Source organism: Cyprinus carpio, chromosome A4 (genome assembly GCF_018340385.1).
Source record: "Cyprinus carpio isolate SPL01 chromosome A4, ASM1834038v1, whole genome shotgun sequence".
NCBI lineage: Eukaryota > Metazoa > Chordata > Actinopteri > Cypriniformes > Cyprinidae > Cyprinus > Cyprinus carpio.
This window is the reverse complement of record NC_056575.1, coordinates 17,217,553-17,278,500: the sequence shown is the minus strand read 5'-3', so window position 1 is coordinate 17,278,500 and position 60,948 is coordinate 17,217,553. Positions and strand designations below refer to the sequence as shown.

At 41.4% G+C, this 60,948-nt stretch overlaps 1 protein-coding gene and 1 long non-coding RNA gene across 3 annotated transcripts; both read left to right on the top strand.

Moving 5' to 3' along the window:
* Positions 1-13,213: 13,213 nt before the first annotated feature.
* Positions 13,214-28,681, top strand: LOC122140332. Its single transcript, XR_006156988.1, has 3 exons — positions 13,214-13,450; positions 24,109-24,208; positions 27,685-28,681. It is a non-coding gene; the product is annotated as an uncharacterized LOC122140332 (long non-coding RNA).
* A 4,771-nt stretch (positions 28,682-33,452) lies between these two features.
* Positions 33,453-58,195, top strand: LOC109099281 (solute carrier organic anion transporter family member 1C1-like). Of its 2 annotated transcripts, none has more exons than XM_042743393.1 (15): positions 33,453-33,628; positions 34,622-34,678; positions 36,337-36,478; positions 36,775-36,907; positions 37,122-37,246; positions 37,709-37,855; positions 40,344-40,442; positions 41,097-41,357; positions 41,461-41,625; positions 44,648-44,843; positions 45,639-45,804; positions 52,974-53,158; positions 53,431-53,495; positions 53,582-53,699; positions 57,671-58,195. In XM_042743393.1, the coding sequence occupies exons 2-15, from the start codon at positions 34,628-34,630 to the stop codon at positions 57,888-57,890; spliced, it is 2,073 nt and encodes a 690-aa protein (XP_042599327.1). In that variant the 5' UTR covers positions 33,453-33,628; positions 34,622-34,627; the 3' UTR covers positions 57,891-58,195. The 2 variants fall into 2 exon arrangements, with proteins under 2 accessions (XP_042599327.1, XP_042599331.1); XM_042743397.1 differs by having other exon boundaries at positions 33,481-33,628; positions 36,377-36,478.
* Positions 58,196-60,948: the final 2,753 nt, after the last annotated feature.

Genomic DNA, 60,948 nt, shown 5'->3' with positions numbered 1-60,948 from the left:
CCCCAGATTCGGAGCAGATGTTATAAAGGACATCAAGGGTGTTGGTGCCTATAAGCACAAGGGGTTTTAAGATTTGGGACCACTAATGCAAGTGTGTTTACTTCAATTGGTGCTCCAACAAACTCTTTCGGGAAAGTTACAGCTAGTTCAATGTACCCCAAGTAGGGGACAGACTGTCCTGCTGCCCCTTCTACCTCTAAGAGGTCATGGAGTGGTTTAATCTCCTGTCCTGAGAGATGTGGTTCATAAAATGACTGTGGAATAGTTGTTACTTGTGAGCCTGTGTCGAGCAAGCAGGTAACTTCTTGATCTTTTATATTCACAAAAGCCGTACTTTTCGTACCGATGAGTCCTTTAGGAAACTTGAATGGGGGGCTACTGTCTGATTGTTCAATGCTGGTGCATGCTTGTGAGTTGACTATGAGGTTTAAAGCTGAGGGACATTGATTTGTCTCAGCCCCTGTCTGTCCCACCACAGGAGCCATTAGTCGTTTAACTGTGAGCTGGGGTTAGCTAGCATTTCCCACTCACTTAATCTCTTCTCCAACTGTTTTCGTTTTTCAGCCACCAAAGCAGGATTGGGAGCTTCGGTACACGTGGAGGAGATATGCCCATCCTCTCCACACTTAAAGCAGTACCAGGGCCGGGGTTTGTTCATCTGCTTTGTTCTTATCTGGGCTTGCATGTTTGCATTTGTTTTGTCTGGTGTTCGGCTTTGGGGTTTCTGTGCGATTCCTTTTCTATCTTTCTTTTTCTCTGCCATGAAAGAGGTCAGCTGGCTCTGCAGGGTGGCAACCTGCTTCACGAGGTCTTCAGTGGCACTGGGACAAACCTGTGGTTTCTCCTTTGGGTCTGCGCATGCACATGCGCTCTGAGACTGAACTTGGACTCGTTTTGTGGCACCTATACGTTTCCTCATGCGGCTGGCTTTAGCTTGCTGCCTGTCTTCCTCTGTGCGCAACATCAGCAGGAGCTCTGCAAATGAAGGCGGGTGACTTCTCGCCTGTTCAAGCTGCAGAGTAGAGAGCAGAACACTGTCCCAACACCCTCTACAGAACTGCTTTAGAAGGTGTCTGTCAACTTCTCCTGGTGCAACCCCACCCCTTTTTACTACAAGGTTTAATGCTACCTGCAGCCGATGAAGGTAAGTGGAAGCACTCTCCCCTGGATTCTGGAACGTGTTTAAGAAACGTGCAAAAAGTTCTTCCCCATCCTCAACCACGCCAAAAGCCGAATCAAGTAGCTGCAGGAAAGCTAAAGGGGGTGAATTGGGCCGTAATCCTTTGACCACATCAGCTGCAGGTGGAAGCAAGCTCTCTACAATCTTTCTGGTGATCTGAAGGGAAAGTATGTTAGGATCATTTAGCAGCAGTTCAATATGGGAGCGCCAGGTGTCATAATCGGTCTCGTTATTGGGCCTGGGAGTCTTTCCAGAGAAGGAGCGGAGCCTTAATTGGGGCTGAAAGCAAGGGCTGATTGCTTCGCTCCTTACAATGTGTTCAACCACAACCTTTTGAACTTCTGGTGGATTCATGTCATTTGCTGAAAGTGAAGGGGCTGTACCCACACTGTTGGTTGGGATGGTGCCAGAGGGAGGAAGGCCATCATTTCTGTGAGCGGTGCCTGAGGATAAGACAAGGGGGTGCTGTTCAGTGGAGGTAATGGTCAGCTGGGTCTCAGTGGAGGTTTCAGCATGGGTAAGAGGAACTTCCTCTGATACAGAGCTCATTGCTTCAATATCTTTACTAATCTGGGACACCACTCCTTTAAGCACATGTCCGTACTCAGCACCGCTAAGTTTTGCTAAGGCCTTAAGTTCTGACAAGTAAGTTTTGGTAATATTACCACTGACTTCAGCTTGGTACGCACTGCTCAAAGTTCTGATGTTGTAAACAACAGAGGGGTCATCTTGCAAGGCATATTTGTATGGCAGTATTCCACTTAGTGTTCCTAGAGCTGTGCCGTGCGTATACTCAACGATCAGGTTTTGGTAAAATTCAGATTCATCCTCATCAACTAAAATGGTTCTTTTGATAGACCCATATTCTTTAAGGAAGTCAATAACCTGTTCATCTTGGTCTCCTGCTCGTGTTAGCCCACTAACAATAACTGCGTTTGGGATTTTAACACCACACCTCTGTACAAAGTCCATATTGGACACGTGTTCAATGTTGATATTCAAACCAACTGGCTCCTGGCTGGCTCGCCAAAACTGTAACCCTCTTTTACGATATATTAACAGGGTAACAGGTAATTAGTTATCTTTAACAGTATTTGGACCAGTAACAGAAGATGCTAAATCTTTAAGAGCCAGTGGTTTGACATCAATAAAGACAGAAAACAGTAATTTGCGTTATTGTGATCACTCTTTGTTTAACAACAGGAACAATAACAACAGTGTAACAATTTAGTTCAGAGAATGTACATAAAGAAATAAGAAAATAATAAAGCCGGCATAAGTTTCCCTTAAAACAAAAGAAATAAAACCCAGTTCCAAAAATCTTATAAAGTCTTATTGCTCGTTGGGGCCCTTTTATCTTTTTGGTTAAATCAGTGTCGTGACAGTATCAGTATGCCAGTGCTCGTGGATCCTACCACACAATCCGTGAAGGAGGGAAAGTGAGACTGCGCATAGACTTATGCTCGTGGGTCCATGGCTCGCCACCCAACGTACGCTGGGAATCTTTCGGGGGTTCAGAGTGCGAACATCCAATCCCAATTCAACCGGAAGGCTTCAACTCCAGGTTGGGCGTGACTTCCGATCCATGTGCATCACTGGAATGAATCTGGCAAACCTGAACCCTGACCTATGGGTTGGCCAGAGGAAATCCAAAAGCTCATTACATTCATATTCTGTCTATCTCATGAATTATCACCAATCAATAACATTCCACTTTATATCAACTGGTTCAAATCATGTTCTCAAGAACATTTCATGTTCTCAGTCGCACGACAATAATATATCAAGTATCAGATCCAAATGTTTATAATAGTGAACTATAAATATATCCTAAAGCGCTTTTACATCCATGTTCGTTCATTTTAAACAAAACCAATTTCAAGTATTAATGATTATTGCTATTCAAGGTAGTAACAACTCACAATACAAATACAATACAAATAAGAGCTACAATTTGTGCAAAACAAATAATGCAAGAACACTCATAGAGATCTAGTACTAGGAAGGCTAAGCGTGCTTTATCATCCTTCCCTGCACCGGTAACATTGAGGGAATGCACTAAAAAATTGACCTCTTAAATCACTGACAAGAAATTCACATACATATGCTTTAACACTTTTTTTTTCCTTTTACACACACATAGTAAACACATTGATATAGAAAACAGCATCTTTTGCAAACCCAACTGGAAATAAATCCATTTTTGCAAGGATAAGAGCGCATGTAGCACTGAACACCCAAGCTAGTAGGATAGCTAGGCTCACATTAGCAGCATTAACATCGTGATACAGCATTGAGTAGCTATTACAGCCGTTAACAGCCTTTTAAAAGGCAGCTTATCAACTGTTACCATTTCCAGCATAATTAGTTCCTTTACAGGTAACCTAACAGGTCTCAGAGTTTTTTTTCTCAACTCACCGTTGAGTCAATGAGTGGGTCTCTCTATATTGGCTGTCTGATCAGCGGCAGCCGTCTGCCGACCGCGCTCTCTATAAAGTGTAAACATGACAACATAGACGTCATCATATGTTTAACATCCTCATTAATTAAAGAAATCCCGTTGGAGGGGATATTTATGTTTCTTACCCTATGGACGGTAATTGATTCGGAATTCAGCTAGGCAACGAAACATCCATGCAGTCAATTAGTCAGGAAGTAGCTAATAGGAAGTGAACGCGGAGCTCGATTGCCTGAAGCTTTGGAGCTCAGTGATTGGTCAGCTCCTCACAAAAAGGAGCAAGGGAATTGTAGTGCGAACAGTTTTTTTCCAGGGGGAAAATCGCTCTTTTTCTATCTATTTATGCATTTGATCCCTTATTGTAGATGGCGTTTTTTTTTATATATACATAGAAAATGTACTTTGATTAATTAACTTAAAACATTTATCTCAAGACTCGATTGACTTTAAGAAAGGGATTATTATGCCAAGACTCCGTTTTAAGACCTGGTTACATATGCCTGTATGTATCGTTCATCACAAGCATTGTGATGTGCTCTAAGTTTCTGGAGGTGACTGAAGTGATGGCTTTGAACCTATAAGACAAAAAAAAAACTAAGTTTTAAAGGGGTTTTTTAGAAGCTTTTCTTTTGCCATTTGTGCTACCTTCAGAAGTGAACCTTAATAAGGACTTATTATATTGTTGACAGCAGACACTCTACCAGGTGAGCCACAGGTGATTCCCTATTGTCCATTAAACAACTCATTAAGAGTCAAAATAGAAATGTCTTCTTTATGGATACAGTCTCCAGCAAAACAACTGTTTGTCTGGCAGGGTTCAGGAGGTTCACTGACACAAACTTTTGCATGCTTGGAGGTGCAGACTGGCTTTTGTAAAGGCTTGGGAGAGTTTAGGTGTTGAAAAACCCAGACCTGTGAATCACTTGTGGCTGCCTACTTTTGTCTTCTTTTCAGGATCATCTGTCACATCAACTACTGTAATGTAATTTACAGAAGACAAAAATGTTATTTAGGTTCGTAATGAACAATGCCAACTTAAGGCTGTTCAAACTTTAGTAACATATTTTTCCATTTTGTTTCTTCCTACTAGTTCTAGGCCTAAACCCCAAGAGAAATCTCAGTATGGAATAACAAAACCAAAGACTAACCAATAGACTACACATTCTTACACAGGACTTACAATTAAGTTATAAAACTCTTTGTTCAGTTACTGTTAAAAGTACTGCATCATTATTAACATGTCAGATTTTAGGGACAATTGCCCAATTTTATTTTGAACTTTAGAGTTAGAAGTCAGAAGTTAATTTTCAGATTTCATCAAAAATATCTTAATTTGTGTTCTAAAGATGAACGAAGGTCTTATGATTTTGAACGACATGAGGATGAGTAATTAATGACAGAATTTTTGGGTGAACTAACCCTTCAACTACTTGTCTTACTTTCTACAGATGATCTGTTTTCTTTTTTGATAAACCCATAAAGAAAATGTATAATCAAGCTATAAAAAGAAGAAAAAAAATGTAAGTACCGCAAACATTCCCTTAACTACTTTGTGATAATGTAGTGGCCCTGAGACTTCTATTTAAACTGAGCAGTAATTACTTACAAAATTATTTTCCTATAAACAAAAGATGGTAGATTGAAAGTGTATGTCATGCACATCCATGAACTTGGCATGGAAGAGGGCTGTTGCAGGAGAGTATGGAGGGCAATGTTGGGTACTTCTTTTATTCCAAGGTTGTGCTCTTATAAAGGTTAAGGGTTACTCTTGCTCATAGAGCTACTTTTAATTCTAAGCTTGAAGAATTATTTTAATAATATCTGACACACTACAATTCATGACCTCACCTTTGCATCCAGAGCTGCAATTCATAGATAATTTGAAACTAGTTTCATCTTCCTGCAAGCACAAATGTGACAGTCAGTCAAACATCATGATCTAACATGACATTACACTGTATATTAAACTGCAATAGTATAAAATATTTAAGTACTTAACATTTGTGAAATATTTTATATTTTCATAATTTGACAGAAAATGGCATGTCTAGAAAACTGCATTATGGAAGTAGAAAAAAACTTGTTCTGTATTTACTGAACTTGCCTCTTGCATTACTGAAACATAATATTTGTGTTTTTTGTGGGGAAAAAGTGATGAATCCAGCCTGGATCAGACCCACCACATGGCTCTGCACGTGCAGGCCACTAATCAGCTGCAACTCCTGACTATGTTACATTAATGTTACCAAACATAAACATATTGGTTAAGATATTATTTTCAACACCTTGGTGAAAATATGTCTTTCAGAAAGAACATTAAGACAACAGCATTTTAAAGTAATTGAAGTTTATAGGTGGATTAAAGCTAAAACCCACATTAACCATGCGATTCTAACTGTGGCCTTAAAACATGATCGTAAGACATATAAGAATACAGCCCTAATTAATATATTATTGTTAACATTGTTGTCATTTTGGTAAATTTAATATATACTTTCTGCAAAGCTGCATTAAGATTATGCTAATTGCAAAAAGCGTGAATATGTAGAAATAATATGAGGTGACTTTTTGTGTTACGATATATGTCCAAACAATACGTAAGTTAGATAAACAGCACAATATTATATTGAATATTATATAGTGAAATCAAGGAGTTTATATGACAGGTTTATTCTTTCTTCAGACATGTAGAACATATCCGCATTTGTGCATCAGTGTCTACAATGTGTGCTGTAGGTGTGAAACTTTTAGTAACCTTATGCAGGCTAGTCATTGCCAATTGTGTCAGACATAAAGGATCCGAGAATGAAAACTGTGACCACTAACACCATTAACTTAACCCTTGTATGGTGTTCGGGTCTGTAGGACCTGTTTTGATCTTTTATCAAAAGAAAATGTCTCAGGTTACACATGTAACCATGGTTCCCTGATAATAGGGAACGAGACACTGCGTCCTCTCGAGGGTGCTAGGGGAATGCCTCCAGCGTGATCCGTGTCTGAAGCCTGAATGAAAAAAGGACAATGAAGTTGACATTGGCAGGTGGTAGCCCATGACGTAAACAATAATGCAACTGCGGGTATAAAAGGGCACCTGTGGAATACGTCATCCACTTCTTTGTCTGAAGGACGCAGGAGTGCCTGAAGCATGGCAGAGAGATGCAGCGTCTCGTTCCCTATTCTCAGGGAACCATGGTTACATGCGTAACCTGAGACGTTCCCTTTCTAAAGGGAACTCCATGCTGCATCCTCTAGAGTGCGCTAGGGGAACGGTATACCAACGCCACCATGCTGAGTGATGAGTGCCCAAACAACTGGATTCCCTAAGTCAAGACTCAAAGGAACATCATCCCTGCCCCAACAAACTCACTGTGGTCAGAGCATGGGCCGGAAACCTCCTACAGGCAAGCTAAAAGCTTGCAAACGTCATAGACTAGCTCACACAGCAAAGTCTGGAGCTCTAGAGTGGAGGTTTTGCAAATGACTCTCAGATCGAGAGGAGACCTGGCTACACTAAACAGTTAGTGAGGCTCATAGGAAAGTCCTTACATCTTAATACTGCCTACGCGGAGCTCTGGAGAGAGACTAACTAAGTTTAACTGGAGCTCAGATGAGTGGATGCCTCAGCAGAATGTCTCTCTTACGTGAGAGGAGGCCAAACTTACCCAGAATAAAGACTGTTTATCAAGGTGGCCTCACAGAGGGCCAAACACTTGATTCCAAGTCTAGCTGGAGCTCAGGTGAGCGGAGGCCTCAGCAGAACGACTCCCTTAAGCAAGTGGAGGCCAGACCTACTTAACATAAAGACTGTTTATCAAGGCAGCCTCACAGAGGGCCGAACACTTGATTACACTGTCTAACTGGAGCTCTGATGAGTGGAGACCTCAGCAGAATGACTCTCTTAAGTGAGAGGAGGCCAAACCTACTCAACATAAAAAACTGTCTATCAAGAAGGCCCCACAGAGGACCAAACACTTGATTCCAAGTCTAGCTAGAGCTCAGGGGAGCTCATCTAATCTGCCACGAGCAGACTTTGGCTTTTCGTGTTTCCAAGACAGACTTAATCTCTCAGTTGCACATGCCATAACCTTTAACAATTCACAGTATGCAGGGCAGGCATGCTGAGAGGGTTCCAATGCTTTATCTTCATCCTCATGAACCACATCTTGCATATGCTCTTATAGGCTTGCATTTGCCAGAGCACTATCTGCTGGATCAGATGATCCTAAAGAAAGAACATCCACATCCAGCAGATCGCCCTCGTCAGCGGGAGAAGATTGAGAAAGAAAAATACCTCATTCAAAATCCTCCGCCAGCTCGACCTGTGAGCCCCATGAATTCAGTCTCCGCTGTGCCTCGGCTGCAGTGGGTCCTGGACCATGGGGTGCCGACTCTTGTCCTAATTCCCTTGAGAAAAGGGACTTATTATTATTTTTTTAATTGCCATTTTTTAATTGCCTTGACTCATTTTCTGTGAAGAACATACACCAGAACAAATGTTAAATGATCACACACTGTACACCCCCCTACACATTTATATTGCATACAGGAAGTTCGGGTCCACTGGTCTTGGGGTTAATAAAAGTGTGCAGTTTGTAGGTCCTGTGTACCTTCACTCTGTACTCCTTTTGTCTGGGCCTGCTATTAGTATGTGTGTGTGTGTGTGTGTGTGTGTGTGTGTGTGTGTGTGTGTGTGATCTACTACACACTCACACACAGACTCTCTCTCTCTCTCTTACACATATTTAAGCAGTGTGGAAATGGACACAGAATAGTACATTTGTTAAATGACTTTGGTCCCCAATTAGATGGTGAAGTGTGACGCCTGTTTGGTTGATTGTCCTAGCATCAAAAGCTTACTGTGTTTATTGTGTTTATTTATAAAAGTTTAATTCTATTTATACCTTTTTTTTCACATTATTTCGGAATGTAATAATATTATAAAATAATAATATTATAGTTATATACACGTTATTTGTCTTTATACACAATTTTGACTAATATGGGTAGTATTATAAAAATATTATATTATAAAAATATGTTTCCCCTTCAGGAACTCGAGCTGCGTCCGAAAACGCTATGGGAACGCCCTTCAGCGTGACCGGCTCTGAATAACATGTGTAATCAGTCCCATGAATGGGCGAGGCGTCATAGGCGGGTGACATAGCGACCAGGAAGCTATAAAAGCACGTGAGGTGTAGCGAGCATCAGCTTTTTGTCATTCAGCGAAGCTCTGTGTGTGTATCAGTCGCTATTTGTTTGTGAGTCTTATTTAGTGTTGTTTGTCCACTGATGAGCTCCATTATATCAAACTTCAGTCAAGGAAGTTTTTTGGGCTAAAGCAGGCAGCATTCAGGCAGAAGGGTAGGGACACACGCAGTGTGTTGTCTGCTTGAGAGAGAAGCACGCAGAATCAGCTCTCGAAAAAAGGGAGATGACGGCCCGCGATGCGACCGTCTGTTACTGCTTTGTTTCACTATCAGAAGGCTCTCTTTGAGGAGGGAGCCTTCACACCGCGTTTCTCGCGGTGCCGGTCCTGCTTTCGCCGAGGCGGAGGAGTGGCTGTGCTCGCAGGGTTCGCTTTCGCGGCGCCCGCTCTCAGGGTTTCAGAAGCCCGTGTTGCGGTCCTTCCCCCCGCAAAGAGAGGGCGTGACACTCCGCCTGTCTTTCTCCGAGGAGATTGACACGTAGGGCATCGATGAGCTCGCAGTTGCATATACATCAGTTACACAAGCATATTATGCCTAATATTATAATGAGCAGCATTAATGAGGAGCGTTGCTCGCGCAAAAAATAAGGGGACTGATTGTGTTTCTCTGCTCTTGCCGGGCATGCTCCGAGGAGTGTGTCCGTGCTTGTAATCTTGCGATTCCGGTCCTAAAAAATCTAGAGCTCGTTTTCGATGCTCGGAAGCCCGCGCTAAAAAGAAAAAGAGGTTTCTTCCCCCTCGGACTGTGAACTCGTTGCTGCAGCTATTTATTTCCGAGGAGATTAATATTGTTTGTGTGACTAAGCGGCTCATCATTTTCAGTTTTTGATGTGATCTTACCACACCAGACCATGTATACTCGTCTGGGTGTTTAGCCGCATTTCATTCTGAGGAATTAAATTCAGTATTTATCTGACTATGAGAAGTTAGATATGTCACTTTCGGTTTTCGATATGAATTGTATCACACCAGACCGTGTTTACTCGTCTGATTGTTTGCTGCATTTAATTCTGAGGAATATAATGACATTTATCTCACTTTGAGAAGTTAGATATACAGGAGCTCTTGGGATAAAAAATTTGAGTAAGAACACGTTTACCTCTCTTCTTCCGAGGAGGTTGATGCGGTCAGCAGGGGCTGCTGGGCGAAGCAGTCCCAACCTATCGTGTTCACGCTTCTCATTCTAGGGGTGTCACTTCTCGTACTCCGCAGAGTCTAGAGTCAGAGTGGCGCTCCCAGGCCAAAGGCTTCTAGCGGAAAGCGGTTCTGCGGACCGTCATTTACGCTGGATAGCCTTCGTCGTAATGTCCTGATGCCTAAGGCCTAGGACTTTTTGAGGGCCTGCTCCCTCTGATGAAGAGCGGTGTACTCCACATTACATGGTGTCTATCCTGCATCCTACCAAGGGTGCTTCATTGGGTCCTGACCCCGAGCAGGCTCTGGTCGAGTCTTCCTAGCAGACGACGTGGGTCTGAGGACCGTCATTTTTAATAGGAGACTTCAGCTATGAGAGTCCTGATGCTGTGGCTCAGGACCTCGGAGGGCAGGCCCCTCTGGGGAAGAGCGGTGTACACCGCATTACACAGTGCCCGTCTCTCCTCAGTGCCCTCAGGAGATTGATCTGCCAACCCTGCCGGTGTTCCAGGGCACAGCGGTCTCCGGCGAACGCTTCTCTCAGTTACCGCCCAGAAATGTAGCGGTGCTTAGAGGCTCGTGACCTCCACGGAGGTCTCTTGAGCAGCTAGTTCAGCTGCCCCCTGCTGGTTCGCCAGCAGCTGTGATTACACCAGAGGTCAGTCTCGAGAGACTGGTTCCCTTAGTAGACTATTTAGCAGCATGAAAACTACTGCCAAACATGTCTCAGTGGGTCCTGCACACTGTAGTGAGAGGCCACAGAATCCAGTTCGGTTCTCCTCTGCCTCAATTCAACGGGGCTTTTTTCACACTGGTGGGCCCCGAGCAGGCTCTGGTAATGGAACAGAAGTAGACACTCTCAGAGTTGGTCCCTCTTTGCTTAGTGGTGTCCGGGTCCTACAGCCAGTACTTCACCGTTCCAAGGAAGGGAAGGGTTGCGTCCTATTTTAGATCTGCGTCTTTGAACCGCTCCGTCAGGGGACTGAAGTTCTGCACGCTCGCACTCAAACAGGCTGTATCTCAGATCAAGTCTAATGACTGGTGTCACGATCGATCTAGAAAGATGCATACTCCGTCCTTCCCCATCATAGGAAGTTCCTGAAGTTGGCTTTTGGGGGCAAAAGCCTACTTATACCGGTTCATCCTTTGGCCTTGCATTCTCACCCCACACTTTCACGACTCAAGCACATGGTGCGATGATTGGTTGATATTAGCTCAATCAGACTGGATGGCGGTTCGGCATCGAGATGTCGTTCTCGCTCACACGAAAGACCTGGGGTTAAGACTTAATGCCAAGAAAGGTGTGCTTTCTCCAGTACAGAGAACCACTTATCCGGGCATGGTGTGGGATTCGACCACAGTGCAGGCACAGATGTCTCCTGTTCGGATCGAGTCGATCTTCACCGCCGTCGCGAGAGAAAGAGAAGGCCGGTCACTCACTGTTAAGCAGTTCTAGACTGCTGGGTCTGATGGCAGCTGTGTCCAACGTGATACCTCCTGGCCTGCTATACATGAGACCCCTACAGTGGTGGCTCAAGACCAAGGGGTTCTCCCCGAGGGGAAACCCGCTTCGCATACTCAAGGTCACGCAGGGGTCCTACGTGCCTTAGACATGTGGAGGAGATCTTGGTTCTTGTCTCAGGGCCCGGTGCTTGGAGCTCCTTGTCGCCGCGTGACGCTAGCGACGGATGCGTCCCTCACTGGCTGGGGTGCGGTCATAAGTGGCCACCCTGCCCGCGGTTTATGGAGGCATATAAACTGCCTGGAGATGCTGGCCATGCTTCAAGCATTAAAACACTTTCTCCCAGACCTAAGAGGTCACCATGTGTTGGTGCGCACCGACAACACAATGGTGGTCTCTTATATCAACCACCAAGGAGTCTGTGCTCACGCCGTTTGTACAAACTAGAGTACCAGATCCTTGTGTCGTCCCAGGGAAAACTCCTCTTGCTGAGAGCAGTTCACATTCCTGGGCATCTGAATATGTGAGCAGACATCCTGTTGAGGCAGGGGCCGAGGCCCGTGGAATGGAGGCTTCAGCCCGAGGTGGTGAAGCAGATATGGAGAATATTTGGTCAGGTGGATCTGTTTGCGACTCAGATGATATCGCACTGTCCCCTTTGGTTCTCTCTGACTCATCTGGCTCCACTGGGGCTGGATGCCATGGTGCAGACTTGGCCGAGGCTTCTTCTGTACGCTTTTCCCCCGATCGCTCTGCTCCCAGGAGTTCTGCTGAGAGTATGCTGGGACGGGGTCCATCTTCTAATAGTAGCCCCGTTCTGGCCGGGCGGAGTATGTTTCTTGGATCTGATTTCTCTCCTCGACGACGCTCCATGGGAGATTCCCGGTAAGGATCTACCCCCACACACAGATGGAACGCACGATATTCCACCCCCGCCCGGAGCTATGGAAGTTATGGGTGTGGACCCTGAGGGGGCACATCTCGTAGCTTCTGGTCTCTCAACCGAGGTTGCTGAGACCATCCTCCAATCCAGAACTCCCTCCACGAGGAAACTGTAATCCTTGAGGTGGAAACCTTTCACCTCCTAGTGTGAAGACTGCCAGCTCAACCCATTTAATTGCCCAGTTGGTACAGTTCCACTGCGTCTCAAGGCCATACTTCCGGCATCCCTGCCAGAGCTTGCTTCATTCCTAGTAGCTGATGCTCACTACACCTCACGTGCTTTTATAGCTACCTGGTTGCTATGTCACCCGCCTATGATGTTTCGCCCATTCATGGGACTGATTACACATGTTATTCAGTGCCAGTCACGCTGAAGGGCGTTCCCATTGCGTTTTCGGACGCAGCGTCGTCTTGGTTACGTATGTACATGGTTACATACGTAACCTGGGACGTTTTACTATATTATCTTTATTTATTTTTTATAAAAAAAAATATATTTTTTGTTTTGTTTTTTAGTGTTATTAACAACATTGTTGTTTTCAGAAATAATCATAATGTGAAATATTGCTACATTTAAAGGCAACTAAACAGGCGTCGCACTTCCTCATCTAACTGGGCACCATTTTTTACACTTCATCACATATTGACTCTTGGACAGGAGCCATTGGCGTAAATTTTTAACACACAGTTTGCCCCTAGTGCAGTTTTTCCATGTGCAGGGTATTTCATTGGTTTCAATAAGAGACCTTTGCATCAACACACAGACTCTGTGGACAGGGAAATTTATTACATCAGTTTTGATTGTGAAATGGCATTGGTTCTCATGTCTTTTATCTCAAACTCTGTCATGGTGAAATTCAGCTGTATTCTATGAATGAAACGACTGTGTTGATGGAGCGGAATAATTTTCTGCAATTAATACCTCAATTCTGAATCTTTTCTAAACATAAACATATTGTATGGCCTCAGAGTTTGTACCTGAAATTGGCAGCTGCTGTTATTTAAACTCTTCTTCTGGATTATGTTTTTGATATTTCACTACATCCATTTGGGATTCACCAGACTGTGGTAATCTGTTTTTGTAATTCCTTGCACAAATGGTGTGGTATTAGATAACTACAGACATTCTACAAATCTCTCAGAGCCTTAAAAGTGAACTGCTAAAACACAATTTCCTATATAATATTAATGTAGAGATTTTGCAAAATGTTGTCTTATTCAAATTTTGTCTTATTCATTTTTGTACTGTGCTAGGTTTTGAACTTTATTGTAACAGTTGTGAAAACAGTATGTAAACATGCAAATTGGCTTATGTAGTACATAAAGTTTGAAGTGAGAAAATAATTCATGTAATTTGACAGATGTGTTCAATAAATGCATTTTGTGCCAAAGTAATGATACACAGTTAATCCCACAGAGACTAATGTTTTGCTCGCTGTGTGAAGAGTGACCCAAGTATTGAGAAATGTGTACTAGCAATTGTAAAAAAACTATAACATAGATAATTTCTAAGGACATCAACAGCAGCTCTGACTCACTTTCTGTTTTACACCCTTAAATTCAGTCCCTTCTAAGAATCCAACAAAAGTTCACGTTTTGATACTATATTCATGTCAAGTCATTTTAATGTTAGCTACAACTTAAGCTGCTTCTGTTTTTGTGTTGAAATAGTTTGAAACAAGCAGGAACAAGCAGGTTCATGGATCTATGAACTGGTCTATAGTCACTTAGTTCAAATGCAAGAAACCATATGAGAACAAGGCCTCATCAATCAAGTTTGGTCTCTCTGAAGACAAGCTTCACTTGTTTCAAACCTATTTTATTTATTTTATTTCCTCTCAAGAGGGAAAATAACATCAGTTCTGATAATTACAAGGACTTGTGATAGTGACTTTCATGAATATCAATCTTCTTGTGAACTGTTTAATAGTTCTAAATTTGATCAATTTATTAGTGTTGTTTATAAATGTAAAATTTAATCAGCTATAAATATCTTTTTATATCAACATTCTGTCACTTTCTGTACTTTAAACAACTTAAAATATTATGCATGCACAATAAACCGTGCTAAAAATTAAGGTTTTAATAAAAATCCAGTGAAATAAAATGATAGCCTATGTTTTGTTTGTTATAAAGAAACTTTACGCATCAGGCTCGCTCAAGTCCTCTGTGATACACATGCAGTGTCAGCAACTCATTTGTCAGAATCCTCTGCAATCCTCTGCAAACTTTGACAGTTTTTTGAACTGGTTCATTCGGTTCTTTTTGAGTTCTCGGTAATCCTCTGCAAACTTTGACAGTTGTTTAAACTGGCTCATTCGGTTTTTTTTGAGTTGGACATGCTACTTCGGCTGTGCGTCCTGCGTCATCAACCTGGAACTAAAGTTCAGTTCAGTTTGATTTTGTGAACTGGCTCAACCGGTAGCTTCCTGATAACCTGCTCAAAAGAACGATTTGTTCAAGACTCAAACATCACTATTCAGTATGTTTTTAAGCCTTTTGGTTTATGGGGACACAGGAAGTGTCCTCATAAGCCATGTTTACATACTAGTACCCATGGCATTGTACACATTTGTGTTCTCATAAACCATATATACCAGAACGAACGAACGAACAAACACACACACACACACACACACACACACACAAACTTACTCCTTCTGTCTGGTCTCATTGATTGCTAGGACTGCTATCGTTTGGGTCGTGACTTACCTGAAGTATACCATTATTTCTGCCTGTTGCTTTCACTCTGATAACTTCACCTATTTGTCAATAAAGAGCTTGATTGTTTGCACTTATCCATCTCTCTAGTCCGTGTTTCCATGACTGAAGACCAGACCAATTAAAGTGGTCATATGATGCTGCTAAAAATAACATTATGTTTTGTGGATTTGGTGTAATTAAATGTGTTTATGCGATTTAAGGCAACGAAAACCAAATAAATTCCAACATAATCTTCATTATCTTTGTAGCAATCCCTTGGATTCAAGAGCCTCAACTTATGCGTGAGGTTTTCTTAAAGTCACCACGACAACGCAATGTATTCAAACAGCATCTTTATTCTGTACACCTTGAAGCGACTCACAAGACCCCACAGCACCGTGAAAACTATAACTATTAACATACACAAATAACAAATTCATAATTCAGACATAAACTACTAAACATATTAAATTGCATAAATTAACACCACAAATGACACATTACCTTGCACCACAAACATTCCATCATACATGTATTTCTTTAATAACCATAAACATACCTTGCTATGCTCACCAAGGAATGCAAATCGAATATGATTATCCTTTCGTCATCATCAGACATGCGTCGAAATCATTTCAAATTGATGCAATGTATAAAATCCACATTAAAACAGTGTAACGTTGGGCTCACATAATCAGTGTCTCCCATTCATGTCCTACCATCACCTTATCAAGCTGATTTAGGCCACCTGATCACTACGGTGTCTGAGAAGGACTTTTTCAACACAAGTATTTGCTATTTCCAGTTACAATATACACACAAATCAAGATACAAAGACATACAAAAAAGCTGTCAAATTACAAATTAAATTATATAAACGTTTTGTGTTTTATACATGCTTCTTATATTAAATTTAAATTTATGCATTAAGCAGACACTTTTATCCAAAGCGACTTACAGTGCATTCAGGCTATCAATTTTTACCTATCATGTGTTCCTGGGGAATCGAACCCGCAACCTTGCACTTGTTAACGCAATGCTCTACCACTTGAGCTACAGGAACACTGTATATTAGAAACAAATACAGTATTTCAAATGGTCCCTTAGACTCCCACCATTATTATTATTCAATAATTCACCTTATGCAGAGCAGCATGAAATTGTTAAAATGATTAAGGCCAACATACATACCCCAAAATGTGTATGTTTTAAACTTCTACTATACTGCATCTTTGACCTTTGAGCAGGAGAACTACATTTTGAACTGGTCTTTCTATTATTGAGAATTTAGATTGAGAATAAGGCTTTCCTAATGATCTCTGTTCACTAACTCACACTTTCACTCTTCGCACTAATCCATCACTGTCCACAGTTGTTTCCACTATTCGTCCCAGCTGCCACTGATTTCTCGGAGAGAGCTCTTCCTTTATCATGACTACATCATTCACCTTGAGATTAAGCCTCAATATGTAAATGGAGCGGATGCTTCAACTCGCTCTTTAGGGAGCTCAGCCATACATTGTTCTTCAACTGGACACCTCAGTTTCCTTGCTGTACACAACTGTTTATCAACTTAGCCACCAACTTGCTACATCCAATAATCCAAAAGCCATTTGCTCTGAGCTCCATCTGAGTTTGACTTCTACCGTGATGGCATATTTGAGAATGGTAATGTAACAAAATAAGATGAGTGATATGACTGTCCTTTGGCAGAATAAATGGGTGCTTGAATTCTTCGCTAAGAGATGAATGCTTAAGTCTTCCGCCAACATGAAATATACCCTCTCTCAAAATTGGATCAAGGTTAAAAAGAGGATTAGAATGAGGAAGTCTTCCTCCAGCTTCAAGCACCTTTATCTCTTGACTGAATGCCTGCTGTTGAACAAGCTTTATTACTGTTTTTGCAGCACTCTCAAGCTCTTTAGAAGTTACTACATCAGGACTTTTCCTTTTAGACCCCAATCTCTTAATTCTTGCAACTACCTTCAGAAGTGTTGTCCAAGATGAAAACTTTGACAGGCGATCAAGAGTTTTCGCATAGTCATTACCTCTTGTAACAAAAACCTTAACTACTTTAACTTCTGGATCACTGACCAGTAAATTGGAATTGTTGGAATGGTCTCTTATCAGCTGGACTCTGTTTGCCACAGACATATGTAACCTTCGTGCTCATTGTTGATATATGAAAGAACAACTTGAGAATCAGTCCAAAAAACTCTTCATCAATCTTAATAAGGAGCTCTAATTTCAGTAGAACATTCAATCTGACAGCAGTCAAAGCAGATGAAAGTTCCAAACAAGGTATACTAGTGACTTTTGATGGAGCAACCCTAGCCTTTGCCATGATGAGACTGCAATAACCTCTGCCTTCATCATTCTTGTATCTCAGATAAGAACATGCACCATATCCTATATTACTGGCATCTGAAAAGTGATGCAATTCTATTCTCAAAGTCTTCCCAAAATCCTGTGGATGATAACACCTTTGAATTGAGACTTCTCTCAGTCTTTGAAGACGCATCTTCCATTCCTCCCACCGTGGGTACAAATCTTCAGGAAGTAAGTCATCCCATGCAACACCTCTGCAGCACAACTCCTGCAAAATACACTTCCCACTCAAAACAAATGGAGCCACAAACCCCAAAGGATCATACAAAGAAGTTATGTCTGACAGGATGCCCTGGTGTGTGTCAGGTTTGTCTTTCAAATTTATGTTGAAACTGAAACAGTCACTTCTGATTTGCCAGCGGATGCCCATGGCATGTTCCACCAGAGCTGAATCTGGATTAAGATCAAGATGTTTTACACTTGTTGCTCTTTCGGACGGATTCACACAGCAAAGGACTTCACTCTCATTGAAACTGAACTTATGAAGTCGTAAGTCTCCTCTTTTACATAATTCTTGTGCTTCAACTATCAAGTCAGATGCCTTTTTGATTGTAGGAACACTCACAAGCCCATCATCAACATAAAAGCTTTTTTCCACAAATAAAGCTGCTGTAGCATAATACTCCCTGTATAACATGGCCAAATATTAAATGCCGAAGCATATTTTCACTGACAGGGATAGGTTTTCTGTCAATTAAACTTGTGAATGACATCTTAAAATCAACAAACTTCAGTGGATCACCAGCGAACACAGTTGGTTCAGGAACAGGCAAACGATTCAGGCTTAATGAGCTTTCAATTGCTTCAGCTAAATTAGCTGTTAAGTTCTGAGATGTAGTGTGAGATGGAGGTAATGCCACTGTTGTATGTCCATTTAAATTCACATCTGAAGTTATTCCAGCAATGAAAGTAGCTGTATTAGGTTCTCCTGTTATATTATCTTCAATTTGATTATATGTTAAAACCCTTGCTGCAGCGACCTTATCGTCCATATACACTTGCATCATTCTTAACTTTGTTCTCTCCTCTTCTAACTTCAGATCAATTTCATCTTGCTTTAGTTTAATTTCTGCCATCATCTGTGACTCATGAAGTTTCTGTTCTCTTTCAAGCTTACTGAGTTTAGCTTCCTGAGCTTGTATCCCCTGCATAGACTTTGCTTGTTCCATTTTAGCTGCCAGGTCTGCTTCTGCATCTACTCACTTGCTAGAGGCTTTAGAACAGATTGCCTAATATCTCTGACATGACACTTTCTGTGTTTGTATTACCAAAAATAGATTTATATTCATCTTTATTTAAAATCATTTGCACTCTTTTCTTTTTAACTTATTCTTTAAAAGTCTTTTAAACAAGGCCACCTTCAAATTGTTTAGAAACAAGATTGCATACTTTTGTAGTTAGTGTATTACAAGCATCCATGTTTTGCACAATATCTAATGTATTAAGATAATTACGCTGAAGAGCTTCATAAGTTTGATTTACATAATCATATCCAACTTGAATAGTTTGGTTTATATTATCAAGGTCATCTTTCACACAGAAACCCTTAAGTCTTATCCTAGCTTCTCTGGCCACCTTCTTCCAGGATTCATAAGCTCTCAAAAAGGCCTTTAAATGTTTTTTTCGCTTCCTGTTCACGCATCTGTTTACCTCTCTCTGTAAGCTGTCATTCACTAGAACTAGAGTGAATTTTCTGCCTGACAATGAGCTTCTTGTCTACAGGTCCTTCTCAAAAAATTAGCATATTGTGAAAAAGTTCATTATTTTCCATAATGTAATGATAAAAATTAAACTTTCATATATTTTAGATTCATTGCACACCAACTGAAATATTTCAGGTCTTTTATTGTTTTAAATACTGATGATTTTGGCATACAGCTCATGAAAACCCAAAATTCCTATCTCAAAAAATTAGCATATCATGAAAAGGTTCTCTAAACGAGCAATTAACCTAATCATCTGAATCAACTAATTAACTCTAAACACCTGCAAAAGATTCCTGAGGCTTTTAAAAACTCCCAGCCTGGTTCATTACTCAAAACCTCAATCATGGGTAAGACTGCCAACCTGACTGCTGTCAAGAAGGCCATCATTGACACCCTCAAGCGAGAGGGTAAGACACAGAAAGAAATTTCTGAACGAATAGGCTGTTCCCAGAGTGCTGTATCAAGGCACCTCAGTGGGAAGTCTGTGGGAAGGAAAAAGTGTGGCAAAAAACGCTGCACAACGAGAAGAGGTGACCGGACCCTGAGGAAGATTGTGGAGAAGGACTGATTCCAGACCTTGGGGGACCTGCGGAAGCAGTGGACTGAGTCTGGAGTAGAAACATCCAGAGCCACCTTGCACAGGCGTGTGCTTTTGAACCAGAAACAGCGGCAGAAGCGCCTGACCTGGGCTACAGAGAAGGAGCACTGGACTGTTGCTCAGTGGTCCAAAGTACTTTTTTTCGGATGAAAGCAAATTTTGCATGTCATTCGGAAATCAAGGTGCCAGAGTCTGGAGGAAGACTGGGGAGAAGGAAATGCCAAAATGCCTGAAGTCCAGTGTCAAGTACCCACAGTCAGTGATGGTCTGGGGTGCCATGTCAGCTGCTGGTGTTGGTCCACTGTGTTTTATCAAGGGCAGGGTCAATGCAGCTAGCTAGCAGATTTTGGAGCACTTCATGCTTCCATCTGCTGAAAAGCTTTATGGAGATGAAGATTTCGTTTTTCAGCACGACCTGGCACCTGCTCACTGGTAAATGGTTTACTGACCATGGTATTACTGTGCTCAATTGGCAACTCTCTCTGACCTGAACCCCATAGAGAATCTGTGGGATATTGTGAAGAGAAAGTTGAGAGACGCAAGACCCAACACTCTGGATGAGCTTAAGGCCGCTATCGAAGCATCCTGGGCCTCCATAACACCTCAGCAGTGCCACAGGCTGATTGCCTCCATGCCACGCCGCATTGAAGCAGTCATTTCTGCAAAAGGATTCCTTCAAAATTTCCTTCCAAAAATGACATTGTGTCTTTCAAACAAAGTTATTAGCCTCAACTTTTAAAGATACAAAATAATACTTAACTACTTTTAAATGACCTATTCAAAAGAACTTCAACAAGCTTATGAACAATTTCCATTTTAAAGGTGAAGATCATTTAACATTTCACTTTTAACACAACCCTTCATTCTCAAACATTTGAGCCTATAATTGAATTCAATCAGGATATAACAATAACAATTAAATCTGACATACAGCAATTTACTTCATATTCATTAAAAGATCTCTCACCGCACCTGCAGTCACTGCTTAGCTTATTAATTTACAGTCTTGCCTGAATACATGGAGCAACCAATACCAAATCCCTACAGTTCAAAGACAAGCTTGTATGGTAGCAGCCGACCCAGATGTAGCATAGAGTTTTCACTGTAGCAATCCCTTGGATTCGAGAGACTCAACTGATGCGTGAGGTTTCCTTAAAGTCACCAAGACAGCACAATGTATTCAAACAGTGTCTTTATTCCGTACACCTTGAAGCGACTCTCAGCACCCCACAGAACCGTGAAAACTGTATTGACATACAAAAATAACAAAAACTCATAATTCAAACACAGACTACTAAACATATTAAATTGCATAAATTAGCACCACAAACGACACTGCATTGCACTTACATTGCATCACAAACATTCCATCATACATGCATTTCTATAAGAACAATCAACATACCTCGCTACACTCACCAAGGAATGCAAATCGAATATGATAATCCTTTCGTCATCATCAGACGTCCGTCAAATTCCGCGGCTGGCTTGAGTGAGCAGAGGCGGGTGGCTTGAGGCAGATTCTACGAAGGAGCGTACCTTGTGCATGCGCAAACCACATGTGACGACCACGGGCTGGACTCTGTTTCATCCACGGTGAAAGACCATCCTGCGATCCACAGTGCAAAGTTTATGTATTTCCTCAGCGACCAGCACGGATCAGCCCCAGGTATGACGAAGCGGACATTGTCCTCTTTTGGAAGGCCAATAAAAGAATTTTCGCTTTCACAGTGAAATACACAGTGTCTATACGACATGGCGGCGGAGGCAACAACAATACTACAACGAGAATAAAAGGTACGCCTTTTTTCTTTGCGTGAACATCTGGGCGGCGTTATGCAAATCTTCCCACATACCGATGTAGATATGTGGGGGCGTGTTAGAACGAGCCATTTCAGGGGGGTGTGGACGAGTCTCAACTGTTATAAAGAATATCTCTTTAGATTTGAGATTTTAGTCTTTGCAACTTCACAGATCTTCTTTATTCACCAAGAGCTTGTAACACTCCAAAGAGAAAGGAAAATTTTAAATCGCATCATATGACCCCTTTAAAAGATGGACCCAGTGGGAGTCAGTGTGGAGGAGAAATTGTGTTCCATTTATCAAGATGGCCACAGTTTGGAGAGGTAAGTGGAGGAATTTATTCAGTATTGCCATTTAACCACTTGGGATGACAGACAACTGGTGGATCTGTTTTGGAGCGAGACAAACAAACCAATCAATCTCAATCCTCAAAGCCCAAACCAGTCTTAATAACTCAACCAACAAATTCCAGACCACTCAGTGACAATCATCTCAGTCCACTTCAGTCCTCATGGCACCAGCTGTCTTTTTCACTGAACCACCACATTCCTCAGGACTTCAACCGAGGACAGCCCAATGTCTACTCCACCCAAGCCAGAGTCTGCTCCAGTCCAAACCAATCTAGAGTCTGCACCGGTTCAAATCAATCCAGAGTCGGCTACAGTTCAAACCAGTTCAGAATCTGCTCCAGGGTTTGTTCTAAACTATGAGTCTGCCCAGGAATTCATACCAGTTCAAGAGTCTGCTCCAGTGTCAGCTCCAGCCCCTAAATAAACTCCAGTGTTGGCTCCAGCCCCTAAGTCTGCTCCAGCCCCAGAATCTGCTTATTGCTTCAACCTCAGTCAAGAGCCTGCTCCAGCCCCTGAATTCAATCTCGTCCTAGAGTTTGGTCACGAGTCTGCTCCAGCTCCAGTAAGCAGAAATGAATCTGCTCCAGGCCCAGAGACTAGAGATCAAGGCAGTTATTGTCTCTACATGTACATGGGAGCCCACTTTATCCCTTGAATCGGCATTGGAGCCCATTTGTGCATTTGAAGTAACTCTAAATTTAATCCCAGTCCTTGAGTCTGTATGAGATATCCATCCAGACCAAATGTCCGCTCCAGACCACAGTCTAGTGAAGGCTTCAGCCCCTGATCATGACCTAGTGATGGCTCCAGCCTCTGAGCACAGTACAGAGATGGCCCCAGCCTTTGAGTCCAATCCCGTCTCGGAGCTCACCCCAGTGCCCACTTCAACCCCAAAACTCAGGCCAGAGAGCATTGTACTGTCCATAATGGCACTAGCATTTGTGTGTGTCTGAGCAACACACACAATGTCTCCAGGCCCTGACCAGAATCCAGTGATGGCTCCAGCCCCTGAGCAGGGTACAGTGATGGCTTAAGCCCCTGAGTTTAGTCCAGAGACCCCTCCAGATTGTTCTCCAAGTTCCCATTTAAAGGCCATGAATATTAGCCAAACCTCCTTCACTCCATTATGGTCAGGATGACCGTCACTAGCCTACTCTCCATGGTTAGACTGACTAATGGAATTTCCTGATCTCCTGTATTCTGGCTATGGCGGCCAGTGGAATCCCCTGTCTTCTGTGTCCCGGCCATGCAGGCTGACAGAATCTCCTGTTCTCCTTTGTCCCAGCCATGACAACTGGTGGAATCTAATACTGGACAGTATCAAAGTGGCTGTCCACTTTTCCAGTGATCACACACTCTTGAACGGCTTTTCCTTATTTTATTTATTCATTATTTATTTTATTTTATTTTTTTATTATTTATTATTTATTTATTTTTTTTGAAAGGAAGAAGGAAAATAATAATAATAATAATAATAATAAAATCAGTAAAGAGCTTTAAAAAGTTTTGAATCAAACATATCAGCTCCAGGATTTCAATCAAATTAAATAAAGTAATTAAGAATCACAAAAGTACAGAACTGTCTACGAGATATAAAAATTCAGTACTCACCTAAGCTGCATTTATTTAATAAAAATGCATATAAAAAGTAGTATTACAAAATAATATTTTTTAATATAAATTTTAAAAATTATAACATAAATCATTTTATTATTTTTTGAAAAACATTATATATATATATTTTCTTTGATTACAGTAATAACAAGTTCAAAAGAACTCACTTATTTGATATAGAAATCTGTAACATCATACATTTCTTTACTGACACTTTTGATCAATTGAATGCATCTTTGCTGAAAGGTTATATACAAAAAGCATATACCATACATAAAATATTATAATTATATCATAATATTGTTTTAAGAGCAGTTAGCAAAGGTTTATACCTTATCATTAAAAAATCTGTTTCTTTATGAAAAAAAAAAAAGGATTTTTAATGTTTGGCATTTTTTTATTACTTGTCTGTGCTTTTACACATTTAACCAAGTGATTATAATTTTGTTAATTAATAATTTTTATTAGAATTTTTTGGGGTTATACAAATATATTTTAGTTTTTTACTTGTTGAGTCATGATTTGAGTATGATGCTGACTGTCATTTTGTTCTGTGTATCACAGGTAATGTTACATGCACTGCCAGATTGACGAGGATGCAATCTCACAATTGCTGACTGCAAACAAGAAGTTAAGCTGAGGGCCAGAGTGAGATACACAACATGTCACGACACGCACACAAAAAGGTAGATCCAAATGCAGTATGTTTATTGAGGCAATCCAAAATCAGAAAACATCCAGGCAAAGGTCAACATCCAGGTAATCAGTCCCAAACAAGAAACATAACTCAGGCCAGGAAACACGAACTAGAAGGTGACATACGACAAGGACTCCGTGACACAGACAGAAACAAACCAGGTATATATAGACAGGTGATTACAATACTAACGGGGGAATTGGCTGAGTGCAATGATTAATGACCAGGGGACAGCTGAGTTGCAATGAGCAATGATGAAACAGACAAGACTATGGGAAATGCAGTTCTGAAGTGGGGTGACGATAATGGGAAGTGAGACCTCTAGTGGACACCCAGGGATACACAGACCAGACACTGTGACATTACCCCCCCTCTAAGGAGCAGCTTCCAGATGCTCCCTGAACAAACACCAAAAACAAAACAACGAGACCAGGAGGGAGGTGGACTGGTGGAGGCAGAACAGGGGGAGGGATGGCGGGCCGGGCCCGTGTAGGGGAACTGGGACCGGCAGCGATGGCTCCCCTGGCAGCCCAGGTGGCTCGGTCAGATCAGGGGGCCATGGTGGACCCGAAAGTTCAGGGGACCACGAGGGACCAGGCAGTTCAGGTGGCCACGGTGGACCCGAAAGTTCAGGGGACCACGAGGGGCCAGGCAGTTCAGGTGGCCACGGTGGATCAGTCCATTCTCATTGTGCAGACAGCCAGGGAGGAATTCGCCATTTGAGTGGCCCGAACGGAACCCGCCATTCGGGGAGCCAGTGAGGAGCAGACTGTGGCGATGGCCAGGTCACGGCATTGGACACCGCCTCGGGAACGGCCTTGGACAAGGGCACCGCCTCGGGAACGGCCTTGGACACGGGTATCGCCTCGGGAACGACCTCGGGTTCGGGAACGACCTCGGGCACCGCCTCGGCATCGGGAACAACATCGGGCACCGCCTCGACCTCCGGAACAGCCTCGGGCACCGCCTCGGCATCGGGAACAGCCTCGGGCACCGCATCGGGCACCGCCTCGACATCGAGCACAGCCTCGGGCACCGCCTCGGCATCGGGCACAGCCTCGGGCACCGCCTCGACCTGCGGAACAGCATCGGTCACCGCAACGGCATCGGGCAACCGCCTCGGCATCGGGAACAACATCGGGCACCGCCTCGACCTGCGGAACATCATCGGTCACTGCAACGGCATCGGGCACCGCCTCGGCATCGGGAAACAACATCGGGCACCGCCTCGACCTCCGGAACAGCCTCGGGCACCGTCTCGGCATCGGGAACAAACATCGGGCACCGCCTCGGCATCGGGAACCACATCGGGCACCGCCTCGACCTCCGGAACAGCCTCGGTCACCGCCTCGGCGTTGGGCACAGCCTCGGGCACCGCCTCGACCTGCGGAACAGCATCGGTCACTGCAACGGCATCGGGCACCGCCTCGGCATCGGGCACCACATCGGGCACCCGCCTCGGCATCGGGAACAGCCACGGGCACCGCCTCGGCATCGGGCACAGCCTCGGGCACCGCCTCGGCCTGCGGAACAGCATCGGTCACTGCCTCGGCATCGGAAACCGCATCGGGCACCGCCTCGGGAACCTTGGGCACGTCCACCTGGACGACAGCGGCCTGCTCGGGAACGTCCTCCTGGACGGCAGCGGCCCGCTCGGGAACGTCCTCCTGGACGGCAGCGGCCCCCTCGGGAACGTCCTCCTGGACGGCAGCGGCCCGCTCGGGAACGTACTCCGGGCTTTGAGGAACGGCAGACGCCTGTCTCCTCCTCCTCCGCCCTCTATGATGGCGAGTCGGTGGCTCCTTGACGGAAGACTCAGGCGTTGAGTCAGCCATCTTGTGCTGTGGCGCAGGGCTGGCGGCCATCTTGTGCTGTGGCGACGGGCTGGCGGCCATCTTGTGCTGTGGCGCAGGGCTGGCGGCCATCTTGTGCTGTGGCGCAGGGCTGGTGGCCATCTTGTGCTGTGGCGCAGGGCTGGCGGCCATCCTTTGCTGTGGCGCTGGCTCAGCAGAGGTGACGTTAATACCCTTGGGAACGTCTAGGATCTTGGACAGCATGGCAAAATACCCCAGAAACATCTCCGTCGCCCTCTCCTCCGCAAACACAGTCTCGGCAGACGAGTGCTTCCTCCCCCTTCTCCGTTCCTGATGGAGAGACGGCGTCTCCGATCCATGCCTCACGAGTCCAGGGTCGAAGGGGAGCCACGGTTGAGAGCGATGTTGCACCTCCTCTCGACCATTCCCTCCTTGGCGACCTCCCCTGGTTCCCCGGAAGACCACCAGGCGAGTTCCCTCAAACCTGCTCCTTCCCGCTCTGTGGCTGGGGGAGAATCCTCAAAAAACATATCGCTGGATCTAGGTTGTGACGGAGTCCTTCTGTCACGACACGCACACAAAAAGGTAGATCCAAATGCAGTATGTTTATTGAGGCAATCCAAAATCAGAAAACATCCAGGCAAAGGTCAACATCCAGGTAATCAGTCCCAAACAAGAAACATAACTCAGGCCAGGAACCACGAACTAGAAGGTGACATACGACAAGGACTCCGTGACACAGACAGAAACAAACCAGGTATATATAGACAGGTGATTACAATACTAACGGGGAATTGGCTGAGTGCAATGATTAATGACCAGGGACAGCTGAGTGCAATGAGCAGTGATGAAACAGACAAGACTATGGGAAATGCAGTTCTGAAGTGGGGTGACGATAATGGGAAGTGAGACCTCTAGTGGACACCCAGGGATACACAGACCAGACACTGTGACACAACAGGCAAGCCTAATATCTGATTTTACACCATGTTTATTCTCAGCTAAGCTTTAATATTTTAGTCATCATTATTTTAGTCACTTATTTTTTTTTCTTTCTTTTAATATGAATATTGAGTCTCATATTGCAAAACAAAGTGACTAACCCTGCATCAAAATATTTTTATTTAATATTAATTAAACAGTTTTTGCAAAATAAAATTATAAATTACCACCGTTTTTGTGGTTAAGGAAATGATTAAAAAAGTTTATTTTGACCAGAAATAATTTAAATATGAAGATATAAATGTGGAGAAGAAGGTGGAGACCCTTATGTCACATTTGAAGTAAAAGCCCCAAATGTGTAAAAGTGTACTTTTTGGGGCCATAATAATAGTGCAAATTATTTTTAAAAATATTTAAAATACATATTTATTCAAAATAGCAACCTCAGCCAAATGTTATGATATTAGTCATTTGAAATTATATTTGAATAATTTCAAACAGGTGTCTTGGAAATGTGACTTAAAATTTTACAAAATGTGGTAACAAGTTTAATACTTTATCTCTGATTTTTTTCAAACCTTTAGCTCTATGTTACTAAATCATGCTTTTAGTCTTAGTGGACAAAGCCAATGTAGCATTGCATATGTGGCCCCTGTTCAATACTTTATTTGTTGTGTTGTCTTGCAGGTGGGTTTGACACTGCAGCATGAACAGGGTCACCAGTGCTGTAAGGAGAGAGATTATGAGATGAGAGGAAATCATGCTAACTTGCAGTAAAAACTCCACAACCCACTTCACATACACAATTAATAATTAGCTGCTGATGTGTGGGATGATTTAGTTTCAAGCCAAACTAACACATTTCTGCCATTTGTACTTTTCAGTATGTTTCAAGTGAATCAGCTTTATTGATTGTCAGTCATCTGTCGGTGCCAAAATCAATGCTTTTTCTTGTTATATAATAATAATTTTATTTAGTTTTGCCACAGACCTAGTGCATTCATGTGCAATATATTTCAATTATTACTTTAATTTGAACTGCTTTATATTTTCTGACCATGACCGATATGAATAATGCCATATCTGTACTCTGAATGTGATTTCATGAACAAATCAAATTTGTGATTGTAACCTGATATCATGTGTCAAGGCCTCAAAGTGAAGGGTCATTTCTCAGGCACAGGAACTAGAGTAAAAGTTTTAACTGTTCAATAAACTACACAGTGACTGCACTCACCATGGCCGGATTTACCATTATGCTTGATTGGGCTGCAGCCCATGGGTCCCCACCTTGTAGGGGACCCCGCCTTTACAAGTTTCTGTTTGTTTGATTTGTTCAGTTATATACCAGTCAGAAATTATTAGATGCATTTACACTGTGCACACGAGGGCTAACAGCTTCGCCAATCAAACAGCACAAACTGGTATTTATTATTATTCCACATAGAAGAAGGACAAACATACTGCATCTGCAGCAATTAATTTGTGATCACATAGCTACTTTACACAGCTCCATTAATCCTTCAGCCCAAAAGAGCACATATTTAGAAAGACAATGATACATTTTCATATGTTCACACCTCATTTCTTTACAGAGGATGATTACTGATTCTATATTATATTAATGTTCCACTAAATTATGCGATCTGAAGAGTTTTGAGTGCTCTATCCCATCTCACTGCCATCACACATAGTAGGGCAGAAATGTAATCAAAATGAAAACTGATTAAATGGCTATTTCATATATATATATATATATATATATATATATATATATATATATATATATATATATATATATATATAATTAAATAACCATTTAATCAGTTTCTTTTTTTATAACCTATCATATAGGAGTTAGCCTATCACACAAACAAGAGTCCTGTTTATCCAAATATCTGCACAATCGCTAATGTAAAATAAACAAGTTACTGAGTAACCTTCTGACACAAAATTCAGTTTTACTCCATCAAAAAGAAAATAGAACAAACAGCAGTACCGCTGCGTCTCCGAGAAACACAGTGTTCTGTTCCTCAGCCTTACATGGACCAATGTAAATGTTTCAATCAGGCTATAAGTACAGTCGTTTGCTAAGTTCGCATTTTAAAAGTCACAACAATCATTTAATTTGCTACACACTAATTTATGCAGAGATCTAACTGGTTTTTGTGTTAGTTATGTTAATTTTGATTGTTAATAGCGTTTTATTCTGATTGAATTTATTGATTAAATTTAAGAATCTGACATAAATGGACACAAATATGACAATACATTTTTATAATACTAATACATCTCTGACTTTTTTTGCTCATTGCTCTTTCAGGGTTTTGATCTCTCAACTAAGAGAAAACGTCTCAGGTTACGAATGTAACCATGGTTCCCTGAGTAGGGAACGAGACACTGCATCCTCTAGGGGTCGCTATGGGAAACACCTCGTCGTCGTGACCCGGTCTGCAACCGCTACGTCACTTTGCGACTGATAAAACAGGCACCGTGAAAACACGGCGTCACTTCTTTCCGTCTGAAGCTTGCGTCCGAAAGCAATGGCAGGGAGCTATGTCCCTCGTTCCCTAACTCAGTGAACCAGGGTTACATTCGTTAACCTGATTCCTTTGCAAGGGAACTGTCAAACTGCATCCTCTATGGTCCGCTATGGTGGGAACGTATAACCCACAAGCCGCCATGCTGAGGGGAGTGCAGAGGCCAGAATCATGGCGAACACTAAGTACCACTCTACCATTTCAATGGGAGTTGCCCCGGGATGTTTAGACGGCTGTCTGTGACAATACCCCTTATGGCCAAAGGCTACATCTACCCCAAATTGTTAGGGCCTCGCCCGGTGGTAGAGCTAAAGGCTTGTAATCAGGAAAGATTCCTTTAAATGTTATACGGCTAGGAACCTAGGCATTTTATACCTATCTTGCCTGGCCCACATCACAGTGGGCTACCAGCTTGCTTCCGCACAAGCTTGCTGAAGGAGCTGTCCTCAACAGATCTCCAGTAGCAACACCCCTGTTTAGATAAGGTTATCCGAGGATACAGGTGTGAGTGGCGCCCAAGATAACAGGGCTTTACCAACTCAAGAAAGGGCACGAAACCGCGCGAAGCCCCTCACCATATAGGATTTTAGAAAGAACGCAGAGTACCTCGCGTGCGAACTTACCCACATGTGTGATTTCAGAAAGTGTGCAAAGAACTTCACATGACACCTTACCAGATCATGGATTTTTTCAACTAACTGTTTCTAAGGAAGGGCTCTCGTGGCCGCACTCTGATAGAAGCAGCTCATAGATGGAATGGTGCATCTCACAAAAGTATGTTTGAGAGTCTCAACTCGATCTGTGGAAATAATGCTGGAGCGCCTTTCCCCCCTGGGAAAAAACACGTGAACTCAGCTCTATATGAGAGGAGAACTCCTTGATCCGAGTAAGCACGCTCATAGCTACACTTCTTGGAAAGGGGAGCGCTCCTAACACTACCAACGAGAATCGCCTGAATAGCCCCTCATGTTGGGGTAAGCGATGCTTGAAAAGTGTATAAACAAATACACACTGGCTTGGAGCCCCCAGGAACCAAGTCTAATCATCTCATAAAGGGACCGAGGCGAGCGCGTAACCCTTTACCATACAGGATTTCATAAATTGCGCAGAGTTCTTCCGTGCGACACTTAACCAATATGTGGATTTTTTTAGAAAGTGCGCAAGTGTTTCACTTGCACACTGACCACCATGTGGTTTTCATGAAAGTACACAGGCTTAGAGTTTGTACCCTCAAGTTTCCTAGCTCATCGCAAAAGGCGCTGATAACGGGATAGGCCAAGCTCAAATTTATAATAACCTCTAGCGAGGGGGATCATCACCTGATGCAGCATATACAAGACGACTTCTGTAACTGGCCACCTTCACTTCCCGCTGGATGCGACCAGCACCTAACGGCCAGGAGACCCCCCTCATGGTGACCTGGCCGGACATCCTGAAATTCCCTGCAGTGCTGTGCCGGCCTGATTTCAAGGAGGCTCCCGCAGAAACCTGTGATCTCATCCCGCCTAATACCGGAACATGAAGCCGATGGCGGGTGGCTGACGAGTGTTTTATTGTAACACTGTAACTGAGCACTGCAAAGGAAACTCAACAGAGTTAATTAGTAGACATAACCACCAGCAATTTACACATAAGTAATATACAGAAAGGGTTATTTTTTACTACTCCCACCCTCCTGCGCTGGAGCCCTTGCCGCTCAGGGGCGCCTCCTTTTTAGTCCGGACCATCAGTAAATGGTGTTGCTGATACATAGAACCAGCCAAAAACATTATAGGGCCAGCATAGGAGACTGTTATGCGTTAGAGGTTCCACCTAACCTCGATCAGTGGAGAGCTGGTGGTTACAGGGAATTAGGAAGGGGAAGATAAAAGGCAGAAGTTAAAATCCCTAAGGGAACGATATAGATACCTCAAGTATCACTCTGACTCAGACGAGAACGCTGCCTCGTCTGGATCACATCCCTTCACGGTTCTGCTTACCCCCTTGTTACCATAATTCCTCTTAACCCTGCCCCGCATGTGGGGTGAGGATCGTGAGTCGCGCACACTAGCCTTCTGTTGCCCGTCTTTGATCCTCAAGATCGAACAGGCCAGGACCCCTATGTTGTTCGGGCTCAGACCTGTTACCTTCGTGCAACGAAGGATCTGAAAGTCAGCGGAGTGCGCCTTCGTCTCCCCTACCTTCTCTCGATCACCGTCGTCACCGGAAATAACCGAAAAGTTCAGAAGGCGAAACCTGAGCATCCGAGAAGAAAGCCTTTTCTTTCTTCCCGATGTCTGCCAGTTCATCCACAGATGTTCTACTCCGCCACCACCATGCCCGCCATAGTCCTGCGCTTGGCAGAGGCGGCCTGCTTGTAGCCCGGAAGAGCCTGTGGTGCGGCCAGCTTGGCTACCTGATCAGGAAAAAGGCTTTCGCCTTTATCCAGGTCTCTTAGCAGATCAGTCTGATATGCTTGAAACATTTATTTTGTAATAAAACCACAGCCTGACCTGCCTGCTGCTGCGTATGCCCTTGCCATTTAAGCAAGATGCATTGCTTGAAGGGGCTTAGATGGCAAGGAGGGAGATTAAGAGAGGATGTCTCCCCCGCAGAATGAAAGCTCTTTCTGCAGGGGGCATCCTCTCATAGCCGTTTTCGCGCATCGCCTCGATGTCGGCAAAAACTCTCATGCGAGAAGAAAACGGCCTCTTTCATTTCCTTTCTCGATCTCTGTATGGAGATCAGGCAGAAATGGAAGGCTCACCTGAGCGTGGAGGGCTATGGTCGGAAAGATAACGCTCATCGCGGCGGCGATCCATAAACTCCAACAGCTCTACATACGCAGGGCAGGAGAATTGAGAAGGGCTCAGCCTCAGCTTCTTCACACCATCCTCAAATATCTTCTTCTGCTTTTCCCTGGGTAAAAAACCCCAGCAGAGCACTAACCTCAGTATCAGAAAGTGTTAAAGATATAACATCATCCTCCCGAGGCTCTCTCTCGTCCAACGCCATTATGAGCTCGAAAGGGAAAGTCCCTCTTTAAACCATTCAGACAGATCCACCTGAAATTCTCACGAGCTCATTCTCTTCCGTGCCTCAGCAGCACCGGGTCCTGAACCGCGGGAAGCAGATGGCTGCCTTTTTTTTTTTTTTTTTTCTCGGAATGAGAGACGAACGAGAGCGGAGCTTTTTCCTTGAAAAAAAAAAACGCTCGCAATGCACGCAGATTGCCTCCTCAAAGACATCGCGTGCGTGCTCTTTACCCAACAAAATCACGTAAAGATCGTGTGTGTCATCGGGTGTCAAATAATGCCGACACGGATGCATACATTGTCTAAACGCTTGCTAGTAGTCGCCATGATAGACAGAGAAAGAGCGCTCTTACCGGTTCTTTCAGATGCACGCTTCAAACAAAACAGTCAGTGAAGACGAAGAAGAGAATGACGTGTTCTCCCGGTGCCTGTTTTATAGTCGCACCGGTAGTGACGTCAGAGGCTGTCGCCGGCCAACTCGTTGGTGGTTTTTTTCATTTGTATGCTTCAGACACGGGTCACGACGAGGTGTTCCCCATAGCGACCCCTAGAGGACGCAGTTCGAAGTTCCCTTGAAAGGGAACATCCTATTTATTTTATTATAATGACTGTTTAATATTACATCTAAACTTTTTCTAGGCTAGACGTTGCATATTAATTGTACTATATATAAACCTCAAAGCATATTTAATTTTTGAATATTTTGTGTTACTGCATAATGATGTTCTAGTTGAGGGCATTTGTAGTGTTATCGGTATAGGGCCCCAAACATAACCTCAAGCCCAGGGGCCCCCAGCCCCATAAGTCCTGCCCTGGCACTCAGCTTTCACTGCAGAGTCCCATATCTGTTTGTCCAAAGCATATGAGACAACATTGGTCTGCTCTGTCCTTTGTACCTCTGAGAAACCCTAGCACCCCTCGCTGTAGAGAAGTGAACTGTTGACATGATCAGCAGATGGACATGACTGTTTGGTTACTGATTAGAGGAGATGTTATAACATTGAATGATAAGGCCTTACCGGTGAGCAAAGTGCCAGAGTCCTTCAGCCATTCTGAGGGACACAGACAACAGCACAGGTATATATGATCTCTGTATCTCTTACTGTCTGACTGTTTCTCTTGTTGTTTTTAAAAATATCCTGTTTTCACATGTTGCAGTGATGATTTGATTCTGTATCAATATGCAGTGTATTCTTTTAGACTATGCACATGACTAGGGCTTTTTGTCACATCTGTAAATATTTCTAGTTTTATTTATTTATTTATTTATTTATTTATTTATTTATTTACATTTCTGTAAAAGCTTGTCGCGCTATAATCGGTTAATGTGACCAGTCTAGCATTACATTACTTATTATGTGATTTTCAAGAGTTATATATTTTCATATAAAATAAAAAGGTAGCATACAAAGAAATGACAAATAATTATTTTGTCAACATTTTACAAAAATGTATAAAATGTAAAAAATAAATACAATAACTTTTATGTGATAACTTGCCCCAAACTGACATTCATGCAAACTATTCTTGTTAAAATTAATATCCTTCATCCAATTTACACATTTCATTTAAAATCTGCCTTCATTATATTGTTGATCTTTGCCTGACTGACAATTTTATTGTGTTTTTTTGTAACAACTCGTGGGAACTATAGGCCATGTCTCTTTTAGCCTAAATAAACACTAATTTCCATAGTGTCTCTCTCTCTCTCTCTCTTTCTTACTTTCTTTAAAACAAAAACATCCCCCACATCATGTTTCATTGTCTTCAGCATCAAACCAGCATCAACAAAGTTTGCCCTGCTGTCCATGATTCTTGATAACTTTGATTTTTTTTTTTTTTTAAACACCCTTCCTCATGCAGGAAATGTGGTGCAATTTCTGAATTCACTTTCAGCTACACCCTCAGGGGTCTTTCCTCTCAGATTATGTTTTCTTACTCACATGAACAATGGACCCTGGGAAAAAAGGTTGCTTTGCATGACTATAACGTGATGCTGTTCATAATGATCCTGGTGTTGACATGCTCCGCACTGTTCTGTCATCTGTCATTCGTATTGTTTGCTTCCAGGGCATCATGAGTGTAGAAAAGATCACGGCACGAGAGCCATGCTGCTCCAAATTAAAGGTAATTTTGATTTATCTTCTTCTTGCTTTTCAGTTTCTTGTTTACATTGACCCATTATAACCAAAGACATGAAACTGATGACAGCTCATTTAATCCCAACGCTACGCAATGACTTTCTATAGATTTTCTCTGCATAGTTACAGCTAATCTTCTGAGATCTTCTGATATTTTGGACATTTAAGTCACAGACAGATGTGTTAATTTCATTGCATGTTAAATAGTAAACCAATTGACATTTGTTTTAAAGAAAACAGTATAAGCACATGTTTAGAGTAAAAAAAAAAAAAAAAAAACTTACAACAGCGATTTCACAATAAAAAGACTGACCACTGATATATATATATACAAATATAAATATATAAAAACACATTCATTGTAAATGGCATTAATACCATTAACTAGCCGTGCGTGCTTATTCTGCATGGGAACTGCCTTCATACAGCCACCATAAATAACTTCAGCATCATACATTTACAACTTGATTTGATATTGTGTTGCCTAATTTGTGCATTAAATGAGGCTTCAAAGTCTGATATATATGTATATGAGGTCAAAAACACAGTATCATACAGCTTTGAAATGACATCAGGGTGAGAAAATGATTAATTTTGGTGAGTTTTGGGGTCCGTTTAACTCCCCAACACACAAATGTTACTCAAATGCAAAAATGTTACTCAAGCCATGAGGATCTTCCCATTTCAAAACAATATTCTTCTAGGAAATCTTCTGACCTTTTTTTTTTTTTTTTAAAGGTCAATGTTTGGGGCAAAGTCAAAGTTTTAGTGGCAGTTGATGTTTAATGCACTTCATTTTGTGTAAACTAATCAGTGGCATGGCTTCTGATACAAACTACAATTTTTTAATTGTTAACTCGTGTAACATGAACATACAATGGCAATCTGATGGTAGTACAAATACTGAGAAAATGGTTTTACTAGTCATCAAAATGTGGGTTACTCATGTGTAATGTGTCACTGCTAAGTCCATCTGTCTTGTTTAGCATTGAATAAGTGCTGATTTCAATTATATTTACACTTATGAAAAGAACAATTATAAGAACACAACTGTTATAAAATTGTTGTTATTATTATTATTATTATTATTTTTTATTATTATTATTTTTTTAATTTATTTTTTTGTAATTTACAAAGTAATTTGTAATTTTTAATGGTCAGCCTGTGAGTGTTTGTCGTTGGTTCCACAAAACTATTTACAAAATAAACTTGAGTTTGATTCATTTGTGGTTGGCTTGTTTTAGGGGGCACTTTTCAGGTGGTCAGCTGAAGATTAGCCTGGAAAGACCAACCTAAACCTCCCTCTTAAACTATCTAAGAACAATAAACTAGTATAAACATATGAGATTGGGTTGAAATACCATATACCATGTGATTGATATGGCATGTCTCAAAACAGCATATACATAGAATTAGGGACTACCCTAAAAACAACTTAGCAACATGTTAGGGATCACCCACAATATCCTAGCATCATAATGGCGACTTTGCATTTCTTCAGAAAAGTAAAAAAATATAGTTTGTTAGTGTATAAACTCATAGTGGGTTTAGTTACATGAATTGTTAATCGTGTGTGTGTGTGTGTGTGTGTGTGTGTGTGTGTGTGTGTGTGTGTGTGTGTGTGTGTGTGTGTGTCGTCTTCAGATGTTTTTGGCTGCCATGTGTTTTGTGTTCTTTGCCAAAGCATTTCAGGGCAGCTACATGAAGAGCTCTGTCACACAGATTGAGAGACGTTTTGACATTCCTAGCTCTCTGATTGGATTCATTGATGGAAGTTTTGAAATTGGTAAGCATAAAAACATTTTGGGCCTAAATGTAGCAGAATGCTAAAAACAAAGCATATACCCACTCTAATGGTAATTTGTATCTAGTATTTTACGTTTTGGTGAATTGGTGGCAAATTTGTTTTATCTCATTTGTACTTTTCTTATGCCCCATAAGGTGGGGGCGGACCTTCATACATTTTTGTTTCTTCTAAAAATCTTACTTTTCCATTTGAATCACATTGTGCAAATTCATATGAAATCATCACCTTATTTTTCCCTTAAAATTTTATTAGGATACCTTTTTTGTTCTTTTCAGGAAATTTGTTTGTAATAGCATTTGTGAGTTATTTTGGCGCTAAGCTTCATAGACCACGACTCATAGGAGCAGGATGTTTAATCATGGCCATGGGATCCTTCATAACTGCGGCACCACATTTTTTCCAAGGACCGTAAGTTTACGCAGATAAAAAAGAAATAAATAAAGAAAGAATTAACATTTGCCTATTAAATATTTTTTTTTTTTTTTTTTTTTTATAAAAACACTGGTCAACTGCTTTATAAACCACTTACTATAGTTACTATGTTTGTGTCAACAAGTAAATTTTTCTAAATTCAAATTATAAGACAAATAATATGTGTCAAATGTGTGTTTGTTTTCCACAGGTACAAATACGAGACAACAATTTCACATTTATCTGCCTCTAATGGTACAGAGAGTATTCTACCATGCTTAGCCAATGGGAGTCTTGCACATGATAATGAAATTCCCAAAGTGGAAATTCAAGCTGGTAAATTGTTCAGCCCTGACCCTGAGACAGACCTCAGATAAGATATTAAACCTAAATGATACTGCAACCTTTAGTTATGTATTTTTTATTTATTTATTGCATAATAAACTGATGGCATTCACAGGATTCTATATAACATCAATAGCCTCTCCAATTAAGTTTCTTCAAAAAACATAAGTAAAAATTAATAATACTAATAATAAGTAGAGTTGTGGAGTCATTTATCATGTTTGGCTTGTAATATGATTGTGCTACCCACAATCCCCTGCAATATTGATTTGTCACTCTAGTTTGCTTCTCCAGTTTCTCATTTCAGAAATTTGAACTTTGGAAAGCTTAATATGCTGTGTTTGACTGTTTGATTGTTACATTTGGAATATACAAAACTAGACTTTGATCTTTCATTAAGAGGCTGATATTGGAGTGTGTGTAGTTGTTTATTTGTGGTGCTTTTGTTTTTAGAGTGTGAGAAAGCAACCAGCTCCTCCTTGTGGCTCTATGTCTTTCTCGGGAACATGCTTCGTGGGGTAGGAGAGACACCCGTCATGCCTCTGGGGTTATCTTATCTGGATGATTTTTCAAGGGAGGAAAACACTGCTCTTTACATGGGTATGATTGATTACCAGTTTCAATCATTATATTATCAATTCTGGCATACATTCAAGCCTTATTAAGTTTCACTTTTCCAGTTTCGTTTTATTTCTTACTTATTGATCATTAATATATGCATTTGCAGATATTATATTGTAAAAGTAAAGAGCTACTTATATTTACTTAAAGAAACTGCACTTTCATAACTGCTTCTTAACATACTGAAGTAAACTTTTAAAAATACTTTCTGTACTTTAAAGTACATTTTAAAACATTATGTTTTCATAATCTTTTGTCATGCTTTGAAGTACACACTCTTAACATACTAAAGCACATGTAAAGTACTTTATTATAATTTTAACAGTAGTGTGTAATTCAATATTACATTTAAAGTTCATACATTTTGAATGTTACAAAAGTGTCATTAAATATATTTAAATAAATGACATAAGTTCTTTTTTTATCTTCTTTATACACACTTCAATCAAAAATAATCAAATGAACTGAGAATTAGTTTTTCCATTTTTATTAGGATAGTTTAATAATTGAAACAATATGACTATACAAACAATAAACCATACAAAAAATGTGCAGTTTGAAAAGAATGGCTAACTGATATTCAAGGTGGTGACTCTCATTAAAAATGTATAGTGATACCATACACAATCATTTTTATATTGTGTAATTTTACTTATATACAATATTTTAGTAACTAATTTTTCACGCTAACTGCAATAATTTTGTGTGTAATATATATTTACAAACCCGATTCCAAAACAATTGGGACACTGTACAAATTGTGAGTAAAAAAGGAAAGGAATAATTTACAAATCTCATAAACTTATATTTTATTCACAATATAATATAGATAACATATCAAATGTTGAAAGTGAGACATTTTGAAATCTCATGCCAAATATTAGCTCATTTTGGATTTCATGAGAGCTACACATTCCAAAAAAGTTGGGACAGGTAGCAATAAGAGGCCGGAAAAGTTAAATGTACACATAAGGAACATCTGGAGGACCAATTTGCAACTTATTAGGTCAATTGTCAACATGATTGGGTATAAAAAGAGCTTCTCAGAGTGGCAGTGTCTCTCAGAAGTCAAGATGGGCAGAGATTCAGAGAATCTGGAACAATCTCTGTTAATAATCAACAATGCAAAAAAAACCATACTGGATGCCTTAATCTTCGGGCCCTTAGACGGCACTGCATCACATAAAGTAATGCTACTGTAATGGAAATCACAACATGGGCTCAGGAATACTTCCAGAAAACATTGTCGGTGAACACAATCCACCGTGCCATTCGCCGTTGCAGGCTAAAACTCCATAGGTCAAAAAAGAAGCCATATCTTAACATGATCCAGAAGCGCCGGCATTTTCTCTGGCCAAGGCTTATTTAAAATGTACTGTGGCAAAGTCCAAATTTGAAGTTCTTTTTGGAAAACTGGGACGCCATGTCATCCGGACTAAAGAGGACAAGGACAACCCAAGTTGTTATCAGCGCTCAGTTCAGAAGCCTGCATCTCTGATGGTATGGGGTTGCATGAGTGCATCTAGCATGGGCAGCTTACACATCTGGAAAGGCACCATCAATGCTGAAAGGTATATCCAAGTTCTAGAACAACATATGCTCCCATCCAGACGTCGTCTCTTTCAGGGAAGACCTTGCATTTTCCAACATGACAATGCCAGACCACATACTGCATCAATTACAACATCATGGCTGCGTAGAAGAAGGATCCGGGTACTGAAATGGCCAGCCTGCAGTCCAGATCTTTCACCCATAGAAAACATTTGGCGCATTATAAAGAGGAAGATGCGACAAAGAAGACCTAAGACAGTCGAGCAACTAGAAGCCTGTATTAGACAAGAATGGGACAACATTCCTATTCCTAAACTTGAGCAACTTGTCTCCTCAGTCCCCAGACGTTTGCAGAATGTTATAAAAAGAAGAGGGGATGCCATACAGTGGTAAAGATGGCCTTGCCTCAAATTTTTTTGAGATGTGTTGATGCCATGAAATTTAAAATCTTATTTAAAAAAACTTATTTTTTTCCTTTAAAATGATACATTTTCTCAGTTTAAACATTTGATATGTCATCTAGTGTATTCTGAATAAAATATGGAAATTTGAAACTTCCACATCATTGCATTCCTTTTTTATTCACAATTTGTACAGTGTCCAAACTTTTTTGGAATTGGGTTTGTGTGTGTATATATATTACACCCAATATTTTTTTGTTCAGCATGTTAATAAGAATTAGGTTGGTGTAGGAGGTGGTAGGGCTTAATTGTCATGAATATAATGAAATACAAATAAATATAAAAATACATTTTAAAATGTGAGAAATATTATGCAAAACTTTATTTCTGTCTTTTGATTTTGGTGTGAAACATTACTTGGGCATGTTATTGACCTCACCCTCCTACTTTTTCTCTGATTAAGATGATGTCAGTGTGAATCAGCATTTTTGCATTGATTTTTCCCCCCCCCTCAGCTCTCATACAGACTTTGGGAATACTAGGGCCCATGTTTGGATTCATGTTAGGATCTTTCTGTGCCAAGCTCTATGTGGACATAGGAGCAGTGGACTTAGGTAATGACCTCTTCAACCAGTGGATATTGCAAACCTATTTTTGTTGAACTAATAATGGCTCTTTGCCCTACACTGATCTTAAATATGATTATCCCTAGGCCAAAAGATGATCTAATATTAACTCATGGTTATAAAATTTATGGAGAAAATATACAAAACACGAAATTAAGATATTTTGCAAATTTCTATAAAAAAAAAAAATAAATCTCAGAAACCTTTCTTAAAGGTGTTTGATACATACAAAGTAGCCTTTGTACCTTCAGTTTTACTGTCATAGTTACTTGTTGCATGTGAATTATGTGAAAGTGGATGTTTGTCTTTTAGTCTTATCGATTGGCTCAGTTCACTTCGACTAAGTAGGTTCAAAAATTTAACTTTGAAAAAGCACCCTGTTTGCCAAAGAGGATTCCAGATCATAACTCATAACAGTTGCACATCATTACCTGAAGTCAGTGTAGATCATTGTTGATGAATGACATGAATACTAGTTATCATGAAGTCTAAATAACTGACTGGCTGACCCAATTACCCTTTGACAAAAGGGGTCTTCAGTCATATTGTTTGTTAGGATTTCAAAAGATAAATTCTTTTCACTAATTAATGAACAAAATGCACATGTCTGTTATTTTTTTTTTATTTGTTTACTTTTTAAAGATACCATCACCATCAACCACAAAGACACACGTTGGGTTGGTGCCTGGTGGCTGGGCTTTTTGTTAACTGGAGGAGTGATGCTACTGGCTGGAATTCCCTTTTGGTTCTTTCCCAAGTCTCTTCCAAAGCAGGGTGAGACTGAAACTGACAAAAAATCGAACATTCTAGAGGGCGACCAGGACCGTTTCATTCCTGATAACAACAAACACAGTACTGCTCCCAACAAACCAGCACCTGTTTCTATGGCAGCTCTGGCTAAAGGTATGCATTTCATGAAATATTTAATTTTAAATGTCTATTCACAAGATTAAGTTGAGATATTGACCATACCTGACCCTTGAATTTATGTAAAGCTTTTTATTTTATTTTCTGCCATCACTGAAAAAACTCTTCAGCAACACGATTTACCTGCTCATTGTATGCACCGGTTTTATACAAGTCAGTGGTTTTATAGGAATGATCACATTTATGCCGAAGTTTATGGAGCAAATTTACGGTCAATCAGCATCGAGGGCCATATTTTTGATAGGTGGGTTTACATTTATTGTAAATTTATTGCATTTATTTTTTGTCTGCTTAATGTAAATTTCCAGCTTGTCTAAAGACACGTAGTGAGGCCTTTCTACAAAATAAGTGCCAGTTGTGTCCCTCTTATTTTATACATTGGGTACGGAAAGTATTCAGACCCCCTTAAATTTTTCACTCTTTGTTATACTGCAGCCATTTGCTAAAATCATTTAAGTTCATTTTTTTTCCTCATTAATGTACACACAGCACCCCATACTGACAGAAAAACACAGAATTGTTGACATTTTTGCAGATTTATTAAAAAAGAAAAACTGAAAAATCACGACCTTTAGCCTCCTCACACCTCTCTTCCAATGGACCTACCATCCACTGCTTTGTGATGTGCTGTGATAACACCAGCATACACTCTTAAAGTGGAGGGGGACAGCCTCTGCTCCAGCATCTCAAGCGAAAAGGAAAGCACAACACTGATTGGGCATCTTCTTGGCAAGAAGAACATCACTCAGTGAACAGACTCCACTTCAAGGCATAAGTCTGCCGGGTAGAGGGGGCTCTGACATGAGTGATAGTGGCTATCACGGCCTGTGACAGACTACTTAAGTCTTCCGTGTCCCATCCAGGAGTAACACGTGGAGGTTCAAAAGATCTGGATGCAGGTGACAAATTGTGCCCTGTCCTTGAGAAAGAAGGTCCTTCCTCAGGGAGATTCACCAGAGAGAGGCTGTCACAAGGAGAATCAGGTCCGAAAAAGTCAGAGTGGGCCAGTAGGGCGCACCATCAATACCTGCTCCTCATCCTACCTGATTTTACACAGGGTCTGACTCCAGAGAATGAGGTGGCGGGCGAGTTACCACATTCAACCTGAGTGTACATTGCCTTGGCCATTGATGTATGCAACTGTCACAGTGTTGTCTGTCCGAACGTGCAAATCCTTGCCCTGAAGCAACAGTCAAAATGGGTGCAGGGCCAGCAGTACTGTCAGAAACTCGAAGCAATCACAGCACTTAACCATGCTCTAACCAGCAAAACACTGCTGAATGCATCATAAATAGTGATCCTTTCCAGTGAAAAAGAAAAAAAAAAAAAAAAAAAAACAAACAAACAAAAAAAAACTTCCCATTCTGCGAGTGGATTTGAAAGAACAAATGTGCTATCACAGCTGCAACCGGCTCGGCTCCGAAGCAAAAATCTGAATGAGTTGATGTACGCTGACCAGTGGTGTAGTCCCAATAAAAAAGTGGTTTACTATTACTATTACCACCCCCCCACCCCCGCCCTTTTTTTTATTTATTTTTTATTTTAGTTTAAGTTTTAATTTTAATGTTAATGCAGTGCACTCTAAAACTGGTTGACAGATAGTAGTCTACTGCATGATTTCCAGTTTGTTCCAGGTCTATTGACCACATTACAGTTCTATATATAATTTCAAGTTACTTCGAAATTGTATTCATTGTGAAAAGTGTTACAGATAAATCTGAATTTAATGTTGTTTTTTATGCAAGTGGGTAAAATAACTCAATATGAAATAAATATTTTCAGATAATATTTTCTTAAATTTAATTTAACATAATCAATTAAAAAACAAAAAATACAACAAAATAAATAAAAATATATTATATTTATACTTATAATATGATGCCTAACATTTTTCTCACACAGCATAAGTGGGTCTTTATTCATGTAAAACATATAGCTAATTTTATAATTTAAGAAGGGAATCATCTCCTGCAAGAGAATTTTCCAGCATGTAGCGTGAAAAACAAAAGTTTTATAAATAGGCCTGTATGGATAACATAAATGACAGATATAGCCTACATAAAGCGTGTTAAGAGAGCTCCCTAAAACCTGTCACTTGTCTTAGCTGATCGGGATCTCACAAATTTCCGTTATAATCAATGAATCTCTCTGTACTTCACAATTAATGTTTTATTTATATTGTTATAATAAGATAACGGACTAAGACACAATTTCATTCTGGGAAATCTCACACTCATCCAGACCATCCTATACACCCACATCAAATTCTGAAACCACAGACAACCGTATTATTTGTATGGCCATCACAAAGGTCTAAACCCTTAGGCTGGAGCCATGCAAAAATAATTAAAGGTTCTTGAACTGCACCTTCACTTCCATTTTCCTTTTCTTCATTTACCCCAATATCTCTGTACATCCCTTGCGTATACTGTATATGTTTTTTTTTTTTTTCTTGTACCTGTCACTTCTTCACCAGCAGGTCTATTATTATGAACAGAATGGTGTCCACCTTGTTGCAAAACAACCACCTCATTGTAATTTGTTTGAACAGAATGTTGTAATTTTTCTTAAAATGACTTAAATACCAAAGATTTAACAAACACCTCACCGAGCATGACCGGCAATGAGTGGCGTTAAATGACAGAAGTGATAATAAACCAATAAGCAACAAACAGATTGGTATACGGAGGGTACACGCAAATATTGATCCTTAGAAGTCGTAATACGCATACAGCCCGGGAAAAAAGTAAGCATACAGGGTATGTTTGCGTATTGCCCCGACTACACCACTGACGCTGACATATTATATAGCTGTGTTTACAGGCAAGTGGCTGTGTATGCAAATTCCATTCGCCAATGTTCATTGGCCTTTTCTTTTACTACTCAGAGGTGATTGGGGTTCCCAATGGAATCCCCATAAGTCAATATGTCGATGTGATATTGAACGTTACTGACTGTAAGGGAGCAACAGATAATTGAAAGTTAAAACTTTGCAGCAACACAAATTTTTCAAATCTTTTAATGTTAAATTAAAATTGTCAGCCCTGTTACCCTTCAAAAGGTACAATCATGTCCAATAAAACTGATAAATTTATGATATACTGATGGAATGTTTAAAATCTTTAGTTATGTACTTATTTATTTATTTAATAAAATTAAATGTTGTAACATGTTTTACTTAAAAACTAATTACAATAAATATCTAATGAAATAAATTATTTAAATTAACAAACAATCGTAAATGTAATCAACTTTTGTCTTTCTAGGCATTATGACTCTACCAGCTGTGGCTTTAGGAATCATCACTGGTGGGTTTATAATGAAGAAGTTCAAACTGAATGTACTTGGAGCAACCAAGCTCTGCATTGGAGCGTCTCTTCTAGCTTTCTCTTCGCTGGTTATTCAGTATTTCCTGCAATGTGACAACTCACAAGTGGCTGGACTTACGGTGTCATACCAAGGGTAAACACGCCAAAAAATAGTTACTTAAGTTAATTGTGTTGTTTATCATAATTTTCTCTGGCAGCTTTGATTGGTTAATGGAAATGCATCTTTTAACCATGTTCTGTTTGGGTCTCAGAGGCCCCAATTCTTTATGTGTAAAAATAACAATTTTGATATTAACTTCTTTTCCTGCAAATTATTTTTATACACTACCAGTTAAAGTTATCATAATTAAGATTTTGTTTGATATTTTCTCTCATAAGTCTCTTATGCTTACAAAGACTGCATTTATTTTATAAAAAATGCAGTGAAATAGTAATATTGTGAAGTATTCTTACAATTTAAAATAACTGTTTAATATTTTAAAATACAATTTATTCCTGTAATAGCGAAGCTGTATTGTCAGCAGCTATTACTTCTTTGTGTCACATGGTGCTCTCCATTAAATATATCACAACAGAAGAAAATTGTTCTTTTAAATTGTATTCAAATAAAATAATAATCAAATAATTACAGCCTTGGTGCACATAAGATACTTCTTTTAGAAGAAACTTTTTACTTATTCCAAAACTTTTGGCTGATATATTTTTGACAAAACCAAAAGTTTTCATACTGTAGGATTAGGAAAATAATTGTTCTGTTAAGTTTTTTGTCAAGTATTTTTGATTAAAATGGCCTTAGGATTCTCCCAGGTCCCCAAGAGAGCACAACAATGTGTTTTTGTATTTTTGTAAACCAAGGAACTCACTGTCATTTTTAAGTCCAATAAGTGTAATTCAGCAGACTTTTAATTATTCAGTGTATTTCTAACAGGGCTCCACAGGTGTCCTACCAGCAAAATACACTTATTTCTCCATGTAACATGGGTTGCTCTTGCTCTGTCAAACACTGGGATCCCATATGTGCCAGCAATGGCTTGACCTATGCTTCCCCGTGCCTCGCTGGCTGCCAGACCTCCACTGGGGATGGCAAGGATATGGTAAGCTATTCTTTCCAGACATCTACATGCCTATTGCTGAATCAGTTTTGCTAACAGACCTCTATACAGTCGTGGCCAGAATTATTGACACCCTTGGTAAATATGAACAAAGAAGTCTGTGAAAATAAATCTGCATCGTTAATCCTTTTTATCTTTTATATAAAAAAACAAATATCTCAAAAAATCAACCTTTCATTGAAGTAAAACAACTGAAACAATTCAATAAATAAAATAATGCCCTTTTATTTATATAACCTCAATTTGCCAAGATAACAGCTCTAAGTCTTCTCCTATAATGCCTGATGAGTTTGGAGAACACCTGACAAGCGATTAGAGAGCACTCCTTCATACAAAATCACTCCAGACCCTTCAGATTCCCAGCTCCATGTTGGTGCTTCTCCTCTTTAGTTCACCACACTCATTTTCTATAGGGTTCAGATCAGGGACCTGGGATGAACATGGCAGAAGCTTAATTTTGTGTTAATTTCAAAGTTTTTTTTGGTCACTGTCCTGATGGAAGATCCAACCATGGCCCATTATATGCTAAGTCTTATTCTATGGGCTTACACCACCTGATGACCTCTCTCCCAGGCCAAGGCTTCATCCATTAGAAATGGGTGTATGGCAGCATCGTAGATGTATTTTACAACTGAACTTCCTGGGCAACCAGTGACTTCCAGGAAAGTCTGGATGATGACCGAGGAAGATCGGTGACGCTGGAGAGACAGCTGACCTCCAGGAAAGCCTGGCGGGGTAACGGAGGCCAGCAACCCCTGTTGCAGCACTCGCAAGAGGGCACCTAGCAAGCTACAGAACCTACAAATGAGCAATACCCCCAGAGTCTCCCGAGAGGGGGGGAGGATGAGAGGCTCACCAGGACAGATTCAAGGCTAACGACAAGGACAGCGACACCGACGCAGAGAAGACTCAGACAAACCACCTTGACCGGGGAGGTACCCGAAGTGAAATGCAGCTGCGGAAGAGTCTGTAAAGGCGTAAGAGGGCTCAAAATACACCAGAGCAAGTCCACATGCGGACAAGGACGGACGCAGGCACACCGCTCAGACAAACCGTCTGGTGAGACGCAGGAGAACCCTAGGCAGGAAGCACACCATAGTCCTAGTGATCTCTCAGTGCCGGCAATCCCCCAAGATCGCACGAGAGCCTCTAACGCCATTCCAGAAAGCCAACCCCAGCCAACAAAGGAAAGAATCAAGTGGCCCAAAATGAGTGAAGGGAAGGAGTGGTTCATGTTGGATGAAGATCTGGACAAAGTGCTTGGAGCAGTTCAAGCAGGATCAGTAGAAAGAAAGTTGGATTTACTGACAGCCTTCACCTATAATGTGGCAAAGGAACGGTTTGGAACAGTGCCAAGGAAAGAGAATAAAGCAAGACCAGAAAAGCAGGAAAACAGAAGAGAAAGAAAGATCAAACAACTTAGGAAGGAGATCAAAACCCTGAGGAAGCAATTTAAACTGGCAAGCACAGAAGAAAAAGAAGGAATAAAAGAGCTGACAGCCAGCCTCCGCGAGCAGCTCATCAGAATAAGAAGAGCCGAGAGGTTCAAGAAGAAGCGGAAGAAGCAGGAAGCTGCTCGAGCCCAGTTTATAAAGGATCCTTACTGCTTCACCAAATCACTTCTGGGGGAGGCGAGGTCTGGGACTCTAATAAGTTCCAAAGAGGCGGTGGAGCAGTCTGTTGAGGAGGCATTCAGTGACCCTACAAGAGACGATGCCCTGGAAGGAAATCATGGGCTTATTAACATCGACCCACCCACAAAATCCCTAAGCATAGAGTGTCCATCATGGAGAGAGGTTCAAGAGGTAGTCAAGCACGCAAGATCATCTTCTGCTCCAGGTCCCAGCGGTATACCGTACAAAGTATACAAAAAATGCCCCAAGCTCCTCCGAAGGCTATGGAAGCTTATGAGGGTAATTTGGTCCAAGGGAACCATTCCAACAAGCTGGAGAAGGGCGGAAGGGTGCTTTGTACCTAAAGAACAGGGATCCACACAGATCAGCCAGTTTCGAACTATTTCCCTACTTAGCGTGGAGGGAAGATTTTCTTTGCCGTGCTTGCAAAGAGAATGAGCGCTTACATGACCCAGAATGGATATATTAACACCTCTATCCAGAAGGGTGGTGTCGAAGGGTTCTCAGGATGCTTGGAGCATACAGGGGTACTCAGCCAACTTATCCAAGAAGCAAAGGAGAAAAGAAAGGCAGCCTAACAGTTGTCTGGCTTGACTTTGCAAATGCATATGGGTCTATTCCCCATAACTTGATCCAAGTTGCTTTGGACTACTACCATATCCCATCTAACATCCAGAGTATGATTACCAGCTACCTGAGAGACATCAAGCTACGATTCCAGTCTGCCAAGTTCATGACAAAGTGGCAGCCAGTGGAGAAGGGGATAGTGACAGGATGCACAATCTCTCCCATCTTGTTCATTATGGGAATGAACCTGATCATAACTGCAGCGAGTACCAAGTCAAGAGGGCCGAAGACCGCAGCAGGATGTCAGCAACCAGCAATTAGGGCATTCATGGATGACCTTACCGTGATAACACCAACTCATGTGCAGGCAAGATGGGTCCTGGCAGAATTGGATCGCATGGCCACTTGGGCAAAGATGGTCTTCAAGCCAAAAAAATCAAGGAGCCTGGTGATCCAGAAGGGCAAAACAACTAGAAAGTTCAAGCTAATTGTTCAAGGGGAAGAGATCCCGAACATCCAGGGGAACCCAATTAGATGCCTTGGAAAGTGGTATGATGATTCCCTGTCAGACAGAAACAGCATCTCCAGCACCGGAAGGCAAGTTGAAGAATGGTTGGAAAAGATTGATAAGTCGGGCCTGCCTGGGAAGTACAAGTGCTGGATCTACCAACATGGCCTGCTCCCGAGACTCGTGTGGCTTCTCACAGTATATGAGGTGCTTCTATCTTCTGTAGAAGCGATGGAGAGGAAGTTCAACAAGCACCTTAGAAGATGGTTGGGAATACCCCCGAGCTTTACATCCCTGGGGCTCTACATAAGGGCGGGACAGCTCCAGCTTCCCCTGTCATCTGTGGTGGAGGAGTTTAAAGTCGCCAAATGCAGACCGTCCCTGACATATAGGGACTCTCAAGATCAACTCACCAGAGAAGCAGGAGTCAGGACAAGATCTGGCCGCAAGTGGGCCGCCAGCATGGCAATCAACCAGGCAGAATGTTCCCTTATGACCAAAGATATCATCGGAAATCCTTGCATTGGAAGACAGGGTCTAGGAACAGCATAATTTTCAGCAGTGGTCAAAGTCCACCCCTAGGGAGAAGAGAACCATGATCCAGGATGAAGTCCGAAACCTTGAGGAAGAAGCGAGAAGAGCAAAATCCATCGAGCTCGCAACCCAAGGTGCCTGGACGAGGTGGAACCTCCCTAAGAGAGCAATCACATGGAGTGAACTGTGGCGTCTGGAGCCCTTCCGTATATCCTTTCTACTCCGAGCAGTGTACGACACCTTGCCAACCCCAGTAAACTTGAACAGGGGAAATATAGATGACCCAATGACAAGGTTTTGGCAGTGAAAGCAAAAATCCCCCACATTCTGTCAGGCTGTAAGACCACATTGACACAGGGGAGATATAGGTGGTGCCATGACAAGGTGTTGGCAGTGCTTGCAGACATCCTGGAGCAAGAAAGGAGGAAGAAACAGCTAGCCAAAGCAAGACCACTGTTGAGCAGCATTGCCTTTGTGAAAGAGGGCCAAAGACCTGTCGTCCACAGCCAAGCCAGGCAGAATCTCCCGCACTCAGCCCAGGGATGGGAAATGGAGGTTGATCTCGGCAGGAAACTCCAATTCCCAGAGGTGGTATTGTCCACAGCTCTAAGGCCTGACATCATCATGTGGTCTCCAGGGGGAGAGAAGATCATTATGGTGGAGTTAACGGTGCCGTGGGAGGAGGGCTGTGAGGAAGCTGCAGAGAGGAAAAAAGCCAAGTATCAGCAACTTGTCCAAGACTGCCGGGACAAGGGGTGGATGGCGTGGCTGATGACGGTGGAAGTCGGATGTAGGGGATTCCCAGCTCAATCTGCGTGGAATCTACTGACAAAGGTTGGATTGAGAGGTCACTTGAGGAAAGCAGCCATTCGTAGGCTGGGAGAAGCATCTGAGAGAGCCTCCTGTTGGCTCTGGCATAAGAGAGAGGACACAAGCTGGAAGCCTGGAGGAGAGGGGCAGTGACCTGGCCAGTCACTGCTGACTCGCCAACTGGAGGGTGTTGTGGTTAAGAGTCGAAACACCCAGTGAAGGTTGGGAACCACCTGATGACCTCTCTCCCAGGCCAAGGCTTCATCCATTAGAAATGGGTGTATGGCAGCATCGTAGATGTATTTTACAACAGGTGCTGGTCATATAATTAGAATATCATAAAAAAGTTGATTTATTTCACTAATTCCATTCAAAAAGTAAAACTTGTATATTATATTCATTCATTACACACAGACTGATATATTTCAATTGTTTATTTCTTTTAATTTTGATGATTATAACTGACAAATAAGGAAAATCCCAAATTCATTATCTCAGAAAATTATAATATTACTTAAGACCAATACAAAGAAAGGATTTTTAGAAATCTTGGCCAACTGAAAAGTATGAACATGAAAAGTATGAGCATGTACAGCACTCAATACTTAGTTGAGGCTCCTTTTGCTGCAGCAATGCGGCGTGGCATGGAGTCGATCAGTCTGTGGCACTGCTCAGGTGTTATAAGAGCCCAGGTTGCTCTGATAGTGGCCTTTAGCTCTTCTGCATTCTTGGGTCTGGCATATCGCATCTTCCTCTTCACAATACCCCATAGATTTTCTATGGGGTTAAGGTCAGGCGAGTTTGCTGGCCAATTAAGAACAGGGATACCATGATCCTTAAACCAGGTACCATGGATACCATGATCCTTAAACCTTTGGCACTGTGTGCAGGTGCCAAGTCCTGCTGGAAAATGAAATCTGCATCTCCATAAAGTTGGTCAGCAGCAGGAAGTGCTCTAAAACTTCCTGGTATACGGCTGCGTTGACCTTGGACCTCAGAAAACACAGTGGACCAACACCAGCAGATGACATGGCACCCCAAACCATCACTGACTGTGGAAACTTTACACTTGTCCTCAAGCAACGTGGATTGTGTGCCTCTCCTCTCTTCCTCCAAACTCTGGGACTCTGATTTTCAAAGGAAATGCAAAATTTACTTTTATCAGAGAACATAACTTTGGACCACTCAGCAGCAGTCCAGTCCTTTTTGAAGCAAGACGCTTCTGAGGCTGTCTGTTGTTCAAGAGTGGCTTGACACAACGATTGCAACAGCTGAAACCCATGTCTTGCATATGTCTGTGCGTAGTGCTTCTTGAAGCACTGACTCCAGCTGCCGTCCACTCTTTGTGAATCTCCCCCACATTTTTGAATGGGTTTTGTTTCACAATCCTCTCCAGGGTTCGGTTATCCCTATTGCTTGTACACTTTTTTCTACCACATCTTTTCCTTCCCTTCGCCTTTCTATTAATGTGCTTGGACACAGAGCTCTGTGAACAGTCAGCCTATTTTGGAATGACTTTTGTGTCTTGCCCTCCTTGTGCAAGGTGTCAATTTTCATCTTTTGGACAATTGTCAAGTCAGCAGTCTTCCCCATGATTGTGTAGCCCACAGAACTAGACTGAAAGACCATTTAAAGGCCTTTGCAGGTTTTGAGTTAATAAGCTGATTAGAGTGTGGCACCAGGTGTCTTCAATATTGAACCTTTTCACAATATTCTAATTTTCTGAGATACTGAATTTGAGATTTTCCTTAGTTGTCTGTTATAATCATCAAAATTAAAAGAAATAAACATTTGAAATATATCAGTCTGTTTGTAATGAATGAATATAATATACAAGTTTCACTTTTTGAATCGAATTAGTGAAATAAATCAACTTTTTGATGATATTCTAATTATATGACCAGCACCTGTATTCATAAACCCAATTGAGTGTTTGCCTCTAAAAAGCTCATTTTGATTTTCATCTGACCGTAGAGGAAAAATAATAATAATAAAAAAATTTAAAAAATGTTGTCCATGAAATGTTCCTATTTAGATAGCTAATGTATGCAGGTGTGGGTGTAAATGTAAATAAAAACAAACAAACAAATAAATAAATAAATTAAATAAGTCATCACACATAAAACTGAGTGGAATATTCTCACTGCATTGTAATTGTAGTTATATTGTGATAAAAAGTGGGACAAAAAGTGTTGAGATTCATTGTTTTTTAGGTACCTCTCTTTGTAACTATGCTTTTTTATTTTATTGGTCATTATGAAACATTCCATTTCAGTAAATTTAGTTAAATAGCATTGCCAAGATGCACTATTTTACCAGTTTAGTTAAATTTTCCGAACATAAAATTATGATGAATAATTTGGCATTTAGACAAAATGTTCTGTAAGGTGAGATGACAGTTGGGCCAAGATGCCCCTGGGATCTTTCATAATTTTAATTTTTGTGCCATTACAACTAAATTGTTAATTATTTCCAATTGATTACCATAAAACTAATGTGTAAATGTGTTAAAGTTTATCAGTATTTGGACGTTGCTCTTAAGAAGGGCTTATAGACTATATGTGTACTCTATATTGTGAAATCCTAAAAATAGGGTCCAAAAATCTGACCACTAGTAAAAACAACAGTGTAATTTCTGTCTGTCTGTCTTTCTTTCTTTCTTTCTTTCTTTCTTTTAATCATAAATTGTTTTGGTATTTACTATCCCCACCTTTTAACAGCAGCTCTTGAGCTGCCATGAACCAGTTTATGCAAACCTGATGATCCATGTAATGCCAGCATGAATTGAGAATGTTCCAAAGAACATGTTGTGTGCTTCAATGAAATCTTACCTTTTGTATTAAAAAGCGAACATGGTTTGCTTAAATTTGATTAGTGACCTAGAATCAGTGTTAAATATTTGTTTAACCTAAATTTCTTCATTGTCCTTGACTGTCACATCCAAAATCCTAAAACTGTTTATTGCTAGGTTTAAATGAAAACAAACATACAAAAAAAGTCCCAGATTTCATATGTACTGTTGTCTCAGATATTTAGACCCGACTACATTTTCTGGTATTGTAGTATGCTTAGTTGACAAAATCTTATTCTCTTTAAAGGCATTCCACAACTGCACCTGTATTGGAGAGTCACCGCTCCCATTTGCAAACATGTCAGCAGTGCTTGGCCAATGCCCTCGCAAGAGTGATTGTGACTACATGTTTAAGTTCTACATGGCGGTGACAGTCATTGGTGCCTTTTTCTCATCTTGTGGGGCCACACCAGGTTACATCATTCTGCTCAGGTAATAAATCTCGCCAAAAGTGAAACAACAGACACCTTTAGAGACTTGATTGTCTTTAAGGAAAACTGTGTAATATAGTATGTGGGTCCTCATGATACAAAAGACTTGTATATACTGTTTGAAATTAACCTCCCCATTTAGGGCCAGGGGCACAAATCAAAATTAAATTCTGTGATATGGGATATTTGTTTAAGAACTGAATACAAAAAACCCAACAGTTTAATCTTTGGTTTAAAAATGAATATATGTTCTTATGACTGCTCTTTTCTTAGATCCATAAATCCAGAACTAAAATCTTTGGCTCTTGGTATTTATATTTTGATAGTTCGGACACTAGGTAAGAAGACTTCTTTCATTCACAACACAAGATTATTAAACAACAGATAAAAAAGTATATTTAGCTGATCTGAGAAACTTTCCTAGGTGGAATTCCCCCTCCTATTTATTTCGGAGCCTTGATTGACAGGACCTGTCTGAAATGGGGCACAAAACAATGTGGAGGGAGAGGAGCATGTCGATTCTATGATTCTGGTGCCTTCAGGTTAGTTAACTTACAATGGCAGAAATTCAGCATTTTCATACACACTTTTCCAATCATTGGCTAGATAAAAAAAAAAAAAAAAAAACTGAGTAATGTCTAAAACCACAGAGCAACAATATGTATGTATTGTAACATTGGAAAAATTATATCTCCTTAAATTTAATTTGACAAAATGCTACAGTGACAATCATGAAAAAAAACATTCACATTCATGGTAACTTACCAGATTTTCGCTGAGGAGCCGAGCTGGTGACCCAGCCACTCAGCGGTGGTCCAGCAGCAGTGGTGATGGGACGTGACATCTCCGTTCCCTCCTTCAGGGAATGAAGGTTACATAGATAACCTAGACATTCCCTTTCAGTCGGTCACTTTTAACGTCACGTCGGTGACTGACGAATTGGGATCCCTACCAAAGCGCCATGGATTCTGCTCCTTCCAGCGTCCTGTGTGAGCCACCTGCATCCCTTTTTGGTGTAAGCCGGGGTTCGCAACAAGAGGACCAGTCACTGTTGTAATAGCACTTCCCACTCAGTGAGTTTGGATAACACTGGGAAAATGTACCCGTTCCAGTTGGAACAGGAATGTGGCGGAAGCCCTATCCTTCCCGAAGGAGGTTTCAGAATCACTTACACATATGAACACCCGTTTAGGTGCATATGGAAGATTAGAGCCGATTTTAATGCTCTTGGAAATGGCAGAAGTCTGCCAGGAAAACACGGGCTCTGAGGCTATAACCGTGGAATTTACACATATGGGAACCATTTAGGCCTCTACATGTGGAAGCCAGCCCTCTACCGAGGGCATGGAAGAGCTCGACAGGATCTACAGTACGAACTCTCTGGAGCAGTTCTAGCAAGCTGACACTAAACCGGGGCCTCTCAGTGCCTCTCCCAGTTTGAGGTCAGAACACAGGAGGATACTGGCTCCACACGAAGGCTATAGAATCTAGCAAATATGTTGGGAGTTGCCCAGCCCGCAGCTCTACAAATATCCATCAGTGAGGTGCCACGAACCAGCACCCAGGAGAATGCAACACTTCTCGTAGAGTGACTTCGCAACCTTAATGGGCAGGGCACACCCTGTGCCTGATAAGCCACTATCCAGTGGGCTTAGAGACGGCATTCCCCTTCTGCCAGCCTCCGTGTCAGACAAAGTGCTGGTCTGAGGTCCTGAAGCTTTGTGCCCTGTCTACGTAGCATCTCAATGCTCGGACTGCACAAAGCAAAGCTAGGGCTGGGTCTGCCTCCAGCTATTACATACTCACCACCTGATCCCTAAAGGTACTAGTGGGAACCTTGGGCACATAGCTGGGCCAGGGCCTCAGGATTACCTGGGAGTCAGCCGGACAAAAGTCTAGGCATGAATTGTCAACCAAAAATGCGTGCAGGTCCCCTTCCCTCTTGATGAAGGCCAGTGCAAGCAGGAGCAGAGTTTTCATTGAAATAAACTTTAGCTCAATTGACAGCAAAGGCTCAAATGGGCCCTGCTGTAGTGTTTTAAGCACTAGATACAGGTCCCAAGAGGGTATGGAGGGGGAGCCTTGGAGGATTTAACCTTCTTGTCCCCCTAAGGAACCTGATGACCAGGTTATGCTTCCCTACCGCCTTCCCTTCCACGGGGTCATGGTTAGCAGCAATAGCAGCGACAAAGACTTCGCTCCAACCCTTGCTGCAAAAAGGAAAGCATGACCCTGATCAGGCATCCCCGGGAATCTTCTCGATGAGAAGAACACCACTCAGTGAACAGGTTCCACTTCAAGGCCTAAGCGTGTCTCGTAGACGTTGCTCTCGCTGAAGTGATGGTGTCAACTACCTCTTGGGGTAGGTCACCAAGAACCTCTGTGTCCCGTCCAGAGACCAGACATGAAGCTTCCAGAGGTCTGAACGTGGGTGCCACAGGGAGTATCTGTGTCTATCTGTATCTGAAGTCAGCAAATCCTTCCTCAGAGGAATCTACCAGGGATGGGCTGTCATGAGGTGCATTCATTTGGGAAACCAGGTTCGAGTGGGCCAATACGGCACCACAAGCAGGACCTGCTCCTCGTCCTCCCTGACCTTGCACAGCGTCTGTGCGATAAGGCTCACTGGGGGAAACGCAAACTTGCACAGGCCCCGTGGCCAGCTGTGTACCAGTGCGTCCGTGCCTAGTGTTCCCTCGGCCATGGAGTAGAACAACTGGCAGTGTGAGGTTTCTGTAGAGGCAAACATGTCTACCTGAGCCGCTCCGAAATGTCTCCAATTTAGCTGGACCGTCTGGGGATGGAGTCTCCATTCTCCTGGGAGCATAGCTCATGACATCTCGTCGGCCATATGGTTAAGCAGACCAGGAATGTGAATGGCACGAAGTGACCTCAGAACCTTTCACCTCCTAAGGAGGAGGTGGCGAGCGAGTTGCGACATGCAACGGAGCGCAGACCACCTTGTTGGTTGATGTATGCAATGGTCGCTGTGTTGTCTGTTCAGACCAGCATGTGCTTGCCTCATAAGCGCCCTTTGAGATGGTTCAAGGCAAGGTGCACTGCTAGCAACTCTAGGCAATTGATATGCCAGTGCAGTTGGGGGCATGTCCACACCCTTGACACTGCGTACCCATTGTACGTGGCCCCCCAGCCGGTGATGGAGGCAACCATGTAAATCACAGTATGCCTGGACACCTTTTCCAGGGGCACTCCTGCCTGAAGGAACATAAGGTCTGACCACGGGGTGAATGTTTAGTGACAGGCCAGTGTAACTTGGACCCGGTGAGTGCCATGCTGCCACGCCCACCTCAGGACTTGGCCATAAAGCTAGTGATGAAGCGGTTTCAAATGAAGTAGCCCCAGCAGCATAACTGCCGCTGCAGCTGTCATATGCACCAGGAGCCTCTGGAATAGGTTCAGTGGGATCACTGTCCTGCCCTTGAATGAATTCAAGGATCCCTGTATACCCCCCTAGCTGCACCACCGTGAAGGGTGGTGAGGGAGCAGGAACCAGCAGGTCGGATTTCGGCAGTAAAAGGTGCCATCCATGACATGGTGAGCTTCTCATGCACCTCCAGGAAGAAAGGCACCGAGGCAGAGTGCTGACAACCAGCGTGAGCCACCCTGAGAAACCAATCGTCCCACCTCGAGGGCTTGGGACACGGTGGAGGTTTCTACTTGAGCCCTACCCTCTCAGCGGCCCGGGAAAGCATAGCCAACATCTCGGGATCCGATTTAGGCCTTGCCACCACCCCAGAGGGCAGCAGTGGGAACATGACTAATTCGTGAACGCAACCTCAGCGTGTTTAATGCCCAGACACTTGAGGCAGTGATCGTCACCATCACCCGGTGCCTTGTAACGACCGCAACTAGAAACGCAGGGGTGAAACGGCATCTTTAAAAAGACAATCTGTCATCTTTACATCGTCTGCTTACCCGTGTAAGCTCTTTTAGAGAAATAGGCTCTTTCAGGGATATGCTCTGTAGGGTGCTGAGACGCACAGGGGAAATGACCGTTTGCAGCACAACATTGGGTAGTGCAGCCTGAAGTGCGCAACCCACTCGACACAGGAACAACCACTGCTGAAGTGCAGTCCACCATAACACAAAGCTCCCTAGAGCATGCTAGACTCGTCACACACAAAGAAGTTTGGTAGGAGCAGAACGATGTTATCGGATGGCTCTGAAGCGAAAAGCCTGGTATGCATTGCACCTGCTGCCTTTTTATGTTCATAGTGTGATCAGCGTTGCATTGGCTCATTTAGTTTATACTCAAATTGGATTGGTCTCTCTAAGCAAGTTCCCAATTTTTGTTTTGAATGACCAGAATTATAATCCTCAGGCACCCATTAGCGCCACCATCAGCTCAAAAATGGACTTTTCTGCAACATTCCAACATTTTATAGAAAAGATTTCATTACCTCCATGTTGACAGTTTGTGGTCATAAAGTCTAGAAAAAAACTACATTATTTCACCGATATAGAGATTCTGTCTTTCTTTTTTGCCCTACAGAAATTCTTTCTTGGGTCTTATTTATGGCCTGTATTCCTTATCCTACGTGTTGTGGGGAGTCCTTTACAACAGACTGTCTCATCGGGAAAAGAAGCTTGCACTAAAGAACCAATTAAAAGCTCCAGAACAGGATGGCAATGGTGTTTCTTCTGGCAATAGGAATGTATCTTTAGCTTTTGTAAAATGCAGTGAAAACCCAGACCAGGAGACCATTATCTGAAGTTATGCTTCCAGTACTTTTGGAAAGTCAAATGTATGTATTGCTCCAAAAAGTGTTAGAGGAGATATCCCTATCCATGTAAAATATAAATGTTTTGGTCATGAAATTTTGTTAATTTGCAGATTTATTGATTGGATGCTGTTATTTCCTGGATCTAATGCATATATTTGTATTTGCATTATTTACACATGTAAAGAACAACATTCAAGTAGTATCAAAATTAGAAATTAATATATTATACTCAAAATAAACATGCCTAGGTATGCATAACATGGTTCATCAGTCCAGAACATTGTTACATAGAATTACTGTTATTGTGTCAGGTCATTGTAAGCTCACTGTTTCATCTGATTGGTGTAATGGTCTAATGGTATACATCAAGGTCATATATATCGTCACACTTTATAATTTTTTTTTTCATCATTTTTATATGTATATATGTTGTTTTGTAAAACCTAGTGAATTCCTGGATGGAACTGTATGAAACTGAATGTAATGGACAGGGTGTAATGTACACAGGGTGGGGTAGATTACTTATGAATTGTAATCAGTTACTGATTACAGATTACATGACACAATTTGTAATATTGTCAGTAATATAATCTCTTAGATTACACATTTTTGGTAACGTAATCTGATTACTTTTGGATTACATTTAGATTACATTTGTGCTAACCCTTATTTGATATCACATATAATGAATTAGCCTAATCTTGTGCTATTTTGACAGATAAAAAAAAATATATAAATTCCAAAAAATATATTTAATTCACCAACAAGTGCAGTGTATGGAAAGTTAATACTTAAAAAAAACTAACACTAATGTACCTTGCTGTTAGTGTTTGCTAGTAACACTGAATAAAACAAAATCACATCTTTGATTTTAAAGCATATTTACTTAGAATTAAGTAAATTTAGAAAACAGCTACATTACAAAAAACAATATTGAAAAACATTAAATTAACAGCAATATCCCTGCTAGGTCAAATATAAAAAAAAAAAAAAAAAAAAAACACTACAAGTGTATATGACTGTATCAATGAAAAACATCAGACAATAGCTACATTGCAAACATGAATTCTGAAGAAGACTAAATTCACACAGAAATGACATTTCTATCCATCTCAAAACATTTTAAGTGCATAGTAACAATGAGGAAAAGACACAAAACGATGTAGTATACATGCCAGACCAGCATGTGGCGCTGTAATTCTGCCATAGAGACACATTAAGAACGGAGAAGACATGGACTATGCGCATAAACATTGCGCTCGGTATACAAACGAACATGGAACAATACATTTATTCATTTGTGTTAATGTTAGTTAATAAAAAGACAATCGTTCAGTGTTTGTTAATGTTTTTGTTGCTGTTACGTGACGTAGCAGTGTTTGACTATGGGTGAGACGTGGGCTGATGACGTCATCGTTTCAGAAAATATACGGATTTGTGGTCCACACGAAAACGCAAAGGCGGCATTTTCGAATTTATCCACTCTGGGACCCAGTTAAAAAAATATCGGTTTCACTCTCCCAAAACGCCGGATCTGTGTGGACGAAACAACTATACGATTCAAAATGTATGCGTCTACAGCGTAACGCGTCTCCGTGTGGACGGGGCTTTGAAGTGCCTAAGGTAGTAACAATGAAGAAAAATCAACATTACAAAAAATATGTTAAAGAACATGAAATTCCCAGCAATAACTTTGCTAGGTCAAAGATTTCCGTGGACAGCAAATTAATCCGTGGTAGGCAGATCTTACACTGAACAGTGACATTTTCCCGTGTCTTTCTTTAAAAATGAAATGATGTCAGTACATCCAGTGATTAAAGGCTGCTTTACCTGCTATTTTCCATTATCATGTTACTGATTTCTTCTGAGCGCGATTCTGCCACCCCTCCCCCTCTCCGCCGGAAAAACTCGAAGAATCACGAATGTATGCAAGCGGCAGGTTTATTAGGAAAACATATAAACGTTAAAAAAGGAAACTTAGAAGAATCAATTAATTGTGAACAACTTATTACTATTGTGTAAATAATATGTAATCATGTAATCCATAAAAAAGTAACTGTAGTCTGATTACGAGTATTTTAAAAAGTAGTTTACTCTAATTACAAGTACTTGAGATTTGGAATCTGATTACGTAATCCAGATTACATGTAATCCGTTACTACCCAGCTCTGAATGTACATTGCAAAAATTTGGCAACATTACTTATGAACTGTGATTGTGTACTTTATAATACTTATAATACCTGATGACGTAAAGATAAAGCACTACGTGTGCACACGTAGGCTATAGCATGTTTAGTCTATAGAAATATGTATGTACACGTAGTACTTCTTTGCAAAATGACATCACCAGTGACTGACCTGGCATGAATAATTCTGCATTTTCACTGATTTTTGTGAATGAGGATCATTTTGACAACAATGTCACGTATGCAAAACATTTAAAAAACGTGAAGGAAAAACTTTTCCGTTTTCAGTACAGTACAGCTGTCACGAGTTATATGTGCTTATTAAATCCTTGTTACCTCATTTTTGCTTCAACTGAACTTTGTGTGACAATAGCATAGGCCTATACATAGGTTATATTTATTTGTTTCCACAAATAAACCTTTCACAGACTCAAACTAATGAATAATCATTCAAAAGTAGAAATGTTGGTGTTTGAAGACACAAAAATGTTATATAACCTATAAACGAAAACCAAAAAAACTAATACAAAATAAATAAAAATAAATCCTAATTCTGTTCAGGAATGTGTCCATTGTTAAATCTTAATCCTCAGTTGTATGAGAGCAAAGCTGCTCAGATGACTGGGGCATTTGCACACACACTACTCAGGGTTATTATAGTTTACAGAGAAAAAAAAAAAAACATACGTTTTATTTCATCTTGTTGACAAGGTAGCATTTCTCATTTCAACTGCGTCTAAATTTAACTGAAATAACTAAAAATTAAAGAAAAAGAAAAAACATACAGAACTATACTGCAGCAGGGCCATGACCTGACTACTCAATAGGGTTTGCCTGCTGTTTCAGACCATTCACAAA

Excerpts from the sequence above, each read along its gene's own strand:
- LOC109099281 (XM_042743393.1), top strand. The coding sequence starts at position 34,628 with ATGAGTGTAGAAAAGATCACGGCACGAGAGCCATGCTGCTCCAAATTA. Across the intron at positions 37,856-40,343 it reads AAACACTGCTCTTTACATGG|CTCTCATACAGACTTTGGGA; the intron begins GTATGATTGATT and ends CCCCCCCCTCAG. Across the intron at positions 44,844-45,638 it reads CTTACGGTGTCATACCAAGG|GGCTCCACAGGTGTCCTACC; the intron begins GTAAACACGCCA and ends TATTTCTAACAG.